The following is a 72,089-nucleotide window of genomic DNA, read 5'->3' as shown; positions in this document are numbered from 1 at the left end:
AAAGGAAAAAGAGACTAATACTCTCAAGGATGATTTACAAAGATTATCCGTAAGCTCTGAAAAAATCTCAGCAATGTTATTTGGTCAGAAATCCTTTGGAAATACACATGGTTTAGGATTTAGATGCAAAGCTGCAGGCTCTGTCAACCATATTGTTTCTATTAATCATGGAAAAATAAAGGATGACTGTTGTGATAAACAGAAGGCACTTCGACAAGACAAAGGATCCATGATTTGTTCGTTTTGTGGAAATGCAAATCATGTTCAGAGCATGTGCTGGAGATTCGAAAAGAGCAGTAAGAAAATCACCAAAGTGCAAAAGAACATGCAAAAGATGAATATGGATAATCAACCTGGGGTCACAAGACCAGTGCTTCCAGATTCAGAAGAGGTAGAAAATATGTTTAGACAAGAAACCTTGGTAAACTACTATGTGGAAAACAAGGAGAGTGTTTGGCTCACAACGTCGCTGTCTAGTTCCAGAGACGTTCGCATCCTCATCTTTAACTTGAGAAAATGAGGTTTTGTGTATTTTTGGCTCAATTATTGTATTTGTTTTTGTTAAGAAAATATTCTCCTAACAATATAAATATTTGATCATTAAACCTCAAAAGACTTGTTCTTCTAAGGATTGGACGTTCATTAGTCTATCTATAAAATTATTTGTAGATTTTCTTTTTCCTAAAAAATACAGTTTCATGGCTCCTGTTGAAAAAGCGGGGGTCTAACAACCACACCCAATATTTCACTTAGCAATCTGCATGGACAAACTCCGATATACTTTCTAGAGAATCAACTAGACAGTCAGATTCAATCTAGACAAAAACTATATCAAAGAGTTTTTTTTCTATATCTCTCGATTTAAATCTTACTCAAGCAAACTGCGAGTCTCAATTTAAATACAAGAGAGATAAACTTGGATGGTACCAAATACCAATATCCAAGTGTCAATCAATTTAAATCAACAACGAAAAGGTCGGATATTCTAATTGATTGATTCTAACGCATAACTTGTGATATTTAAATTATAAAGATAAACAATATAATGCGGAATAGAAATAACACAGACACCAGAATTTTGTTAACGAGGAAACCGCAAATGCAGGAAAACCCCGGGACCTAGTCCATATTGAACACACATTGTATTAAGCCACTACAGACACTAGCATACTACAAACTAACTTCGGTCTGGACTGTAGTTGAACCCCAACCAATTTCACACTGATCCAAGGTACAGTTATGCTCCTACGTCTCTGATCCCAGCATGATGCTACGCACTTGATTCCCTTAGCTGATCTCACCCACAACTAAGAGTTGCTACGACCCAAAGTCGAAGACGTTAATAAACAAATCTGTATCACACAGAAAAGTATATGATAATAGATAAACCCGTCTCCCACGAACATACCTATGAGTTTTGTTCCGTATTTTGATAAATCAAGGTGAACATGAACCAATTGATAATCCAGATTTATATTCCCGAAGAATAGCTTAGTATTATCAATCACCTCAGAATAGTCTTAATCGACGCAACTAAAAAAAATATTGTGGAATCGCAAACGATGAGACGAAGATGTTTGTGATTATTTTTTATCTTGCCTATCGGAGATAGAAATCTCAAGCCAATTATTACAATTGTACTCGTACGATAGAAACAACAAGATCAGATCACACAACTACAAGAAAAGTAGTATCAGTCTGGCTTCACATTATCAATGAAGTCTTTAAGTCGTTAACCCGATTTGAGAAAAGAAAACCAGAGGTTAAAGGAGAATCCACTCTAGCTTAGCACAAATAGTATCACAGACAATGTGTGGGGATTAGTTTTCCCAGTTGCTAGAATTCTCCCTTATATAGTCTTTCAAATCAGGGTTTGCAATCAATGTTAGCTTAGTAACAAAGCATTAAATATTCAACGTTAGATGAAAACCTGATTTAGATTCAAGTTAATATTTATCAACTATTAGATTGAAAACATAGCTTGTCGTACGCAAATGAAATGCATGTTCCTCGGCTTATGTAACCGTACCCAAACTTGTACATTAGTTGGTTCAACAATAGTTAACCAAATGGTTAGCCATATGATCACTTTCATATCAACCGTATTCTTCTTCACCATAACTAGTTCAAATGACTCAAATGAACTAGTTAGAGATTTTTTTCAATTGCTTAGATCTTATGCAACTTCACAAGACACAACCGAAGCAAAAACGATTTGATTCACTCGAATCGGTTCATGAACTTTATATCCACGGTTTTCTAAAGCATTCTTTAAACAATAAAGATGAGTTCAAGAACAATCTTTTCTATATTTAACCTACTCAAGTTCGCGGACTGGAGTTCTCGGATGGAGTTCTCAAACTCCAGCAGAAATTCTCGGGTTTGAGAACTTCGCCAGTTGGCGGACTGAGTTCGCGGACTGAGCTTGCTGAGTGAGTTTTCAAACTCTAGCAGATATTCCCGGATGAGAACTTCCGCTAGTTCGCGAACCGAGTTCGCAAACTGTGCAAACAATTTCGATTCTCTTGATAAACAAAGTTCGCAGACATTGGTTCAAGGAATAGGACTTATACGTATATGTGTTTTCACAACAATGCTTATATCCATAAATGCTTATATAATCTAAATTCTCATTTCAATCATTGAAACATTCTCAGAGGACGTTATATAGTTTTTATTCACAAACCATTTTTCGTCAGAGAAATTTTCAAAGTGATTGAAACATAACATGACTTTCATCACTAGGTAAATATGAACTTGGCTAAACCGAAAGCTTTACCAACACATATTTCGAGAATAAATAGGCGAGGTAAGATCGGCTCGAAATACCAAATGTGTATAATCTAAGTCTATACAACAAAACGACTTTTGTCTCAAGATAGGAGATAAATAGACTTTTGAGTGATAGATAAGTTCAAGTCTCCACATACCTTTTAGTCGATGAAGATCCACCGGTTCCTTGAGTAGTCCTTCGTCTTGTATGATGATTGCCATGAAGCTCTTGAGCTCAGCTACACTTTCTATCCTAGTCCGAGACATTAGCTGTAGTAGACTAGAAATCAAGACTTATAGTTTTGATCACTAACATTGACAAACATGCTTGAGATAGCAACACATGCGAGTTCGACCGAGCAATGCTCTAACACCTGTAACTAGAGGCACCACAAGCAGGGATGCAGTCTAAGCAGATAACGTGTATCTGTGTAAAGGAACTTCTTGCTCAAGGGTGAAGAGAGTGAAGGCTACATATAATGGAGACGGTTCTTCCTCTGACTGTCTCTTATCTGGTTGTCATTTTGATAATAATTTTTGAGGCATGGTGAAAGATTTCATCAACAAGAGAAATAATTTAAAATCTCAAATTGTTTCCTCTTTGGAAAAGATAACTCACTATGAAGAAATGTTATCTCTAACCAAGAACACTATGCATGATCTAAAAAGAGAACTCAGTGACTTAACTGATATTTCTGAAGATTCGGAGGAATTGAATGATCCCATAATCAATGGGTTTTTCAATAATGAGAAGGAATTTTCGGTAGATGCCTTGAGAAATCTCTATTTTGCCTAGTACATCTTCTTTTCTTGTTTTGTTTAGAAGAATAACTAGAGTTTGGAATAGCAATGATTGTGATTACACATAGCTATGTCCAACGTTTTCATCTTCATGTTTTTAGGTTTATTTGTTTAAATTCTAAAAAATTGTTTGGAAGATGATTTTTGCAGTATTAATCTTTTTGGTTTAATATATTGAAATATTGTTATGGGATATGTGTGTTTACGTCTGTGAACTATGATTGTCCCATACCTTGTCAAAAGTAAAGTCTTTCGTAAGTCGATATTCACATATTGATAAAAGAAGGAATGAACTTTTGACAAATACAAAAGTTAAGCCTATTATGTCAATATTTGATGGAAGATATGTTAAAATCTTTTGTTTGCAAGGATTATGTCTATTATATGTCATTATACGAGATGGAAAATAGAATGAGTCCTTGATTATTCCACGGTATTAAGTCGATCTCCGATCCACATTTTTGTGTATATACTATGTTGTTCCATAAAGTGTCTAATGTTGAGCTCTATCGACTGAGTTATTGTTTTAGCTTAGTTGTTGTTCCGTGAGGTACTTTATGTCGAGCAGTAATCAACTAAATTAATCATCTTGCTTGGTTATTTAGTTATGGCTCCGTAAGTTTTCTTATGTTTGAGCATTTTTGACTGGGTTGATTGTTTTCTCATGATTAACTTAGTCATTGCTCCATAGATTCTCTTATGTTGAGTATGACCAATTAAATTGATTACTTTTTGTGGTTAATTTGGTTGTGTATTCCGATTAGATTAATTATGGGTTCTCTTGTGATTAATCTAATTGAGTAATTTTGAGTCTCCATAAGTTCACTTATGTTGAACATTTCCGATTAAATTAATCATAGGTTCTATTTTGGTTAATTTAATTAAGTACTTTTGGATTCAAATTCATATTTGTATGTAATTTGTTATATCCAAATAAATCCTTCTTTTCTCTTGAAATTAAGGCCGCTCTTGTTGTTCTTTCGAGAATGACATTTTATGGGGGACAGTTCTTAATTGAACTTGTGCTTAATTGTCAAATCTTTGTGGGGAGTGCAGCTGTAGAATATTATAGGGGTTATCTTATATCTTTAAACTCCTTGATGAATGCATTTAGCTTCGGCTTTATAATTGCATCTAAAGAACAAGTTTATATATGCGTATTTTGGTCATGAAATGTCTCTTTCGTAAATTTCATTAGGATTCCGTTCTTGTACCTTTGTCAATTTTATTAACAAAAAAAGGGGAGAATTAATATGTAGTTCACACTACAAATACATATGGTTTTCGGATCATTATGTAAGAGGGAGTAGTTTCCATGTGAGATGGAGTATTGACTAAGGGGGAGTGATACATATCACTACAGTATTGTTGTCAAAGTTATGATATAATTCAACTTTGATATTATGTAATGATACTATGACACTGTATAACAATGATCGAGAATTATGTTTTCTCATTGTTATAGCTACGGATTTTCAACAACGATGATGTTAAACTTACAACCTTTGGGATCATTGGAGTACTTGGAAGTGACGAAGATTTCGAGTAATGTTGAAGATTAGGCATGTGGAATAGGAGCTTCAAAAATGTATTTATCTTTTTTTGTATTCTATATGCATTAATTGTTTTGCCACTAAAATTGACAAAGTGGTAGATTGTTAGAGCATTGCTTGGTCGAACTCGCATGCATTGCTATCTCAATCATGTTTGTCAATGTTAGTGATCAAAAAGTGTAGTTGAGCTCAAGAACTCCATGGCGAATCATCATACAAGACGAAGGACTACCCAAGGAACCGGTGGATCTTCATCGACTAAAAGATATGTGAGGACTTGAACTTATCTATCACTCAAAAGTCTATTTATCTCCTATCTTGAGACAAAAGTTGTTTTTCTATATAGACTTAGATTATACACATTTGATATTTCGAGCCGAGTTTATCTCGCCTATCTATTTCTCGAAATATGTGTTGGTAAGCTTTCGTTTTAACCAAGTTCATCTTTACCTAGTGACGAAAGTCATGTTATGTTTCAATCACTTTGAAAATTGCTCTGACGAAAAATGGTTTGTGAATAACAACTATATAACGTTCTCTGAGAATGTTTCAATGATTGAAATGAGAGTTTAGATTATATAACCATTGATGGATATAAGAATTGTTGTGGAAACACATATATGTATAAGTCCTACTCCTTGAACCAAAGTTTGCGAACTTTGTTGATCAAGAGAACCGGAAGTTTGCACAGTTTGCAAACTCAGTCAGCGAACTGGCGGAAGTTCTCGACCCGAGAATATTTGCTGGAGTTTAAGAACTCACTCAGCAAACTCAATCCATGAACCCAGTCCGCGAACTGACGATACTTCTCGACCCGATAATAACTGCTGGAGTTTGAAAACTCTTTCCGAGAACTTAAATCCGCGAACCCAGACCGCGAACTTGAGTAGGTTATGTCTAAAAACGATTGTTCTTGAACTCATCTTTATATTGATTAAGGAATGCTTTTGCAAACCGTGGATATAAAGTTCATGAACCGATTCAAGTGAATCAAATCGTTTTTGCTTTTATTGTGTCTTGTGAAGTTACATAAGATCTAAGAAATTGAACAACTCTCTAACTAGTTCATTTGAGTCATTTTAACTAGTTATGGTGAAGAAGAATATGGTTGATATGAAAGTGATCATATGTCTAACCATTTGGTTAACTATTGTTGAACCAACTAATGTACAAGTTTGGGTACGGTTACACGAGCCTAGAAACGTGCATTTCATTTGTGTATGACAAGCTATGTTTTCGATCTAACGGTTGATAAATATGAGCTTGAATCTAATCATGTTTTCATATAACGGTGAATATTGAATGCTTTGTTACTAAGCTAACATTGATTCCAAACCCTGATTTGAAATACTATATAAGGGAGAACTCTAACAACTGGGAAACCTAATCCCCACACCTTACGTGTGATACTAGTTGTAAGCTAGAGTGGATTCTCCTTTAACCTCTGGTTTTCTTTTCTCAAACCGGGTTAACGACTTAAAGACTTCATTGGGATTGTGAAGCCAGACCGATACTACTTTCTTGTAGTTGTGTGATCTGATCTTGCTGTTTATATCATAGGAGTACAATTGTAATAATTGGCTTAAGATTTCTATCTCCGATAGGCAAGATAAAAAGTAATCACAAACATCTTCGTCTCATTGTTTGTGATTCCGCAACATCTTGTTTCGCTACCATACGATTAAGATTGTTGTGAGGTGATTGATAACTCTAGGCTGTTCTTCGGGAATATAAGACTGGATTATCAATTGGTTCCTGTTCACCTTGATTTATCAAAATACGGAACAAAAACCTTTGGTATTATTTGTGGGAGACAAATTGATCCTTTCAATAGACTTGTCTGTGTGAGACAGTTTTGTTTATTTCAAGTCTTCGACTTTGGGTCGTAGCAACTCTTAGTTGTGGGTGAGATCAGCTAAGGGAATCAAGTGTGTAGCATCCTGATGGGATCAGAGACGTAGGAGCAGAACTGTACCTTGGATCAGTGTGAGATTGGTTGGGGTTCAACTACAGTCCATACCGAAGTTAGTTTGTAGTATGCTAGTGTCTGTAGTGGCTTAATTCAATGTGTGTTCATTCTGAACTAGGTCACAGGGTTTTTCTGCATTTGCCGTTTCCTCATTAACAAAATTCTGGTGTCCGTGTTATTTCTATTCCGCATTATATTGTTTATCTTTATAATTGAAATATCACATGTTGTGCGTTAGAATCAATCAATTAGAATATGCTACCTTTTGGTTGTTGATTTAAATTGATTGACATTTGGATATTGGTCTTTGGTACCATTCAAGTTATCTCTCTAGTATTTGATAAATACTCGCAGATTTCTATTTGCTTGAGTATAGATCAAATCGAGAGATTGAGATATAAACTTCTTTGATATACTTTTATCTTGATTGAGTCTGACTGTCTAGTTGATTTTCTAGAAAGTATATTGGAGTTAGTCCATACAGATTGCTAATCGAAATATTGGGTGTGGTTGTTAGACCCCCGCTTTTTCAGGGATAACATGTTCACAAAAATCTTGGTAAGCATTTATATCCTTTATAACATACCATTTATCAATAGCATGTTAAACTTTTCAGTTGTCCAAAAAATTAGGGACAACAACTTGATGTAACACAAACAATTGATGCTAGAATTGTTTAATATGATAATCTGCTTCACCAAAAATTTCACGCTTCCACTTCTTTAGATCAACAAATGTTGTTGAAAAATTATGAGTAAGATTTTCAGTTGCAGAATCTTTATTATGAGACAACCATTTAGATTTAATGAGAGGGCTTGCAAGTATGATTCCAAAACCAAGACTCGTAACCACGAAAATGCCTAGAAATATCAGATAAGGTTGGATCTGTGGAAAATAATATTGGTGCATGATCATAACCAATTGGTAAAAGTTTATGGATGATATCATTTGGAAAAACTTGATGTCACAAAATGTTTGCTAAAGCACGATCCAGTCTAGTTCCACTGAAAGTAGCTTTATGCTGCCTATTGGACCAAGTATATGGATTCCCGTAAAGAGATATCAATCAAGCCAAGAGAATCCACCGTAAAAGTAATAATTGAATGAGAAGGTATTGTATGAGTGACATAGCTTTGCCTCTCATTTTTGTAAGGGTAGAATTAAAATCACCCATTATCACCCAAGATAAATCCGTATGAGTTCCCATCTCATGAATTAAATTTCATTGAGCATTTCTCTCACCAGTGTAAGTAGAATTAAATTCCAATGGTATATTATGTACATAATAGAACTTAGAACTTTTAGTGGCAGAAAACATCTTATTTTTCCTAAGGGATAGTTAGAACATTAAATTTTAAACAAATTCCTTTAAAGTTAGAGGCCATGTGGGTCAAAGATCCAAGATTTCTTGATGTGGGTAAGGAGAATTGGCATAGTCCCACCAATTTCTAATAACCAAAACTACTTTAAGAATGTTGATAGATTTCAAAAAGAAGCAAAAAGTTGGATCAAAGACCAAAGATTTCTTGATGTGGTTAAGGAATATAAATAATTGGCACAATCCTACTAGCTATAATAACCAAAACTACTTTGAGAATGTTGATAGATTTCAGAAAGAAGCCAAAAATTGAAATAAGACCGTGTTTGGTAATCTTTACACCAGGATTGATTATACTCTAAATAAGTTGAATAATGCTCAAAATGATTTCGATTTTTCTCCCACTCGATGCTAGCAATCACATGATCCAGTTTGTATGAATATTTGAATCTGCTCAGCATGGAAGAGATTTTCTGGAAACAGAAATCTAGGGTTGAGTGGCTTAAAAATGAGGATCTTAACACTAAAATTCTTCCATACTTCTACTCATGTTAGAAGGAAAAAGAATTTTATTTGCATGCTGAAGGATAAACTGGTAAGTGGTTAACTTTTGATAAAGACATTGAGATGGAAATAGTTAATCTCTTCAGTTATCTTTTTAATTTGACCTCTACTTGTTTGGATCATGATGATGTTGAATATTTATTTCCTAGCATTGTATTTGATAGTGAAAATTGTAATATCAATAAATATGTTTATGTTGTGGAAATTGAAACTATAATGCACTAACTTGGTTCTTCGAAATCCCCCGGTCCTGATGGTCTTGAAGGGGTTTTCTTTCAAAAATATTGGGGCATTGTTGACCCGAGTATAATGAAGTTGGTGAAAGATTTCTTTTCGCATGGTGTGCTTGATCTTGGGTTGAACATGACTTTTTTAGCTTTGAGACGGGATGGGCAGAAATATCTCTTGCCCATTATAAAGGCCAAGCGTGCAGGGGTTGTTTGTCGAAATAAAGTATTCATGGCCTGCCCAAGCTTATTGCATAATCTAAGCTTGGGCGGGTAGGACCAGTCGGGCCTTGAGTATTACAAATAAATAATAATTAAAAAAAATAACAAGCTTTCTATGATTTTTCATGAATTAGATCATAGATAATGAAATTAGGTCAAATCCCCCAAACTTTTCCAAGATTTTCTCTTTATTTTTAACAAATTAATTTTAATTCCTATTGAATAGGAGTTGAACATAAGAGATGAGAGTACCGACGCCAACTAACACACCTGGTATGTTAAGGTATTTCTTTTGTTTGAAAACGTTCATTTAGATAAATGGGTAGGACAAACCGGGACGGGTAATATTGGTGGGCTAAAATGTCATGTATAAGGTCTGGCAAGCAACTTTGACTTATGGCATGTTCCTTTTCTCTTATTTAAACGTGCTAGGCAGGGTAAGCCCGTAAAGGGCCTCGGGTACCCAAAGGTTTATGCGGTTCAGGTAGGACGGTATTGGGCCATGGATTTCCCGGAAAAAATTCCCTAGTTTTGTTATAAGAAAAAATTTCTTTCTTGTGCAAAATATTATAATTAAGCCCATTATTTTGTACAATTTTGCTATGAAAATCATTATTAAAATATGCATGAGTAGGCTTAAGCCTGTTATGAACCATGTGGTGCCGAAGCATCAACAAGCTTCGATAGAAGGTAAGTCCATATTTAACCCAACTATCATTTGCAATGAAATTATTCCCTCGTTTAAGTCAAAGAAATATATTAAAGGTTAGATGACACTCAAATTAGATTATAATAAATCATATGATATGATTAGTTGGCCTTTTATATATAAGATCATTAAATGGGGTGGCTTTGATGATAAAGTAGTGAAATGGATTATGACTTGCATACTCTCAATTGCTTTTCAGGTTCTAATTAATGGTGCTCTTAGTGTGGGATTCACCCCTAATAATGGTATTCGTCAAGGAAATTCCTTATCTTCTTTCGTTTTCATATTTTGTCTTGAGGCTCTATCGAGACTTTTGCAACATGACATTGACTCAACTTTTTTGCAGGATTCACTGTTGCAAAGGGATCTCCCATGATTATTCACTCTCTTTATGTAGATGTCGTTATTAATTTTCTCAAGGGAAATTGCAAAAATGCTTGTAATTATCTAACACATATTCTTGAAAAGTTTAGTTGCTGGTCTGGCAGGTTATAAGTGATGCTATGTCTACTTTGCTAACTTGTAAAAATCTTAGTGGGAGATTCACAATGGAAATGTCTAAGGCGTTAGGGGTTCACGTAGCTAAAACTCAAGGTAAGTACTTAGACATTCCTTTGCAATGGGGTAGAGTGTCTAAGAAAACTTATTCTGAGTTGCTTGAAAAGTTTAGTAATAGAATGGTTGGGTAGAAAACCAAGTGTTCGAACGTAGCTGGTATAAATGCTTTAATTGAGTCTGTTCTTGACCATGTGCTAAATCATGTGATGCCTATGTTGAAATTGCTTGAAGGATTAGTCAATAAGATTGATAAATAGTAGATAACGATTCCATGAAAATAAACATTATCAATTGGATCACTGTGTATAGTCATGTGGTTGATGGTGGCATAGATTTATATATTTGAAGCTTAATAATTTAGTTTTACTTGCAAAGTTGGCTTGGAGGATTAGTAAAAATCATAATTCTTGTGTAGCCAGATTGTTAGAGGCTAATTACTTCAAAGATGGTTATTTATGGTTTAGAAAGACTAAAAGTGGGCGCTCCACTAGTTGGAGAAGCATAATGCAAGATAAAGAAGTTATTAACGGTAATCTTAGGTGGCGTACTAGAGGAGAGTAATAAGGATTTTGGAATGACTCTTGGGTCACTGATCTTCCTTTATCTGCAATTACTAATATCGATGATGAGTATATTCCTAGACTCAGAGTTAACGATTTAATCTTAGCACTAGACAGTGAGATTTTTCGGCTAGGGACAGATTTGTCACTGAGGAGGTAGTGATAAATATTTACTCTCTACATACCTTATAGTGATGGTAGGCCCGATACTAGAATCTGGATTTATGGAAAAGATGGCAGTGTGAATGTTAACGAGGCTTATAAATTTCTTTTTTCTAGGAAAATTAGTACTAACAATACCAATTTTCACAGCAAGATCTCGTGGGGTATCAAATGCCCATAGAAAATCAAGTTCTTTTTGTTGAAATTATGCCATAATAAACTGAACTAGAATGAATCTCTTTTTAAAAAAAGTATTTCTTCAAATCCTGGTTGTTATTTTATCATATGGATATGACATGCTTGAAGATTGAGTTTGATATGATGTCGCCTGCTTACATTAAACAATTATGTTCTATGGATGTTTTTATTGGTGGTATCAGTTGGTGTTATATTATCCCCCATATATTTGGAGTATATATATGGAATAGTAGAAACATGGTGATTAACGAAGAGGAAAGGTTTGTTACACCAAAGACACTTGCTCTAACCATTAGAAGAGCAAGAAAGTATTATTTCACTGTCTTACATGAAGAGGAAACCCTTATTTGTATGGATGAAATATTAATTAAATAAATTTTCCCTAATTTTGGATATTATAAATTGAACGCGGATGGTGGTTCTTCTAACTCACTTTTTACAGGAACTGGAGGAGTGGTTAGAGGCGACGATGGTTCTTTAGTGACAGGATTTGCAAAGTAAATTTATCAAAATGGGAGCATCACGACTAAAGTTTGGGCAGAAATAAAAGGTATGCAACTTGTTATCCAGTTGGGGATCAGGAAACTCGAGGTTAATTGTAACTCCACCTATACCATCTAACTCCGTAGAGGCGAATTTGTACCTACATGGTATATAAAAGGAATTTTCTAGGTCATTGCTGACATGAAAGAGAAATTTGAAGATCTTATCTTTGAGCACCATTACAGAGAAACAAACTTTGTTGCTCATACCTTATTGAAAAAAGCTTCTAAGAGACATTTAGAAGGGGTATGGTATAATAGTCATCAGAGGGTATTGCCAATAACCTTTTAGCTGACATTCAGCGTGTGTCTTAACCGAGAGAATGAAAAGAGTTTGTTGTTTTTCAATCAATCTTATATTAAAAAAAAAAACTATACAAATGTGAAAAAGTGGGGGTCTAACAACCTCACCCAATATTTCGATTAGAAATCTATATGTACTAACTCCAATATACTTTCTAGAGAATCAACTAGACGGTCAGACTCAATCTAGATGAAAGTGTACCAAAGAGTTTATATCTCAGTCTCTCGATTTGATCTTTACTCAAGCAAATGAAAATGTGCGAGTCTTTATCAAGTACTAGAGAGATAACTTGGATGGTACCAAAGACCAATATCCAAGTGTCAATCAATTTAATCAACAACCAAAGGTTGGATATTCTAATTGATTGATCTTAACGCACAACCTGTGATATTTCAATTATATAACAAAATATAATGCAGAATATAAATAACACAGACACCAGAAATTTTGTTAACGAGGAAACCGCAAATGCCGAAAAACCTAGGGACCTAGTCCAGATTGAACACCACACTGTATTAAGCCGCTACAGGTACTAGCCTGCTACAAACTAACTTCGGTCTGGACTGTAGTTGAACCCTAATCAATATCACACTGATTCAAGGTGCAGACGCGCTCCTTACGTCTCTGATCCTAGCAGGATACTGCGCACTTGATTCCCTTAGCTGATCTCACCCACAACCAAGAGTTGCTGCGACCCAAAGTCGAATACTTTAATAAACAAATCTGTATCACACAGAAAAGTCTACGATGATATATAAATCTATATCCCACAGATAAACCTAATAGTGTTGTTCCGTCTTTTGATAAAATCAAGGTGATAGGAACCAATTGATAACCCGGACTTATATTCCCGAAGAACATCCTAGAATTATCAATCACCTCACAATAATCTAAATCGCATAGTACCGAAACTAGATATTGCAGAATCACAAATGATGAGACGAAGATGTTTGTGATTTCTTTTTATCTTGCCATATCGGAGATATAATCTCAAGTCAGTTATTCAATTGAACTCGTACGATAGAAAATGGAAAGATCAGATCGCTCAACAATAAGAGAAGTAGTTTCGTCTGGCTTCACAATCCCAATGAAGTCTTTCAGTCGTTAACCTACAGGGTCTCGAGAAGACACCAAAGTGTTTGTGTGTGAAAACCGTTTCAGTTGATTTTGGTAATTTTGGGTGTGTGGATGAGAAACGAGTCTAGACCCTAAACAATGTACTGCATGGGAATACTTTTGATTCGAGAGATCAATCTGTACAATTCTGGCCTAAACGAAGAAATGGCCGTTCCAGGCTTGCTTCAGTCACAAAGTGAAGGAGAAGGGTTGGTCTTAGGGAGGGAAGCGAAGAGAGTGTTGAGACCAGAATCGTTGATTCTGAAGGTGTGGTTGTTTATAACTTGTATCAGAAAATAGAACTGGCTAGCTGAATGGGTGATTTTTAGATACTGTGTTGTCGACCAAAACTTGTTGTTTGGTGAAAATAGGTGAAGCCTATTTATACAAGTCATATTGAAACGTACACTGGTATCGTAGGAAGTGGAAACGATTGAGTGGTGAAAGAAAAGAGTAAAGTGTAACCGTCATACGCTATGCTTCCATGATGAAGGAAGTGAATTCGTGTAACCGTCAGACATTATGCTTCCATGATGAAGGAAATGAATTCGTTTACACCGTTACTTTTCACCACCACTAATTGTCCCACTTCATGACACTTTCTGGTAACGGGCGCATTGCACGCCGCACGTTGTAAACCGCCAGACCAATACCCTGATGAGCATCCCCAGTTTGTGACATATTTGATGTCTTGAGTGTTTTCATGGAAAACGTGTAGCACTTCGCTACGTGTGTAAATTCAAAGTCAGGGGACTTTCAGCAGGAAAATAACATGTAATGCTATTAGGATCGTTTTGGTTGCCTAAAACTTTCCACAGGTTTGTTAGCTCAATGGAGAACTTCGATGGCTGAGAATGCATCTCATGAAGGAGGGTAGAAGTTGATTATGGCTACCTTGTGTTGGCGCCTGATAATGGCGCTGTGGCATGGCTCGTGCATGTCAGTGACACAGTGGCGAACTGAATGCTGAGATTGTATCTCATGAGGAAGGATGGCCATTGATAATGGCCGCATCTTGTTGTATAGTGGAGTGGATCCATTGGCATAGTGGCGCTTGGTGGAGCCATGACATAGCGACATGTCAGTGGCGTTATGGCATGGCCACGCCTATGGCGTTGTAGCATGGCCAATGCTAAAATTTGGCTCAGTGGACAAAGTTAGGGCTTGGTGACATGGCCAATGCTAGGTTTTGGTGCCGTGGTGTTGGACCCACATGTGGCATGGCAATATTGGCCATGTTGCCACATCAATCCCAACGCTCTGGGAAACGTTATTTAGCTTTTGTTGGCGTAACAACTTTGCCCAAATTAGGGTTTGACATGTCGAAACCCTAATTAGTGCGTGCGGCATGGCGATACTTTTGTGCAAATGGCGCCATAGATATGCTAAAGGAGTTATGGCAAGGCCACAGTGTGGAAACGACAACTGGAGTAGGGATTGCCGTGGGTGGATATGATATGGCGCCAACCCTAGGGTTTCCTGGGTCCCACACGGCTCGTGGAATGTTGTGGGATCGAAGTGACATGATTTGTGCCATGACTGTAAATTAGGGCTTTGGTTAATGCATACGCGTGCTTTTGACCAGAAAACCCTAATCTTAAGCTTTTCATGGCATTGGCCACGAACAGAAGGTAGGTTAGCACATAAGGCGTTATTTATGGCAGGCTGCCACGAAGTGGTATGTTGGCATGTTACCGCGACAGAGTGGCATGTTGGCATGCCGATCAATATGTTGTTGTGGCAGGGAACGTTTGGCTTGCCAGTTAGTATGGTGGCGCGGCAGGGTGCGTTTGGCCTTTAATGTATGGTGGCAAGTTTAGAGCGACTTGATTGGCCAAGAAAAGGGGTCGGCCAAACATAAGGCGCGACTACACTTATGGTGAGAGTGTGGCGTCTTTAGAGCGACCTGATTGGTCGATGGGAAATGGGGACGACAAGTATGGGCCTAGCCACAACTTATGTGCGCGTGGATAATTTGAGGCGACACGATTGGTCGAGGGAAATAGGGACGGTTTTAGGAAGGGGCGTGGCCAATGGAAAGTGGTGCCAGTTGGCCTAAGGCAGAGACACACCTCCATTTGCTGCTGCGGCTCCCTGTTTTCTGATTCTGGGCAATGGTTTTGCACCTCCTAATCCATGGCGGATTAATTTTCTAGTTTGCATAGGTTTACTTTCGACAAGCAAGGTATGGTATATTGCGCAAGGCGCAAAAGTAGTTGATTGAATTCTATGTGTTGACACAAAGTTTTTTAAGTTCATGGCTAGAGAGCAGCATGCTTTTTGATTGAATACCTTATGCAAAGACCTTATCTTTGATATTTGGAAATTCGTGCTACTCTGCTGCGAGTGAACAAGAAATGTCATGCCATATCAATATTAAGTGTTCACTCGGGGAACATAGCATATAAAGCATTCAAAGAAACTTATATTAAGTGAATATGGGCAAGGCGCCGAAATTTACAGAACATCTGGGATGGTTGCTACATACGCCAGTCTGGATAAATTTCATGTAAATATATTGAATGGCTCAATAAATATGCCAGTGGAGAGATTAACACTCATGGCTTCGTTTCATTACAAAGTGACGTCACATCAGATGCAAGGTTTTACGATTTTAACCTTAAGCTAAAAACCACCATCACTATTAAGTCCCCTGCTTAGCACGTAACAGTGGCATTGTTGTGGGGTAAGCATGAGATTTTGACAGACAAGAGTAAAATTGAAAGGGAAAGGCGTGAAGAGATTGCCAGGGAGATTCGACTAACCTTTGACGGAAGGCATGGGGAATCTGTGATCCTTATATTGGCGAATCTGCGTAATTCCAGCTTGGCCATAGGGTGTTGGCGTCAGCGCTGAAACTTTGGCTGCTGATTGGAAGAGATGACATTGAGATTTGGTCCGTGGAATAGGCGCTGGCTAGGTAGGTCACGGAACGTGCGAAGATGACGCTTCTTTGAACGACGGCGATGGCGCTTCCTTGAACGGCGGAGATGGCGCTTCCTTGTCTGGTGAAGATGGCGCTGCTTTGAACGGCTAAGATGGCGCCGCTTTGGTTATGGAGCGAGTGAGGATGGATCCATGGAGTTTTGGCGCTAGCTTGATTGGCTCGCGGACTTTGGCACGGGCGCCTGTTGCCGGCTTGGATGCGGAACGGCAGAGGTGGCCACTGGCTTGGACGCTTGTTAGCACTGTCTTGGACGCGTACTGTTGGCACCTTGGAGCGTTGCCTCAGCGGCCCAACTGCCTTCTTCAGCGCATGCCCCAAAAAGGAAATCTCTTCCTACTCAAAATCCAAAAGTACTTTTCATATAAAATGCGTTGCTTAACTTCTTTATATTTTTTTTTATCGTTGGCTTTGTTCGCGCGTCTTCATATTGGCAGTAAGATGCGTCGATCGTGAGTCGTTCAATTGGAAGGAAAACGGCATCAAGAGGAAGCAAGCATATTTCAGGTATGTATTCCAACGTTTCTTCCTTTGTTTGCTCCTCCTTGTTGGTGTAAACCCTATCCATATGTATGACTTCCACGAACTTGTAAAAATATTTTAATATGAATGATTCCTCTTTGGTAGTAGTATTATAGTAGTGTTAGCCACATCAACGAAACCAATTATTGTGTTAAGTAAGCATGTATGGACAGACGACTTCGTTTGCTCTTTTCTTTACCAAAACCTAGATGTAGGTTTCCTTTTATCCACGAGCATAATTCCCGCGGCCAAGCGTGACTTGGCCGATGGAATACTTATCACGGATTTACATGTTCCCCGTGGCATTGTCTAGTTTCGGCCAAGAGTGTATCTCCCGCGACATCACACGTATCCCGTTGAGCAGGCATCAATCCCCATTCCTTTTAGCCGTGAGTGCCATGACATGTGGACAAAAGAAAATTTTCCCGTAAATTTTGTTTTGTTGGCCTTTGATTATTGTACCCAGACCTTGAAAAAATATCCATGCACGTCTTTCTTCAAAGTAGTGACTTTTGTTTTGCTTTGTTGTAGCTACTTTGAAAGTGAAAGCAGCACAAAGAGATTTTGCTAAGATGTCACCTGAAAGCAGTTCTGTCGTTGTGCCGAGAAATGCTAACAAGCCGAATATGGATGACAAGATTCTTTGCACAACTGTAAGGACGCATCCCGGTCATGTGGAAACTTTTCTGACTGGCTCATAGAATGAAGAAAGGTTCAGTCGATTTCATCATTGCGTGTAATACGCTTTTGTCTCCAGAGGAAAGAGTATCCAGCTTCTTCTATCGACTTTAAAATCTTCCAAATCCCACTACGATCTTTTGAAGGATGGATGAGATTCTTGATAATTCGTTACCACGTCAAGGCCAATATGGTTACAGCGCAAACCATGAATGTTGTCATGGCGTCCGCCACACTTCAGATTGGGAAAGACATTGCAGGTCTGATCGTTTTCATCTCTAGGTGGTGTATGGAGACTCATAGTGCCATATGTAAGTGGGGCGAGATGACTATTACTTTGGAGAGGGTAGTCGTCCTATTGAATCTTCCAATAATTGGGAATCTTGATGTCGTCTTGTAGGAGGAGGAAGAGGAAATGTACGCTACTCCGGTTAAGAAGTCGGAAGAATATGTTCAGAAGTACAATGAGGAAAAATATTTTTTATACTTGGTGGGTGTCTGAATGGTTCCCCAAGGAGCCGGACACGGCTTTGGTGATGGACGATACGCTCCATGTCGCTGCATTTTTAGCCCTGTGGTTATCCAGAGATATTTTTGATGATGGTTCTGGCAGGAAAGAGATAAAACAGAATCTCATCAACCTTGCTATCAAATTGGCGAAAGGCGTGGCTCTTCCCATAGGCAGCTTGTTCCTCGGCTCTTTTTACACCCATATGGATTGCTTAGCAGCAGACATGTATGCTTCTAATGGGTACATGAAGGTGGACTTGTACGACCATGTCACCTTTCTCCAGGCTTGGTTGTGGGAGCATTTTAAGCACTACACTCGTAATCCAATAACTTCACTTCCTGACACATATGGCGGCTCTAGGATACTTCGTTGGTCGAAGAAACGTCCAAGACCTAGCTCAAAACTCGTCGATTTTCTCGACAACATGAATGCAATAAACTTCCGTCCCTGGGCCCCGGTCCATGCGTCCATAGTTCAGCAAAATACTTTTGCTTCCGTCCCGAACATAACATTGTATTCTGATGGAGTGGATATAACCATTGGAGAAGTCGTATTCATGCGAAGCTGCATACCCGGATACGTACCATCATTTTTCAAAGAATTTTTGGAAATGGTCCCATATAATATTGACAGGGCCGCTCGTTATATGGGCTTTGATCACGGGGTTACATTCTACCATCCATTAACGCCTCCAGAAAGACTGTTGTCAGTTGTTTTTGATAGCAGTGCCCTGGAAGAGCATAAGAGTCTCCCCTTTCTGCTTTCAGGGAGAAAATCGGTGGCAACCCTTAAGTATGATGCTTTCTGGCGGGGAGAGTTCCTTTCTATCCAGCAATTCGTGCAGAATGTTGTGACAGATCCACGCGGCAAGCCCTCCTCTAAAGTTTTGGCGAAGCACGGGTTGTTGAAATTTCCTTCTCCGTGTAAGCGGAAATCTTCCAACTCAAGTGAAGACAGTCCCCAGAAAAAGGAGCGAAGGTCGAAAAGTCGTGCAGACGGCTTTCAATCGGCTTCGATAGCCCTGGTGACTTTCAGTTCTTCAAGTATGCAAGTATGTATGATTCTCTAACTGAATTGCGTGAACATTCTGGATTGTTGCCACTGAAAATATTTTCTTATTTTTACTCAGGGTCTCGATAGTTCAAACACCTTCGCCAAGCTTGCACGTGGTCAGGGGATGGCCTCTGAAGAAAAATCTGGTAATACTGAGCCTTTGACCAATGAGGAGGAAACTGAAGAAGAAGAAGAAGATTCAGAATCTGGTGATGATGGGGAAAGCACTTCAGGGCGCGGAAACGGGTCCTCTTCTAGTTCCGGTAGACCCACAGATGAGTTGGTGAGTTCTCACACGTTTTTTCATTTTGGACTCATTTATTTATTTGGAGACAATATTCAATTGGTGATATCACAGGAAGAAGCCTCTTCTGAAAGTAACCCCGAGATGGATATTCATGGCAATGAAGATATAACTGTGTCTCCAATCATGGAAATCGTACCCGCTGGTAATCTGGAGACTGAGATTGATCGCCGTGAAGATGTTGTTGTGTCCCCAATGGTGGAAAACGATGTTGTGACGACGGGAGAGATTATTCCCAAAGAACCCCTTGTTGGTTGAGGGCTCAGCTGCAGGTGTCGATTTCGTCCCTCCATTTTTGACTCCTTATGAAGATCACGTGCTGATTGGAGGTTTCAGTGTACCACTTAAGTATGAGGCGTTGTATACCAAGATATGGAAAAGGTATGGACATATTGCCACAACTAAAAAGATCATCAGCCGGTTTGCGTTGGTTAAGCGGGTGGAAGAAACATTATCTTCAATCCATGATATCTGCAACTTGACTGGTCACACTGTTTCTGGAGATGTAATCTCAAGATGGAAGTTCCACAGGGATGTGTATACTTTGAGTTTAATGTCTCCTGGTTATGTGAGGGATTTTCCGAGATCCAAAGGCTGCAGGATGAAGCGGTTGATGGTCCTTCCGCGGATTTGATTAATCAACAGGATGCAGAAGTTGAGAAATTATCCCAGGAGTTGAAGCTGAAACAGGCGGCTCTTCAAAGCATGAAGGACATTTTGTCCAAGAAGAACGAGCCGTTGTTAAGCAATTTTCCTTGAATGTTTTTATTTCCTGAACTTCCTTTTCTTAGATTTTTTTTTTTTGAAAGGCAAAAGAAACGCCTGGTTTATGGTTTGATTTTCTGGTTTCTGGATTGATAGATGATTGCTTCTTATAAGAGTTTTTGGATTATTTTTTGGAATAATGGCCCTCTGATCAATCGATATGTCAAAATTCGCTTTAGGGTCTTTGACCAAAACTGAATCTTCAGGGAGTAAAACCGAGTATTTATGTGATACCCTCATTGCCGCGAGAAGTCCCCAGTCATTCCTTTATTTTCTTTGGAATATTTTTATGTCGATCCACGGTAAGGCGTAGAATCTCTAGTCCCCAGACGCAATTCTCCTGAATCCTTCTTTTCTTGGACGATGTGCTTCACTGAGTTTTCAACCGAGAGATTAATCTCCCACCGTGGTCGCCAATTGTTTGTGGGTGAAAACCGTTTCTGCTAATTTTGGTAACTTTGGGTGTGTGGATGAGAAACGAGTCTAGACCTTAAACAATGTACTGCACGGGAGTACTTTTGATTCGAGAGATCAATCTGTACAATCCTGGACTAAAAAAAAAATGGTCGTTTCAGGCTTACTTCGGTCACAAAGTGAAGGAGAAGGGTTGGTCTTAGGGAGGGAAGTGAAGAGAGTGTTGAGGCTAGAATCGTTGATTCTGAAGGTGTGGTTGTTTATGACTTATATCAGAAAGTAGAACTGGCTAGCAGAATGGAAAGCTACCAGGTGATTTATAGATACTGTGTTGTTGCCGACCAAAACTTGTTGTTTGGTGAAAATGGGTGAAGCCTATTTATACAAGTCATATTGAAACGTACCCTGGTCTCGTAGGAAGTGGAAACGATTGAGTGGTGGAAGAAAAGAGTAAAGTGTAACCATCAGACGTTATGCTTCCATGATGAAGGAAGTGAATTCGTGTAACCGTCAGACATTATGCTTCCATGATGAAGGAAATGAATTATTTTACACCGTTACTTTTCACCACCACTAATTTTCCCACTTCATGACACTTTCTTGTAACGGGCGCACTGCAGGACGCACGCTGTAAACCGCCAGACCAATACCCTGATGAGCATCCCCAGTTTGTGACATGTTTGATGTCTCGAGTGTTTTCGTGGAAAAAGTGTAGCACTTCGCTACATGTGGCAAGTCAAAGTCAAGGGACTTTCCGCAGGAAAATAACATGTAATGCTATTAGGCTCGTTTTGGATGCCTAAAACTTGCCACGGGTTTGTTAGTTCGGTGGCGAACTTCGATGACTGAGATTGCATCTCATGAAGGAGGGTAGTCGTTGATTATTGCTACCTTGTGTTGGCGCCTGATAATGGCGCGGTGGCGTTTTGGTATACACCGGTGGCAATGTGGCATGGCTGGCATGGCTCATGCATGCCAGTGGCACGGTGGCGCAAGTGGCGCCTGGCGTAGCCATGGCCTAGATTTAGGCAACTGGTCGACTGAAACTTGCCACAAATTTGTCAGTTCGGTGGCGAACTTGAATGGCTGAGATTTCATCTCATGAGGAAGGATGACCGTTTATTAGGGCCGCATCTTTTTGTATAGCAGAGTGGCACCATTGGCATAGTGGCGCCTGGTGGAGCCATGGCATAACGCCATGCCACTGACGTAGCCGTGGCATAGCGTCATGCTAGTGGCATGCCAGTGTCGTAGACATGCCAATGGCGTAGCCGTGGCACAGCGACATGTCAGTGGGCGTTGTATCATGGCCACGCCTGCGGCGTTGTAGCATGGCCAAAGCTAAAATTTGGCTATGTGGCCAAAGTTAGGGCTTGGAGGCATGGCCAATGCTAGGGTTTGGTGCCGTGGTATTGGACCTACATATGGCGTGGAAACATTGGCCTTGTTGCCACATCAATCCCGACGCTCTGGGAAACGTTATTTGGCTTTGGTTGGCGTAGGGTTTGGCAAGTCGAAACCCTAATTAGTGTGTGAGGCATGCATCATGGCGATACTTTTGTGCAAATGGATTCATATCTATGCCAAAGGAGTTATGGCAAGGCCATAGTGTGGAAACGGCCACTGGAGTAGGGATTGCCGTGGGTGGCTATGATATGGCGCCAACCCTAGGGCTTCTCGGGTCCCACACGGCTCGTGGCATGTTGTGGGGTCGAAGTTACATGATTTGTGCCATGACTGGAAATTAGGGCTTTGGTTAATACATAGGCGTGCTTTTGACCAGAAAACCCTAATCCGAAGTTTTTCATGGCGTTGGACACGAACATGAGGTAGGTTAGAACATAGGGCTCTATTTATGGCACGCTGCCACGAAGTGGTATGTTGGCATCTTACCGCGGCAGAGTTGCATGTTGGCATGCCGATCAATATGTTGTTGTGGCAGGGCACGTTTGGCTTTCCAGTTAGTATGGTGGCGCGACAGGGTGCGTTTGGCCTTTAATGTATGGTGGTAAGTTTAGAGTGACTTGATTGGCCAAGAAAAGGGGCCGGCCAAATATAAGGCACAACTACACTTCTAGCGAGAGTGTGGCTGCTTTAGAGCGACCTGACTGGTCGATGGGAAATGGGGCCGACAAGTATAGGCCCAGCCACAACTTATGTGCGCGTGAGGCGACACGATTGGTCGAGGGAAATATGGCCGGTTTTATGAAGGGGTGTGGCCAATGAAAAGTAGCACCAGTTGGCCTAAGGCATGGCCACGCCTCCCTTTGATGATTCCGTGCAAAGGTTTTGCAACTCCTAATCCATGGCAGATTAATTTCCTAGTTTGCCTAGGTTTACTTTCGACAAGCAAGGTCTTGTATATTGCGCAAGGCGCAAAACTAATTGATTGGATTCTATGTGGTGACACAAAGTTATTTAAGTTCATTGCCAGAGAGCAGCATGCTTTCTGATTGAATACCTTATGCAAAAACCTTATCTTTGATATTTGGAAATTCGTGCTACTCTGCTGCGAGTGAACACGAATTGTCATGCCATATCAATATTAAGGGTTCAGCCGGGGAATATAGCATAAAAAGCATTCAAAGTAACTTATATTAAGTGAATATGGGCAAGGCGCCGAAATTTACAGAACATCTGGGATGGTTGCTACATACGCCAATCTGGATAAATTTCATGTAAATATATTGAATGGCTCAATAAATATGCCAGTGGAGAGGTCAACACTCATGGCTTCGTTTTCTTATAAAGTGACGTCACATCAGATGCAAGGTTTTACGATTTTAACCCTAAGCTAAAAACCACCATCAACACTAAGGTTAAAGGAGAATCGACTCTAGCAAAACCAACTAGTATCACACAGCAGGTGTGGGGATTAGTTTTTCCAGTTGCTAGATGTCCCCTTTATATTTTTCAAATCAGGGTTTGCAATCCAAGTTACCTTGGTAACAAAGCATTCAATATTCACCGTTAGATGAAAAACCTGATTTAACCAAGCTAATATATTTCAACCGTTAGATTGAAACTTAGCTTGTCACACACAAATGAAACGTATTTCATTTAGATTTGAGTAACCGTACCTAAACGTGTACACTTAGTTGGTTCACAAATAGTTAACCAATGGTTAGCCATATGAGTACTTCCATATTAACCATATTCATCTTCTTCACATAACTAGTTCAAATGACTCATAAGAACTAGTTGAAGAGTTGTTCAATTGCTTAGATCTTTATGAATAGACACAATTGAAACAAAATCGGTTTGATTCACTGGAATCAATTCATGAATAATATAGCCACGGTTTGCCGAGATTGCATTCCTTATTGATCTATTGTTTAAGTTCATGAAATTCCGATTTGATAAATATAACCAGCTTGGGTACGCGTACCATAGCTGCCGGATTTGAGTTTAGAAATTCAGCAGAAATTTTCGGTCGAAAACTTTCGTGGGTACACTGATAAGAGCCTAAAATACATCTTTTGAATGTCAATTTCTTATACTTTTCTTGGTTATTTTTCTTGTATTGGTGTATATTACGTTTTGTTTGCAGTTAACAGGGATGTCGGAGTCATGTGATAGAAAACAAGGGAAAATAAGAGGTTAATTTGTTACTTGCGGACTTTAAGAGTCGACGGGGGTGGAAGTAAAAGCTAGAAGTCTTTAGTGCGTCAAAAATGGATTGTTACAGGAAGGCAAATACTATTGTTACAGGAGGCAAATACTCAAAACAGCTTCAGAGTTATAAAAGCAGACTACAGTTCACTACGGGCCACCTACTTCTACTTTGCTTCAAAACTACAGAAGTTGGTCGAGATTTTCATAATTCAGTGTTCCCATTCCAGCTTAATCATGAAGACCACCTCTGCACCAGGTCCTTCTCGTCGGCAAGCTTTATGTCACGATGGCTCATCAGTGGAGGCTAAGGGAGATTTGCGGACTGAAACTAAGAAGCTGTGTCATAGTCTGAGTTTGAATATCAGGCGAAAATTCAGTCGAGAACAACAAGGAGCTGTTGCCGTTGAACTGGGGGATGAACTGAGTTTTTTGGAATGGTATTTCAGAAGTTCAATGAGAATTAGAAGATGGGTTTGAGATGAAGTTGCAATTTGGCAGCAAGATGGAGCGAGTTTGTATGAATTGAACCAAGACTGAGTTGAGCTGCTGCCATTGATCTTTATGGCTGAATGGGTGATTCTGAGTACTGAGATTACGATGATAATTTGTGAATGAATGTTTGGCTTGTATGAATTGCAGGGAAGGAGTTTTGTGTGACCTCCATTATACAGCCAGTATGCATCCATTATTAGATTGCCAGAGGCACGAACATGTTCGAGAAAATGCCTGACAGACCATTGCTTCACAACTTCAAATCCAGTTGCCATGAGTTTCCTGAACCAGCATTGCTGACATCTAGATAATAGTTCTGGTGGACATTTTCCGAGGATAAGAACATGGACTCGAAGCCAATATAGATTGAGAGATTGGGTATGATTTGTTGTGGCTTTGGGGTCCACTTCTGGCTGAACTACAAGCCAAGAAAGCAAGACCTGTTGCTGCCAAGTTTCCAGCACAGTTCGGGTCCCTATGGCTAGTCGAGATGGGTTAGAAGAAGTTGAATACAACACGGAATAGAGGGTTTTGACTTTTGAATCTCACAGAGATTTTTTTGTCGAGAAATCAGGAAAGTTGGGTTGTTAACCCGATTCTAAATTGCAGGAGGAATAAAAACTATAAAAGGGAGTTGAAACCTACAGGAAGGAGGGCATATCCCCTCTTCAGCTGCTTACAACCCTAACTTCAGCGAGCTTTTGCTCTCTGAAACAACCGTTGCATCTCCACCAGTTCTGCACCCACCATCAGATCACCATCTCCAGCGCACAGGAAACGAGTTTGAGCAGTACAGGACCATTAACAACGTCACCAGCAGCACTCTCCACTTCACCTCCACCAGCTGCTGTCTCATCTTCCTCCAACAGTCCATATCGACATAACTTCCCTCTCGAGCAAAGCGCCAGTTGAAGTCCAGTACAATATCCACCAGCACTTCATAGTTCAAGCCATACAGCCCTGCAGCAGCTTGCAGCAAGATCATTCCACCATCAGTTCAGCACAACATCATCACCTGTCAAGTCACATCCACAATATCCATTCCACCTCAGCTGCTGTTTGGTTTGATAACTTAGTTTTGAATTTATATTTTGGGTGGTTTTATCTTTATCTGCTATGAACTCTATTGTTATGTGTAGCTAAGCATCTTGATTAGGGACGATTTCGATGTCCGGGCATGAACTCGTATTGATATTTAAAGAGTCTGATTTCTTGCAACTATATTGTTATTACTCATTTTCTTCTATGCTAAAAGTGTTTATGAATTTATTTCTCAATCGTTTAAGTTGCAAATTGAATGGTTGTTTGATAATTCTAATGCTAATTTGGGATTCTTCGACCCGTAATTGTTTAGAAAACCTAAATACAAGTAGCACTTTATGGGTATTGATGATGGGACTTTGTTAAGTACCAGTATGTAGAAATTGATACTACTAGGTGATTCATGCTTTTGAGTTCATTATTAGGAGCAACCTTATCTCATAAAACTTAGAGCACTTGTTTAAGTCACACCTAGAGAGCGTACTTCTAGGAATCTTGATGAGTAGAATCCGGTAGTCGAGCGCTTCCGTATCCGGTGAACTTAGGAGATAATAACGGATTAGTTGAACGTACTAATTATTCTAGGGTTGTTAGTAACAAGATACTTCGCAGAAACTAGCTATATCAATAAAGATTCACGTTTTGTGACTTAGAAAGAGTCCTTGATCATTCTCATCCTCATATTTGCATTTGTTTCATTGTTCTGCATTATTCATTCAGAAATTGAGTTGACAACTTTAGCTCAACTCTCCCTTGGGACGATCCTGCTTATCCGTATACTACTAGTTAGTTTAAAGAGAAGTAGAGAAATATTATTTTTGCAAGTTCGACACCTCGTCATACGCGTATGGGTATGCGTACCTAAGGTGACTGGTTTAACAGTTTGCAAACTTACAAACTCAGCAGAAATTTTCGGTTCGAAAAATTCCGCTGGTACGCGTACCCAACCTGTCTCCTTCACCAATACCGTATGCACACACTTGGTTTCCGGCACATGGATTTATACACTAATGTGCGAACACACTATATATGTTTATATCCGTAGTTGGTTATGTAATCTCAACTCTACATTTCAATCATTGAAACATTCTTCTATAATGTTATAACATTCGTTATTCACAACTATCGTCATCAAAGCGATTTTCAAGATTGAAGCGTCATCATGACTTTCGTCACGGGTTAAGATGAAAAGTAGTTAAATCGAAAGCTTACCAACATATATTTCGAGAAAAAGATAGGCGAGTAAACTCGGCTCGAAATAGCAAATGTGTATGTATGATAACTATCATATTTATACGACTTTGTCTCAAGAGTAGGAGATAGAGTATATAGACTTTTGAGTGATAGATAAGTTCAAGTCTCCACATACCTTTTAGTCGGATGAAGTTCCACTGGTTCCTTGAGTAGTTCTTCGTCTTCGTAAGATGATCGCCATGGAGTCTGGAGCTCAACTACACTAAACTGTCCTAATCACTATAGTGTCATAAATATAGCTTCACATATTATGTCTTTAATATAAAGCCACTTGAAAGATACATTAGGAATGGAAACAAGATCAAGTCAGTATTACTAACCTTAAGTGGAAGGATGATGTCTTTGTTCTAGCCGTTACTTCTTCACATTCTTCAGGTTTTCGGAGTAATACTTGTAAGTCTCAACATTCCTAAACTTTCTAGTCTAACCTAAACAAAGTTGACTTTAGTAATTAATCAAGCGACTCTAGATGAGTTTTGATACTAAAATGTGACAACCAAAATTGACATACCGATGCTTGGTGGGTTCAACCGAGCTATGCTCTAACACTATTATAAACCCTAAATTACAAAAAAAAAAAAAAAAACCAAAAAACCCAAGTTTCATGAAACCCAAAAATTATAATTTCATTTTACTTATAAATTAAAGCAAAACATCATGTGATTTATGCAGAAGGCTGGTCCCTATGGGCATGGAAAAGCCCCAGGTTTTCCACTTTTGTACCCACTATGAGCATGGCAAAGTAGAAAATTTTCCGCTTAGCCAGGCCAGGTCTAGTTTCTACCGGGCAGTCGAGACTCGACCGCTCGGTGTAAATAAAACGGGCAGTGTAATCTAGACCACCAGCGGTGTTAACTCGATCGGTCTAGTCTCTATCGCCCGGTAGAATCTGATCCAACGACCATAAATCCCCCCCTATAAATACCCAATTCCACTTTCATTTTAACTCACACCTTCTCTACTCTTCACACTTCTCACATTTGTTATACTCTAAAACAGATTTCATCATACAACTCTTTCATTTTCTCTGCAATTCACTCATATTGTGTAGTTTTTTTAATATGTATCCATCTAATTCTCAATTGACTAAAAGTAGGACGATTAATGGTGCCAAATTTACCTTAACCGAAGATGAAAGCATTTGCAGAAACTATGTGTTCTTTACACGACATAGTATCAATGGTCCCAACAACAACAATGTACCAAGTTGTGGGATAACATATTTACTAAATTTTGTGAAGGAACTATGAACATCAACGATCATGAAGCAAATGGATTTTCTGGTCGCTTCATTATAGTCAACGCCCAAGTTTCCTTGAATATTGTTGTTATAATGCAAGCTTTTCATGCGTGCTCGAGCGAGCGATCTTGTCGATGTTGATATTAAACGAAAGCTTCGAAATGATTGGCACCATAAGCATGGGGAAAATTTTGGTTACGAAAGTTGTTATCATATTTTGAAAGTGTTGCCTAAATATAATCTAGATGTGTTAGTAAATTTGCAGAATGTACCTGCAAGTTCACCATACACTTTTTCTCCTTCAATACCATCTCAATCGTTTCAACCCCTTCCGGAGAATCCATTTTCTTCCCCAGAAACCATAACAAACAAAAATTCCAACTTGAATCTCAATGCTTCCATTAAGAAAAAACAATTAGGAAGAAACGCTGCAAGAGCAGCGAGAAAAGCTTCCCAAGAAGGAAAAGCATGTGAAGGTTTTTTGCAAACTTTTATAAATTATCAGAAGGTCATTGAAAAACAAAGAGCAGTAGACCGACAATTGATGACTAGGGAGATGAAAAACATCGTCAAATTCAAGAGAAATTTGTTTCATACTACGACAAGAATAAGATTCTAAATGCAGATATCTCCATAATGACCCCCCTGATAATTGGTGGTATGGGAGATGGACAGCTTAGCAGAGGAGTTGGAAGAAAAACGTAACAAGAGAAATTTGCAAAAACAATTTGGAAGTCAACCTGAAGATGAGGATGATGAATTAGACAACGATGAAGTAGGGACACTTAATTAATTAATGTATCAGCTTTAATTTTAATAAAAATATATATAGTAGTTCGGTTAGATGAATGAAGTTGCAGTAGTTTTTCATTACTTTGAAACTTTGTAGTAGTTTTTCATTACATTAAAACTTTAAAACATCCATTGAAATTAAACATTACATTAAAACTTAACAACATCCATTAATTTAAATTAAACATTACGTTAAAACTTGGCAACATCCATTCAAAAAGAAAAATATCCATTAAAACTAACATCCCGTACGAGTTATGAGAAACTCCTTAAGAATTTGGAAACCCGCTTCGTATTAAAAAAAAAAATTCTTTCCATCTTCGCCACTCGTCTCGAGTTCGTATTCCCAATTCAGCACTGGTGTCACCTCTAAGACAATATCCATTGACAATCCATTTCATAGCTATAAAATCCATAAGATCGTTTTTGATAGTCATGAATCGATGAAACAAAGCATCCTGATCCCGGTTATGAGGATTACTTGTCTCTGTGCAGAAGGTTTCATGAATTTTACCCCAATAACTCATAATGGGTAAACCATTCATCCGTCTCTCTTTACCTCTCTTTGGGTAGTATATTACATAGTTTCTACAAAGAGATAAATCTTTATCTTCAGTAAATCTAGGATCATCCATAAATTACCCAGAAAGTAGAGAAATTTTTGAGTGAAGGTGTGATTTTGAAATGAATGAAGTGGTATGTATATATAATGATTGTTGGCGATTGAGTCTAGGCCGGTAGCGATGCATTCTAGGTTGCGCGGTGCATAGTAAACCGCCACTTCTAGTGAAAAACGTAAAAAAAATTGGAACTTAAACATAACAAACAATAGCCATAAAATTGAAAATTTAAAACGATTCGAACAACTTCAAAACCAAACTACGAACAAACAATTAAACTTAAACAACTAAACTTTAAATACTAATCAATTCGCCCTCCACCTCTTCCAAAATCAGCCGACATATTCGCTCTGAGATCTTCCCTTAACCTGTCATACAGAGCCCTGTTCTTAATGTAACTAGTCATTTTCACATAGTTCCTTGCAGGTAATCCTCTTTATGGTTGAATCTCAGGCTTTAAGTCTTCATCTTCATGGTTAATACAATTCTTATTACGACGGGTTTCCTGAATTACCATGTTATGCATAATTATGCAAGTCAGCATAGTCTTATGCATTTCACGAGCACTTAGACCACGATAAGGCCCACAAATGATGGCGAACTTCCGCTTCAGAAATCCAAAAGCCCGTTCCATATCCTTCCTCAGTTCCTTCCATTTGTTTACTATTGAAATACGAGTATGAACGACCCATTTCACCGGCAGGTGGCTGACAGTAACATTGAACTAAAGTTGAACATTTTGGATAAATTCCATCTGCAAGATAATAACCATGAGTCCAACGATTTCCATTTATAGTGAAATTTACCTGTAACGGTTCCATACTTTAAATCTTCAAACAAAGGCGACTTGTGTAAAACATTTATATCGTTCTGAGATCCCGGAAGACAAAAAAAAGCGTGACATATCCAAAAATCATAAGAAGCATCAACCTTATGGATTTGCATAGTGACCCTTATACAGACCGACCCAATAGGTGTGGCATCCGGTCCATACCCAATGCATGTAGTCAAGACTACCTAGCATTCCTGAAAATCCCCTCTCCTGATTTTGCTTTAATATTTCTCTAATATCTGCGTCAGTTGGTTTTTGTAAATAGGTTGGACCAAAATGATTAATCATTGCTTCGCAAAACAGCGCAAAACATTTGTATGCGTTTTTTTCCCAAACGAATGTACTCATCGTTAGAATCTAGAGGTTTGCCATATCCTAAAACCCTCAAGTCCGAAGTAACCTTTTGTTCAGGGCTATGACCTCTAATCTTCAGTGCATCATACTAATAATTTAATTGAGGTTCTACCTGACAAAGACCACCGATAATCTTTAGCACCAAATACCGGGGCATGCATAATCGACTTTGTAAATTTTCATCAGAGAACACACAGTCGGGAAGAAAATAATCGTTCATCAGCTTCTCGTGGAAATCATCCCGACCTGGTACTATATATTCATGTGAATACTTCTTTTGGCTCTGGATTTCTAGATATCTGCCCCGATGAATATAGCTGCAGCAAATTGTTGGTTAGTTCTCTACTTTTATCTGGCTCATCATAGATTTGTCACGATGCCTGAACGAACATTTGTTGTTGTTCCTCAAATCGATCCATATGAATATGCATCTCTTCATCAGATGAATTCACTGATTTGAAAAAGAAAATTAAACCGAGAATTAAGATATAAAAGAGTAGGATGATAGTGTTAATGGAAAAAAATGAAGCGTGATTAAGTTGAATTTAATGGGGTGAATTTATAAGGAGACGTGGGGGGAAATAGCCGTTATATCATTATCTACTAAGCGATCGACTCTACACCGAAAGGTCGAGATTACTTCGCCAGCGGTCGAGTCTCCACCGTTCGATAGAGACACGCTCGCTTAAAAATGTTCCCATAGTGACGCGGCCAGTTTGCCAGGCCATCTGGCATGGCATATGAGTGGGTTAGCCACCCTCCATAGGAACCGGCCTAAACAAGGATTGTGTTTCACTTACTTACTTGTTTATCAATCAATTCAACTAGAAATGTCAACAAATTGAACTTTCCTCTTTTACAAGTAAATTCTCCACTTCACCATTTTATGAAACGAATTAATCTTTACATCTGGAAAGAGACAGACGATTAAATCCCAAACATGCAATCGATTTGGGAATAAAATCAAAACCTAATTTCGAAACTTCAATCACTTCTATGAAGATATTTGACCACCTATCGATCCAATTCAGTGATTCACGATCAAATCTTCTCTCTATCGAGCTCTATCCACCTCTCTCTCGATCTAACTGACTAAGATTTTAAAATTTCAATCTCTTTCTGTATAGAGAGAATAAAAAATGTTAATGATTGTATCAGCCATCAGGTTATTTCTCGATATCTTTATCCTATGGGTTAGAAATTACTAGTACACATTAAGATTATCGGATGTCGGAACTTAGCCAAATGGAACTGGCCTAATCCGATTCCGATAAGGTTAAGGGGTAAAATCCGATAACATACCCGATTACAAAATTCGACAAATCGGATTAAATCCTATAAGATGTAGAACTTTTGTAAACGGATCTCGGTATTCAAAATTTTATTGACAGCCGTAACCGTAAGTTTCTCCAAACTATGTTTTGGTAGTAACTATTGACCGTTAATATAATTGGTTATGTTAAAGAATAAACAAGATACTATGAAGAAGACATAAGGGATCAACAAATGTTGTTGATCCAAGTAGTATGGATAAACTATGAGAGTTGACAGAATGTGGTTGGACAACTGGTACAGTTGACATAAAGTGAATGGATAAACAAGCGTTGTTGATCCATGGTACGGTTTTTGGAAGTTTACTTGGATTGCAAGTATTACTGGTTTTAAGAGTTTATTTACGTAAGAATTGTCTAGAAGTTTCTTGTTAGAGTTTGATTTTGTTTAAGAAAGTCTTTTTACTTGAGAGTCAAGTTTGTTAATCATATAAATAGGTTGTTGAGCCATGAGTCGAAACACATCAATTAAGAGAAGTTTGTTTGAGTTTAGTTTTGTGTTTTTCATTAAGTCTTTGATATCAGATTTTCTACATCTGGTATCAGATTCTAGGGTTGTGGGTATGAGTTGTTGAGTTGAAGAAGATGACGAGTTTAAGTTCAATTAAGGTACCTGTGTTTGAAGGTAAAAACTTCGAGCATTGGAGGTTGCAGATGGAGAATATTTTCACATACCAAGAGGTATGGGATATTGTGAAAGATGGTTATGTAGAACCAGCAGAAGGATCTGTAGTTGAAGGAGCTGCACAAACCCTATTAACTGAAAACAGAAAGAAGAATTCTAAAGCCACATATATTCTTCATCAAGGTATTCATGAATCTCTCATGGATAGAGTGATTTATATTAAGCAAGCAAAAGCAGCATGGGATGGCTTGGTAAGCTACTACATAGGATCTGACAAAGTAAAGAAGGTTAGATTACAAACTCTGAAGAGACAGTATGAATTACTACAGATGGAAACTACTGAAACAATATCAGATTTTTTCTCAAAGACATTAAACCTTGTCAATGAGATGAAAGATAATGATGATACTATAGAAGATTCTACAATTGTTGAGAAGATATTAAGAAGCTTACCTGAAAAATTTGAATCAAAGGTGACTGCTATAGAGGAGTGCAACACAGTTGCAACTATGACTCTTAATGAGTTATTGGGTTCATTACAAGCCTATGAACGAAGATTGCTAGAGAAGACAGTTGCTGCAAAACAAGTTGAAGAAGCACTTCAAAGTCAAGTTAGCTGGAGAAACAACCAAGGAAAAACTAATGCAGGAAGGTTTCAAGGAAGATATAACAATGTAGTAAGATCTAATACTGGAGGTTATCAAGGAAGAAAACCAGTTGATAGATCAAAAGTTCAGTGTTTCAACTGTGGAGATTTTGGGCACTTTGATACGGAGTGTCCAACACCTAGAAAGACTTCTGAAAATAATTACAAATCAAATTTCAAAGCTAATATTGTTGAAAGTCAAGAAGAAGAAGAAGCATAAGAGCAGAAGACTGAAAACATGTTACTAGCATGTCATACAACAGAAGAGCAACCTCAACTTAAGTGGTACTTGGATACAGGTTGCAGCAATCATATGCGTGGCAGAAAATATTTGTTTGAAAGCTTGGATGAGTCTGTAAGATCCACGGTGAAGTTTGGAAACAGTTCAACTATTCCAGTTATGGGAAAAGGAAGAATAGGAATTGTTCTCAAGAATGGTTCTAAAGCATACATCATGGATGTGTTTTATGTTCCAGGTTTACATCAAAACTTGCTAAGTATGGGTCAATTGTCTGAAATAAGATATTCTATGAATATTTACAATGGTTTATGCTTCATCAGAGATAGAAGAAGAAGATTGATAGCAAGGGTGGAGATGACTAAAAACAGACTATTTCCTTTGAACATTCAACATCAAAAGGAAAGATGTTACAATAGCAGTGTTCATAATGATACTTGGTTATGTCACAAAAGAATGGGACATGTGAACTTTAACAGTTTGTAAACTTTAGCAAAGAAAGAGATGGTGTTAGGATTACCTTTCATTCGAATTCCAGAGTCAAGATGTGAGAACTATATCTTTGGCAAACAACATAGAGATCCGTTTCCAGTTAGTAAAGCAAGAAGAGCTGAACAACAGTTGGAGATCATTCATAGTGATTTGTGTGGTCCTATAAAAGTCACATCACATGGAGGTAATAACTATTTCATAACTTTCATTGATGACTTTAGTAGGAAAGCATGGGTATATTTTCTTAAACAAAATAGTGATGCTTTTCATGCTTTTAGTCAAATCATATGCTGAGAAACAAATTGGTAAAAACATCAAGATATTAAGAACTGATAGAGGAACACAATATACAGTTGTTGATAGTTTCGTGGAAGAACATGGTATTTTACATCAGCTATCAGCAAGATATACACCTCAACAAAATGGTGTAGCAGAGAGAAAAAACAGAACTATAATGGAGATGGCAAGAACCATAAGAAGAACAAAAAGTTTACCAAAGAATTTCTGGGGTTATGCAGTTGATACTGCAGTATATCTACTCAACAGATGTCCCACAAATTCTTTAAATAACAAGACACCAGAAGAAGCATGGAGAGGAGTAAAACCAAGTGTAAGACATCTGAGAATTTTTGGATGTATTGCATATGCACATGTGCCAAAAGAATTGAGAAAGAAGTTAGATGATAAAAGTGAGAAATGTATTCTTGTTGGTTACAGCTCGGTAACAAAAGGATACAAGTTGTATAACCCAGAAACTGGAAAGATAGTCATTAACAGAGATGTGATATTTGATGAAGATTCACAATGCAATTGGAATAATGGATCAATAATGAGTGTTGATCCCCATAACAATGGATCAACAATGAGTGTTGATCCTCATAAGAATGGATCAACAACGAATGTTGATCCACATAATACTGGGTCAACAAGGAGTGTTGATCCATCTACTGCTGTCAGAACAGTTCCAATTGAAGTTGAAGAAGAAGTACAGATTCAAGACAATACTGAAGAGCACCATGAAGAATCAATAACATAAGCAACACCACAACAAGAAACTACAAGACCAAGAAGGAAATATATTATACCTGCTAGGTTGAATGATTATGTTTTATCAAGAGATGATGAAGATACTGATGATGATGTTGTGAATTTTGCACTATTTGGAGATTATGATCTTGTAGCTTATGAAGAAGCTGCTAAAGAACAAGGTTGGATTCAAGCCATGAATGAAGAATTGGACTCAATTGAGAAGAATAATACTTGGGAACTAACAACACTTCCACCAGGTAAGAAGCCTATTGGTGTTAAGTGGGTTTACAAAACAAAATACAAGTCAAGTGGTGAAATAGAAAGACCGAAAGCAAGGTTAGTAGCTAAGGGTTATAGACAAAGACAAGGAGTTGATTATGCATAAGCATTTGCACCAGTTACAAGACTTGATACAGTAAGGATGATCATTGCTTTAGCTGCACAAAAGCATTGGAAGATATTTCAGATGGATGTGAAGTCATCATTCTTGAATGGAGTATTGGAAGAAGAAGTTTATGTAGAGCAACCAGCTGGCTACATTATGTAGGGGAAGGAGAATGAAGTATACAAGCTAAACAAAGCTTTGTATGGTTTGAAGCAAGCACCAAGAGCTTGGTATACAAGAATAGATTCTTATTCTCTATATTTGAAAGCTCATACTCTTAGAAATCATATTATAGTATGTTTATATGTAGATGATCTCATATTTACTGGAAATAGCTCTGATATGATCAAGGAATTCAGGGAGGATATGGTGAAGGAGTTTGAGACGACAGACCTTGGTTTGATGTCATATTTCCTTGGTATTGAAGTACAACAAACTGAAAGATGAATTTTTATTAATCAACAAAGGTATGTTGAAGGAATTTTGAAGCGTTTCAAGATGGATAATTGTAATCCAATTTTAACACCAGTATAAGAGAGACTGAAGTTAACAAAAGATGGATCAGGAGAGCTTGTGAATTCAACAAAATTCAAAGGTCTTGTTGGATGTTTGAGATATTTGACTGCTACAAGACCTGATATCATGTATGCAGTTGGGTTGGTTAGTAGGTTCATGGAATCTCCTAGACAATCACATTTACAAGCTGCAAAACGTATTCTGAAGTATATAAAAAGCATAACAAGCATGGGAATCTTCTATACTGTTTCAGAAGATCCAAAGTTGGTTGGTTTTACTGATAGTGATTGAGCTGGAGATACATAAGGAAGAAGAAGTACATCAGGTTATAGATTTCAGTTGGGAATTGGTTTTTTCTCTTGGTCATCTAAGAAGCAACAAGTTGTTGCATTATCTACAACAAAAGTTGAGTATATAGCTGCTAGCAACTGTGCTACACAGGCTTCATGGTTAAGAATGATGCTGAAGTCATTATTTCATGAACAAACAACACCAACAACAATAGTTTGTGATAACAAGTCGACAATTTCACTAACTAAGAATCATGTGCTTCATGGGAGAAGTAAACACATTGATATTAAGTACCATTACATCAGAGAGCTTGTCAGTAACAAGGAGATAGTTGTAGAGTTTGTTGAAAGTGAAGAACAAGTGGATGATATTTTCACCAAGTCTTTGAAGTCTAACACTTTCATTTACTTGCGTGGAAAGCTAGGGATGATTAGCAAAGAGTATCTTGGTTTAAGGGAGGATGTTGTAGAATAAACCAAGATACTATGAAGAAGACAGAAGGGATCAACAAGTGTTGTTGATCCAAGTAGTATGGATAAACTACGAGAGTTGACAGAATGTGGTTGGATCAACTAGTACAGTTGACATAAAATGAATGGATAAACAAGCGTTGTTGATCCATGGTACGGTTTTTGGAAGTTTACTTGGGTTGCAAGTATTACTGGTTTTAAGAGTTTATTTACGTAAGAATTGTCTAGAAGTTTCTTGTTAGAGTTTGATTTTGTTTAGGAAAGTCTTTTTACTTGAGAGTCAAGTTTGTTAATCATATAAATAGGTTGTTGAGCCATGAGTCGAAACACATCAATTAAGAGAAGTTTGTTTGAGTTTAGTTTTGTGTTTTTCATTAAGTCTTTGATAGCAGATTTTCTACAAGTTATATTTTGGTATTTATATGGTTTGCCAATGCTAATACTAAAAATGGAAGGAAAAAAAACCCCGAAAATTACCATTTTTCCCTATTTCTTTAAGAATAAAAATGTTCAAATTCGAAAAATATACGATTTTAAGAGAAATAAGAAATTATTATCTGATTATTGTGTGAATGTGTGTACCTAAAATGCAGGGAAGATGAAGAAAAGGTGAAAAAGGCATGCAATAAGTTGGTCGTCACACATGCATCACTTCTTTTCTTTTTTGATAAAATAGTTCATAAACTAGTTACATGCATCATTTCTCATTTCCGTAGAAAAAGCTTGAACGAAGTGGTCGGTCATGAATCACGATAAACAAAAAGACATGCATTAGTAGCAGCCTAGTAGGATTTCGGTCCTGCATACGTGAATGCAAATAGATGTGCTAATGAGAACCTGTACGTTTGAACAACGCGTTTATTACAGCAATCAATCAAACCCCCGAAGACACACCCATTCATGACTTCCAGTCAAACATGTCTTCCACTATGCCCATATGGCCCCTTTCTCATGTCAACGCCTTGGACTGCATCTTTGGGCCTTACGTAGAAATTTCTATAGAAAGTAAAATACACCAAACTATGTCCTTTTCATTCTTGACCAAGTCCCAAATTCATCACGTTTCTCTCTATATTTATTGTTCTTACAGAATCAAAATCATTTTTAGAAGATCACAAAACACTTATTCAAAAAATCTTGGTTCGTCATGGGGAATTTCATATCAAGCAAGTCATCAGATGCGCCAGCGAAAGTTGTATTGCCGGATGGAACAGTTCATGAATTCAACCAACCTCTAACAGTTGCCGAGCTCATGTTAGATCATCCACAACAAGTTGTTGTAGAAATTGAATCAATCGAATCCAAGAAAAGACCAATTCCATTGCCTGCTGATAAAAAGCTAGAGATGAAGAAATTTTACTTAATGTTACCTATGCAGCAAGGGAGAGCTTTCTCAACGGATGACGCTCGCAGGATACTTATGAAGGTTAAACTAGATCAGAGATTGCCAAAATTGTATTACGCTGCCAAGATTATTGGTTTGTTTGCGAGAATGTGTCAGTGTGGAACTGGACGTGAAACTATCTTGCAGCGGAGAGATAGCTTGCTTAAGGAAGAGTTAGAGAAGAGAAAGAATGATGGAAATGATTCAAATGATAATAAATCAGTACATAGAATTCAGTTGGAAATTTTCTGCGAAAGGCCGGCTTTTTTGGGCAAGCAAGTCTCGATGGGCAAAGGATGGACACCAAGTTTAGTTACCATCGAAGAGAAGACACCCGAAAAGAAGATCCTTCGCCGACTGTTTCATGTATAGTGATCTAAGGCTTTATATGGATCAAATTAGTTCAATCCAAAATTTTGAATCATTTTTTCTTTCTTCAAATCATACTCGGATCATGTATCAGTAACATTAACAACCAAATAGAAACCCTTTTGTATACTGTACCAATTGCATACTGCAATTTAAATTTCACAATTTGTAAAACAAATCAAACTAATAATGTACTAGAGCTGTTTGCGACTGATGTCAACTGTTGCTGCATTGCGGATCCAAGTTTTCACTGTGAAACACGTGAATATGCCGTCTAGCACAGTATATCCATTCCCTGTACCCACCTGCAGAAATGCCTTCAGTATTCTACTGATGGTAATGTCTTCTTGCACTTCGTTTATCTCAATAGATGATGGGGCTGCGATTTTTCCAATGACACCATTGGCAGCCGGAGAAATTTACCCCTGGTAATTCTGCTGTAACGGCTGCGACAGCTGGTTCATGGGGGGAATTTCCATTTTTGATTTTTTGAATTTCATGACCAAGGAGAAGATGGGAAATGTTATAGGTTAAGGATTAAGCTGTCGCTCTGCTTCCAAAACTATCCATGTATATCACCTTCACCGTCAGGCAGTATATCATGAAAATATTCTTGACATAATTATCTTGATATTCATATGATGCATCTTTGTAATCTCTGCACGCAAAACCCTAAATGGTTACATCAATTTATATATATACGGATCTCCTAGCCAGTCGAAGGCGAAAGAAGATAATTTCTCTTCTTCAATATTGGATTTGGAGTTCAGGAGTGTTGCTGTTCTGGGGTTATGATGGATAGTGGTGAGGTTTATAGAGTAGCAAGTTTATGTAGAAATAATTCACCAATATGGAGAAATAATTCAGGTGAAGTGTTTTCAAGGTCATCTAGAGATGAAGATGATGAAGAAGCATTAATATGGGCTGCTTTAGAGAGTCTTCCGACCTATAATCGTATAACAAAAGGGATTCTCACTGATGATGGTAAAGAAATTAAAGAAATTGATATTAAGAATCTAGGGTTTCAAGAGAAGAAACGATTGATTGAGAGATTGTTAAAAGTTGCTGAAGAAGATAATGAGAAGTTCTTGCTTAAACTCAAGAATCGAATTGATAGGTAACCTTGTTTACAACTCTGTTTTGTGTTTGAGGGTTTAATTTTATGTTTTTATTTGAGAATTTTTTTCTTGTTTTTTCAGAGTTGGAATTGACATTCCAACAATAGAAGTAAGGTATGAGAATCTAATTATAGATGCAGAAGCTTATGCTGGTGGCAGAGCTTTACCTACAATACTCAACTATTTTGCAAATTATGTAGAGGTAATGTTTTGTTCTCAAGTGTTTTCAGTTCGTGCAATTCTCTTTTGTATTTGTGTTCTGAAATTTCTCAGGATTAGGGGTGCTTGAGTTTTATCCATATTCTGCCGAGTAGAAAGAAACCAATTAGAATCCTTAATGATATTAGTGGAGCTATCAAGCCTTGCAGGTACTTATAGTTGCAATCATTAGCAATCCATGGTTTTGGGGGTTTTAGATTTATCAGTCATTAATCCGAACTATTGCCGGTTTGAATTTTGTAGACTGACGCTGCTTTTAGGACCACCGAGCTCTGGGAAGACTACTCTATTGTTGGCTTTAGCTGGGAGGCTTGATAAAAATCTTGTGGTATTCTATTAGTTTGATGGATGAGATTTTGGTTGTAAGATTATGTTTTGGTGCTCAAGAAATGAAATGGGGTATTGCTTACTACACATTAGGTATCAGGTAAAGTGACTTATAATGGTCATGAAATGGATGAGTTTGTTCCTCAAAGAACTTCTGCATATATCAGTCAATATGATCTTCATATTGGAGAAATGACTGTTAGAGAAACCTTAAATTTTTCGGCTAGATGTCAAGGAGCTGGAACTGGTTATGGTAAGTTCAAACAATAGTTGGTTCTTCAATAGAGGAGTTTTTTGCATTATTTGAGTCTAAGAAGGTCTAAAACTTTTGTTAAATTTTGCAGATATGTTGGCAGAACTATCAAGAAGAGAAAAAGTAGCAAACATTAAGCCTGATCCTGATATTGATGTCTACATGAAGGTGAGAGATTCGTCCTTAAAACGGTTCTTTGCTGGTTGCATATCCACTGTGGAGTTAATTGAAAGTGCTGAAAGGTGAAATTCCTAGTATGGTAAGCTTAATCCGTGAAACAGTCAGCAGCACTGGAAGGGCAAGAAGCAAGTGTAATCACAGACTACATTTTTAAAGGTATGTCACTGCAAAACCATCATGATTATTAAGGAGCATGATTTAGTAACCACGAAGTTCTTATTTATTTATTTATTTATCTGTTTTCACTCGTGATTTTAGATTTTGGGATTGGAAGTTTGTGCGGATACCATGTTGCGTGATGAAATGGTGAGGGGTGTCTCAGGTGGCCAAAAGAAGCGTGTTACAACAGGTAGAAAAACTCATATGATCATCCAGTGTATGTCGTCCCACTGGATTGAATACAACTTCTTTTCATAAAATAACAATTTTGAAATCCAATTCTTCTTGTAGGGGAAATGCTGGTAGGACCTGCAAGAGCATTGTTCATGGACGAGATATCTAGTGGTCTAGACAGTTCGACGACATTTCAGATTGTGAATTCAATTAGGCAAACCATCCATATTATGCACGGAACCGCTGTGATATCTCTTCTTCAGCCATCACCAGAAACATATGATCTGTTCGATGACATTATTCTAATCTCGGATCAGCAGATTGTGTACCAGGGTCCCCGTGAAAATGTTCTCGAGTTTTTTGAATATATGGGCTTCAAATGTCCTGAGAGGAAAGGAGTTGCAGACTTCTTGCAAGAAGTGAATTTCTTTCATTTCCTTCTGTTACGTGTATGATTTTTTGTTTCTTGTCAAACCTAATATATGGGATTCTAATCTTATAGGTGACATCGAAAAAAGATCAGAGACAATACTGGGCACGTAAAGATGAACCTCATAATTTTATTCCAGTGAAAGATTTTGCAGAGGCTTTCCAGTTGTTTCATGTTGGTCGACATTTAGGAGACGAACTGGCTACTCCATTCAATAAAGCAAAGAGCCACCCGGCTGCTTTGACAACAAAGAGATATGGAATTAGCAAGAAGGAACTTCTGAAAGCTTTTACTGCAAGAGAGTATTTATTGATGAAGAGGAATTCATTCGTTTATATCTTCAACTTGTTTCAAGTAAGTTATTAACTAGTTCCTCTAGCATTTTCTTCTAAAGTTCAAAACTTGGAAGTATTAGTTTAACATTATGAAGTTTCTGTTTTCAGCTTCTGATACAAGCTATAATAGGAATGACACTCTTCTTCCGTACCGAATTGAAGAAAGAAACCATCAATGATGGTGGAGTTTATCTGGGAGCGCTGTTTTTCGCTCTAACAGTGATTTTGTTCAACGGGTTTTCGGAACTTGCAATGACTGTTGTAAAGCTTCCTGTCTTTTACAAGCAGAGAGACCTTCTTTTCTTTCCGCCATGGGCTTATGCTATTCCTACATGGATCCTCAAAATTCCCGTCACAATTCCAGAAGTTGCTTTGTGGGTCTTTGTCACTTACTATGTAATGGGATTCGACCCAAACGTTGAAAGGTAAAGAAGTGCAACAGTGATCCTAGACTCCTAGTTGTATTTAGTCTTTGAAGTTGTATTCGAAATTTTATAGTCCAAACAATGACCATAATTTTTGTTCTGCAGGCAGTTTAGACAGTTCTTTCTGCTCCTATTTCTTCACCAGGTGGCTTCAGGACTGTTCCGAACAGTTGCAGCACTGGGGAGAAACATGGTTGTTGCAAGTACAATTGCCTCATTTGTGTTAGTCATTCTTTTGGCTTTCAGTGGTTTTGTTTTGTCACGAGGTAATTTATCAAAACTCAAGCTGAAAATTTGATCTTTCCTAATAATATACAGGCTTTTGTTTTCTGCTTTTCATTTTTGATATTGACTTGATATTGACATTTGATCTTTTTCTGCTTGCTCCAGTAAAGGTAACAAAATGGTGGATATGGGGATATTGGATATCTCCATTGATGTATGGAATGAATGGACTTGCAGTTACCGAGTTGCTTGGGCATAGTTGAGACAAGGTATGTTTTTTGGCTCACTAATTGAAGAACAAATAAGATCCGCTCAAATTTTGAATTTTCTGGTTTGCAGTTTGTTCCCGGTGTTACAGATAAACTGGGAATAGCTGTTTTGAGATCACGTGGATTCCACACAGGACCTTATTGGTACTGGCTTGGAGTAGGGGCTTTGTTCGGATATCTTCTCTTATTAAACCTGTTTTTCACTTTGGCACTTACTTATCTAAGCCGTAAGTATATTGCATCATTTTTCTTCAAGTCTATCCAACTGGTGTGGCACTGTTTAATATTTGTTAAATGCATGCAGCATTTGCACAGACTAGGGCTGTAGCTGAAGATTCGGAATCTGAACAAACAGGGGAAGAGATGGATTCATTATCTAGGAAAAAGAGCTCAACCAGCCGTCAAAACAAAGGTACTTCAGCCGTAAAAAAAAATTGGTTTAGTGTCACTAAATTTATGCTTTACAGCTTCAACTGAAGAAATAAAGAGAAGTATGTCATCAAATTTATCAGATGAAGCTAACCAGAACAGAAAACGTGGAATGGTACTTCCATTTCAACCTCATTCTATCACTTTCAATGATATTACATATGCGGTCGACATGCCAGCGGTAAATATTAAAATCCAAAAACTTATATTTTGGTAAAGAGATTAGGAAATTATGTCTTAGCAAATTGTAGTTCTATTACTCGATAAAGTTTAGCAATTCAGAAAATAATTATCAAGCCTTTTTCTCAGGAAATGAAAGCTCAAGGAGTTACTGAAGATCGGTTGGAGCTTCTGAAGGGTGTCAGTGGTGCTTTCAGGCCCTGAGTTCTTACAGCTTTGATGGGGGTTAGTGGTGCTGGAAAGACTACTCTTATGGATGTTTTGGCAGGAAGAAAAACTGGTGGATATATTGAGGGAAGCATCACAATATCTGGCTACCCAAAGAAACAACAAACATTTGATCGTATTTCTGGATACTGCGAACAGAATGATATTTATTCCCCCTTTGTCACGGTCTATGAATCCATTACGTATTCTGCTTGGCTTCGTTTGCCTAATGAAGTTGATCCCGCGACAAGAAAGGTTAGTCAGTTTGAATTTGAGAGATAAATCAGTGATGAATATGTAGAGGGGAAGCAAAAACTAATAGGTTTACTATGTTTTCTGTGGCTCTGCTTGGGAACAAGCTAACCGGAAAAGCTAATTATGTTGCAGATGTTTGCTGGCGAAGTTATGGAGCTTGTAGAACTGAGTCCGTTGCAGGGGCCATTGGTTGGGCTGCCTGGTGTGAATGGTCTCTCAACTGAGCAAAGGAAGAGGTTAACCATTGCAGTTGAGCTTGTTGCTAACCCATCTATAATATTTATGGATGAGCCAACATCTGGGCTTGATGCTAGGGCAGCTGCCATTGTGATGAGAGCAGTGAGGAACACTGTTGATACAGGAAGAACTGTTGTGTGCACCATTCACCAACCCAGTATCGACATATTCGAAGCCTTCGATGAGGTAAGGTAGATAGAGAGATGTACCCATTGTAACTCTTTTATATGTACCGATGTAACATGCTAAAAAGATTGACTCGTGCTACAGCTATTCCTAATGAAGCGAGGAGGGGAGGAAATATATGTTGGTCCATTGGGTGGCCATTCTTGCCATTTGATCAGTTACTTCGAGGTTGAGCTATGTTAACGATCAAAACCAATAATGGAAAGGTTTTACTCTCATAGACCTTCCAATACTAATTAAACAACCCCTGATAAGACTGTGTTACATCATCCAGGCAATCGAAGGAGGCCGTAAAATAAAAGATAGGTATAATCCGGCTACGTGGATGTTGGAGGTTACTTCGGCTGGACAAGAAAGTGGCCTAGGTGTTAACTTCACCGAATTATACCAAAGCTCAGAACTTTATAGGTAGGTTTAATTTCTCACTTGATTGAAAACGTCTAATGTGAAGCTGAATGTATTCGCTCTAAATCTTATTAATGATCTATGGTAACTATTCTCAGGAGAAACAAACAGCTCATCAAGGACTTAAGTATCGCTCCTCCTGGTACAAAAGACCTTTATTTCCCAACTAAGTACTCAAGATCCTTCTTCAGTCAATGCTCAGCTTGCCTATGGAAACAATATTGGTCATACTGGAGAAACCCTCAATACAATGCAGTGAGATTCTTCTTCACAACCGTCATCGGCTTGATGTTCGGTACAATTTTCTGGGGTCTCGGGACCAAGACGTAAGTCATTTTATTTAAAATATGAACACCACCTGGTCTATGCAGTTTTTGTTTTTTTCTACTCATTTCCATCATTTCAAAATTCCAGGGATAAGACGCAAGATCTGTTTAATGTTATGGGTTCTATGTATTGTGCTGTTATCTTTCTCGGTGTGCAAAATACCTCCTCAGTGCAGCCACTAGTTGCTGTTGAACGAACAGTCTTTTATAGAGAAAAAGCAGCTGGAATGTATTCTGCCTTACCTTATGCCTTGGGACAGGTAACCACTAATCTGGAAAGTTTCTAAAATTTTCACTGTTCTTTTAAACTTTAAATTTCTCAAAGGTTTGTTGAAAAGATTTCTGGTTTAATTCTTCACTGAATTCCCTTTTTATGCATGTGCAGATTGTGATTGAGATCCCATACGTTCTTATTCAGTCAGTGATATATGGAATTCTTGTGTACCCCATGATTGGATTTGAATGGACAACTGAGAAATTCTTTTGGAATTTATTCTTCACTTTCTTCTCATTGTTATACTTCACGTACTATGGGATGATGACCGTCGCTATAACTCCTAACTCCGACATCGCTGCAATTATTAGTTGTGCTTTCTATGGAGTATGGAATCTCTTCTGTGGTTTTGTTATCCCAAGACCGGTATACTATAACTTATTACTTATCACTTATTACTTATTATTGAATAAGTAATAACTTATTACTATAACTTATTACTTATCTATCATGTTCTTTCAAGTATCAGCTTGTTATTTGACAGTTCACGAGTAGCTAATGTCTTAATATTGAATTCCTACAGAGAATAGCTATTTGGTGGAGATGGTACTATAACTTATTACTTATCTATCATGTTCTTTCAAGTATCAGCTTGTTATTTGACAGTTCACGAGTAGCTAATGTCTTAATATTGAATTCCTACAGAGAATAGCTATTTGGTGGAGATGGTACTACTGGGCATGTCCAGTTGCTTGGTCATTATACGGACTAGTCATTACACAATATGGAGATATACAAACCAAGCTCGAATCCGAGGAAACCGTAGAGGAATTTCTAAATAGTTACTTTGGGTTTAAAAATAGCCTCCTTCCGCTGGTCGCAGTTGTTATCGTTGGAATAAATGTGTTCTTCGCATTCGTCTTTGCCTTGGCCATTAGAACACTCAACTTCCAGAAAAGATAGTAAGAATGTAAAGGTTTCTCCGGATTACTAGTGGAAACGTAAATTTGAACCTTTAAGAAATGCACTACGGTTGTAGCAGTGTTTTCGGTTTTTCCTGATGCGGTATATAGAATGATTTGAACCTAATCCATACGTATTCTTTATTTTGCACTTGACCTTGCCCATTTTCATTCTCACCTGTATTTCCACTATCACTAGCATTAATCGATTCATCCTCTCACTCTATTTGATCAACCATATTTGCATATTCTTTATCTCTCCCATTCATGCTCTCTAGCACACTCGTTTGTTCTTTCGTTCATTGATCCTCTGAAAGTACTCCAAGTTGCACAACTGTTTGTAGGCGTGGGGCAGAACTTGGGCTGGTGGCCTGGGCCGGTAGGTTGCGTGTGGTTTGGGCCAGCTGCTAATTTGAGCCGGTAGCTTGGACCGGCGACATTGTAGAGGGTGTGATTTAAGCCTACCCTTGATCGGACAAAATCAAAAGCAATTTGCTCAAAGGTGTCCGATGCATGCAATGGAGTATAGTGAGTTAAACAGTTGTGCCTTTCTTGAATGAGAAGGGTAAGTAAGGAATGTACGCTTTACAAATATCAGTAAAGCTGGATGAGATTAGGCCTTGAAAAGAGAGAGACGGACTTTTTATAAAAGGGAGGAGAAGGTCTGACTACTGACTCGTGGGGTGTGTGGGAGAAGGATGGGAGGAGGAGTCTGAATTCGATAAAGATTTTCCTGTTTTAATCATATATATATATATATATAGGAGGAACCCGAACGAAAAACACTTCAAATAAGTAGTTAAATAGATCAAATTAACAATGTGTTTTGGATTAGAAAAGTAATTTCATTATGAAAATTAAGGCGTGGGTCTCACACTAAAATTATTAGGGGAGTAGATTAAAATTAATTTGTGGTAATCATTTCTTATGTTGCATCATACATGCTAATGATCAATCTTTTTTTCAAATTTCATCACAGCGTACTGTCTGTTAAATAATATTACTGAATCAAGGTGCAGCAGCAGCAGCAATATGGGGGACTAGTATGTATGCTGTTGTCTGTATCTATGCAAGAAACTAATGATGATGATGAAGCATCTAATGACTGCCATGCATGGAGCTGTTGCTTTCGTTTCCCTTTCGATTCCTTTATATTATTGCCCGGGTTTTGAGAGTGAAAGAAAGAGATGATGACATATTATTTATCTTTACTTTTATTACTCACTAGATAGATAGATTGATAAAATCTAATTCATCTTGATTCAATTCTCATGACAAAAACAATATCTATCCATCTATCTAACTTCTACCAGTTTTCTTATGTATGTGCCAGAGGAATGACATCAACCCAGGGGGTGTGGGGGGGCCAATTCTTCTGCAAAAGAATCCAAGCCTAGGACTCTACTAGGTCGGATGTCTTGTGCTGTGCCTCTCATGCGGATGGATGGGTTTCAAACCACCGCCTCAGAATACAGCTGAGCTGCCCAACCCCCCATCTGGACAATGCTGAACAGGGAATCGTTAGAGCTGATTTCCTGTATCAGACAAAAAAGGCAAGGTCCAGAAAAACAAAATCCATCCGATATTATTTTAGGAAGACGGATCCATTCTACAATTTCAATATCAATTTATATAAAACCAGCTATAGCTTTTTAGCGTCGTTATGTTTCTCTTATAATGTTCTGCATTCCGAACTACCAGACTTCACCACCATCTCGTGGCCCTTGTGAAACTTGTTTCCAAGTAATATGTGAAAAAAGATGCAATTTCTCCTCCAATCATGCAAGCATGGAATAGGCCATGTGATATAGAAAAACTTATCATCCCTTTAATTATATGAGATGAGATTAGAGATAAGTGTGAAAGAGAGAATCTTTAGGGGTTCTAAAAACAAAGCTCCCTTGGAGTAAACATGTCTGCAAACTAGGAGCTTTGACCTCCCCCTACTGCTGACTCTATTATCTTTCTTAAAAAGAGTTTAATATTTGATCAATTTTAATACTACTAGCTAATTAAGCTAACCAAGATCAGATTAAACTTAAATACTGTTAGTTAAAAAGAATATATCAACTTCGATAAGAACCCAAAGCTGAGGGGACCATTACAGGATCATCATATCATATGTATTAAATTAGCCTAATCCATATGAATTAAAATACATAATTTTCGTCATTTTATATATAGGTGTTCCAGTTTTTGATATTCGCTCGGATCGACATAGAAAACGTGAGGAATCGAATCGGAATACGATTCTATTTTCTTTTGGGACCGTAGTAGAGCAGCTAATTTGATGTGTACATGTTCTCTCTTTTGAGACTATATCGATCGAGCAGTGATGTGCATAATTTTAAAACAATCATTCGGATACTTTAGGTATGCAACATCAAATGTTTATTGTACTAATAATAAACACTAAGAGCGTCCACAGTGGGCGATTAAATCTAAATATTTGGTCTTTTGAACAGACGTAGTAGAACGTACTATCGAATTTTGATCGACGACTAAAACCCAGAGTATATTTGGTCTGGGACCAAGACTAAACTCAAATATAGTCGAGCGTTGGTATAGTCCATGCCCCACCACCAGGCGGACGTATAGTACACGTCCCATACCCAGGCGTACGTATAGTCCACGCCCCACATCTGGTATAGTCTACGCTAGGGGTGTCAACGGGTCCGGGTCCTCCCGGGTATCACTAACCCCGGATCCGTACCCTACTTATAATGGTCGGTTCCGATTCCTAACGGTTCCGGGTCCGGTTCCTAAATTTGTGGACCCAGAACCGGACCCGTTTAAATACCCGGGTACCCGTCGGTTCCGGATACCCATTGGGTCTTAATAAAACTATTTAAAAAACCTCAAAAACTTAATATATTTCTCTTTTTGGCTTGGATTTAAATAATTTTTATAAAAATTTATTATTATTTCTTATTAATGTACTAAATAAAGATTAAATGTAAGAGAAAAAATTTAAATGAGTAAAATATCAAAGCTAAAACTAGCAAAAATACTTGTAATTTTGCTAAAAATATGAATAAAAGAATGAATAAACGGGTACCCGATACCCGCGGGTACCCAACGGGTATTACCCGTTTGGACCCGTTTAAATTCGGGTCCAATCGGGTAATTACCCGTCGGGTCCTAAGTAGCTAATGGGTCCAACTTTATGACCCGGAACCGGACCCAAATATACCGGGTCCGGGTAATGGGTACCCATTGACAGCCCTAGTCTACGCTCCACATGAGGCGTACGCAAAGTCTACGCCTCATTTTTTTTTTTTTAATTTTGTATGGGGCGGGCATTATACCCCGCCCCATTCTTTACAAATTCAAATTGCATGGGACGGGCTTAATACCTCCGCCCCATTTTTTCTATTTCTTTTTTATTATTTTTTTTTGAATCTTTCTTACCCGGGCGAACGTATAGTCCCCGTCCCACACCAGGCGTTGGTATAGTCCACGCCCCACACCAGGCGAACGTATAATGTACGTCTCACCAAATTTAGTCTTTCCACCGTAGCGTCACACACCAGACTAAACCCAAAATTTGGTCTTTTTTTCCATCTTTGGTCTTTGGTTATACTCGCACCACTGCGGTTGCTCTAACTAACAACCACTTTACCAAGTCTAACCAATAATATTAAGATGGCTGCAGATCCAGGCATAGGAAATGAACAGCTGGACCATCAAATCATATAAATATGCACCAGAAAAAGATCTTAACTATATGTTAAATCGTCTAAGAGTAATAATCTTCACGACACTATGTTACACGTAGTCGGTTTCTTCCCTCACCTTATTAATAACCGATGTGTCTCGGTTTCATGAGATTTATCCGAAGATGACGATATCAGTAAACATTTGTTCGAATTTGGTCAGCATCAAAAAATTTATTGGTAAAAAGAAAAAAAAGCAATTCTCCAAACTGACGGTCGATTTTGGGTGTGAAATTTTATTACTGGGAGGAGAGAAATTAATTCTTCACTCACTATGTAAATGTATTTCTTATCTTTAATACGTAATGGGATCTTCTTGACTATTCTGTCATCTTTTTTTCCTTTTCTCGACTTACTTTGAAAATAAAAACGGAATAAAATGGAGTGTTGGTTGGCTCTTTTCAATGAGAACAGATAGGACTTGTGAAGAAGACGAGCCAAGGTCCCCCCATAAAAATGGTAATGGTGTAGTAGTGGCTGATCATGATTGTGGGCGATGAGGTGTGGAGAAAGCCAGAAAAAAGCGTGGTCCTTGCTTGCTCAACCCCATGAAAAAAGTAATTACAGAGGCGAATGATAATAGCAGCCAGGTCATTCATTTTTATTAATATGTGGGCAGCCAGGTCATTATCATGCCTCGCAGCATTACGTGTCTTTATTTAACAGCCTGCCTAGCTGATAAAAATCTAAGTCATTCGTCCCCATTCCATGGATGTTAATTAATAGGTGTAGGTCTACCTGAATTTGGCAAATTAAATGAGAATATGTAAACATTTGCAGATTCTCCTAATAAGTTGACTAGTTATCCACATCTAAGAAAACAAACAATCAAATAATTGTAGCAGTGATGATGATTCATCAACTTACTAATGATCTATGTGGTGGAGGGATAACCTATGCGAAAATAATTGAGACTTCATTTGTTAGTTGTGAATGAGTAAGCCAAGCCAACCCTGTATGATGCAACACCTCTTTAACGCTACAGACATTGATTACATTACAACTATTGCCACTAATGTGGGGGGTGGGGGTGAGGGTGGGGGGGATTTATTTTGGTGGAGTTAAATGTTTGTTTGATGTAAATTACTCAGTGTTTTCTTTTAGTGGCATGGTTTTGTCCTCGAAGATTTACACCTCCTATACCCCATATGGTGTGGAAAAGGCTATAGGAGATTCTAAATTATTCGATGAACATTCATTTCCAGGTCAAAAATTGGTTTTGTTGCTGATGTAATTATAGTACAGTCAATAATACCGGTAATTTGAGTTCAAAATTCATCAGTACAGCATGCATATTCCTTGTCGAACATCTAAAGGACTTGAAGAAATAGGCGAACTGAACCACTTCTTGACTAAGGATGGTAAAGTTAATCAGACACAAGAACTCCAAGTTTTGACCTAAAGCATGGAGGAAATTTTTAAGATACCCTCTGGAGTGAGTAGCTTCTTTTTAGTTACATTGCTTGTTACTTTTCTTAACAGCGGTGCTACACACACCATGAACCTCTCATCGAAATAACCACCGCGTGAGAGAAAATGTCGGGGCCTCACCAGGAGATATATAGGGTAATAAGTCTAGATTCACCGTGATTTTTTCACGGTGATATTCCCGCAAGACACAAAAAATGATGGGGCCCACTAAAAAACATCTCCCTTTTCTCCTGGTGGGGTCCCCGGGTGTGTGAGTATCGGTGAATTCTCGGTGGTGAATTCACGGTGTGCGTAGCATCAGTGTATATAGGAGGCATTTTTTATTCACGGTAGGACCCACCATAACTGTCTCACCGAGTGTGATTCACGGTGAAACACACCCGGTGAATCTATACTTTCCCTTTTCTTAATTATATTTCCGGTACACCTGGGCATGCATTTCCACAGTTGTATACCTACAGTTCCAACTAAGCTAGAGGCTGAGCTGCAGTATGAAGCGGATGCGTCGAACATAAAGACCCTACAGACTTAAAGGTGGATGCTTTGATAGGGAGGCATACATATAGAAAGTTTGGTACCATATACATTGAAGACGTGGCACAAAAACAGCATAAGCTTATGCTACAAAACAACCAGATCATAGGAAACTTAAGCAAATATTAAAGCTGAAACTGACATGGAATAGAGATTGGTTGGGGCCCAATCCAGTAGATGAGAAGTTAAGGCCCCTTTCTCTCTTGTATTTATTTATTTTAGTGAAAAAAGAGTGAGTGCCTTTAAAGACAAACTCTCTAACATGAGCACTTAGATGTAAAATCAATAAAAGAAGGCAACCGAAATACAAAAGGAAAAGTATGATTCTTGTGCCTTACGCACTTTTTCCACCCCCCTGCGCTACATAATTGTCAAACGACCTTACCTAAAAACTCCTTGATCTTTTTATGAAAATATCTCTGCATAGAACATTGGACCATTATATCCGAGAAATATTCGCCAATAGGACTAGTGAACTTGGATCTACGGGGAAGAGACATTCCAAATTTCTTGTTAGTTGATAGAATTTTTTTGAGGATTTCTGTGAATTTGTAATATTGGATAGGGATTTTTTAAAAGTCTTTAGTATTTTTTGTTCTTCGATTTAGAGTTTTTCCAATAAAATGTATGTGAAGATAAATGTCCAAATCCACATAGGATAGACATTCATTTTCATTAAAAAATTCTGCAACCCCGACTTCTTAAATCAATGTAAAGATGACACGGCTTACTTTTTGTTAGGCATTGTCAAGATGAATATCTAAAACTAGAATTAATTCCAATATAATAAATAAAATATTTTAGCTCTAATAAAATCTTAACATTACTAAAAATAAAATTTATATTTAACAAAAAAAAATGATCACAAACAACACCATTGGAGATGGATAACTTTTTCACCTAAAATTAAGAAAAAAATGGAATGAGGATGTCTTATTTGTGTTGCCACCTAGGAAATACCTACGACAACCATTGGAGAAGCTCTTAGATTTTGAAATCAGTGATTTAAGTTAAGAGATTTTCATAGCCTTGTTTGGTAAAATTTATGATTATCTATAATCATAAATAGAAAAATGATTTTAGTATAATCATCTTTATAATAAATTTTCACAAACACCTTTCTCAAATAATTGATTATCTTTGAGAGGAAAAAACAATGATTCAGGGTTCTTTTTCTAAGTTTCCTATTGTTTTTCTAGGTATCCCTCGATAGTTTTGAGAAAATAAGAAGAAAAAAACCCAACTCAATTTTATTAATTCTTTTTATTAATTAATTTTTAAAAACAACTTTTTCCAGTTTCTGAAAATAATGATTTTTTCAATTATGATTATGATAATCAATTATTATAATGGTCACCAAACACATACTATATAATGGAATATGGGCTGATAATCCATGATAATAATGGTTTACAAAACATCCCGTATGAAGTTTTATGTCAAAACATACCGTAAAAAGCTTGAAAAATGACATGTTGCAATCCCTCGTGTTCATGTTTAGATAGGTTTAATTTGTAGTCGACAAAATAATTAAAAAAAATTATTAGACATACGCGGACTTACAAGGGGTAGTCAAATGAGATTTTAAATAACTTTCAGAAAGTTTCTAAGACTTAGTTTGATATGCTGCTGCTTTTATAAAAGCACTTTTCTGTTGTGTTGTGCTTTGAGAAAAAAGCAGTTAGACGTTTGGTAAAATATCAATTAAAGTTAAAACTGATTAAAAAAACTATCATAGTGTGTTTGGGAAAATACGATATTCAACCATTGTTGACAAATGAAAAAAACAGACATATCTCTGAAAATAGTATTATTCAATTTTATTGGGTTCAAAAATAATTAATTTTTTTTGCTATTAAATATAAATATATAAAATACTAAATTTACTAATTGTTACTATTATTATGATTGTTAAAAAAATTTATTTCACTTAACCACTTTTTAGTATATACATATGTATAATTTTCAAACAAAAAGTTAAATTAAAATCAAGAAATTATTTAAAATTTGTTTTTATTTTTATTTTTGAAAAATATATATGAAATGGTATCATAAAATAGCTTGAAAGAAAATATAACAATATTTAAAGAATAAAATATAAATGATTGTATATATTTAAGGGTAATTTTTGTCATTTACAAAATAAAATAGGGACAAAAAGGATAAATCAAGCATTAAATTTTGGTGGGACCAAAGCTTATTCTTTTGTAGCTCTTAAAAGCTCCTCCTCCACAGCTTTTAAAAATTGAGAAATTTGGGAAGTGCTTTGGGTAAAGAGTTTTTTTTTTTTATTTTTACCAAACACCAATTTCAAAAATTACTGACATATATAGGTTTTGAAAGTGCTTTTGGAAAAATAAAAGCTTTACCAAACCCAACCTAAATCCACTGTTAGTCTATAGAAATTCTTCGATAGTCTGACAGGTCAGACTAATAAACCAGTAGATCCGATTAGGTTTTCAACTGGTTTGGATTTATTTTATTTTTTTTAACAAGAGGTTAATCAATTGAAATATGTAGAGATATCCACAGACTTTTTATATAAGAGATTTGGGTAAACTCTTTGAGAATCATAGATTTTGGGAGACTCTCTGAGTGGTTTTTAAGGAAACTCGGTGATTCGTCGAGAGAAATATATATAAGAATTTCGTGTTACGTATATCAAGTATAAAAAGAACTGATGTAAAAGAACTCTTTTACAAAATAAACTTGCAATTAATTAAGTGAAAAAATATAAGTTTATGCATGCCATAAAAATTGTAATTAATTTGTCATCTATAAATTAAACCAAACTGAACATAAACACAGACGAGATTCTCTCTCCTTTCTTAGAAAAAAAACCCAAAAAACTCTTCAAGTAGCCTTCATCTCTTTACTCAGATCCAGTCCAATCCATTTTGGCCTGGATCTGAGCAAAAAAATTGTTTGATTTTCATTAGTATTAGATTTTAGTGTAGGATTTTAATTTTGGTTTGATTTTGATGTCGTTTGACATTTTTCTTCACCTTTGGAGCGATTATATCGTCGCTTTTGTGCGATTTTGTCTTCATCTTTATGGTGATTTTATCTCCAATTCCAAGGTGACTATTTCTAGGAATTTTGGTTGGTATGTGGTTTGTTATTTTTGATTATTCAAGAACATCAATGATTCAACTCGGCGTCGCTGCGATTTCACCTTCAATCCAAGAGATTTAGGGCATCCGAGTTCGTCTCAAACAATGGTTAGAGCAAATTACTTCTCAATTTCAGAAGCATCTCTTTTCGAAGAAGACAACTATCTTAAATGATCGGATTTTATTCCGGTTTATACCATCCTTCCTCCTCCCTACAAAAATTGGATACTAGTGCAGTTCATCGCTATTTCTCTTCGCGATTTATTCGTAATTTGTATCTTTATTTGTATTTGGATTTTAATTTTCTTATTTTGCGATGTTCTTGATTATCTTATAAACATCCATGTAACCTCTATTTTTCCATGAAATAAAATGTTACATGATATCAAAAGAAAAAAAAAACATAAACACAGACACTTGGAATTTTTCATAAATCTTATAGCTTTGGAACGTTAGTATTTATTTATTTATATGAATTTAGTCGTAGCTTATTTTGGTTATTAATTAGTAGCTGTTATTATTATTTCTACTTGAACTCTCGAAATCCTTAAAAGCTTCAAATCATTGATTCTAAAATCAAAATTCAATAACATAGAACAGTAAATACTTTTGGAATGAGTATCAAAAACACTCACTAACAAATCCAATGAAAAATTAGGTGAAAGAGTGTTTTGCGGACCATGAGGGAGCAATTGTAACACACTCAAAGGCTAATGTTTAGCCGCTCCTTTATTTATCATTTTTTATTAAAAAGTCCAAGCAGATGATGTTAGTTGTTTTCCCAGATTTTATTTTTTGGATATGTTCATAATAAAATCAGTGAAGGGTCCACTCTAAAAGAATTTAGGTTAATTAAAAACTATTATAAAATTTTTTGAAAGGCTAATCATCTGCGGCTAATGGGATTTTTTCTCCAAGCGGTTGATGTTCGACCACTTAGTCTCTACTATCAGCTACTCATGCATGTGAAGGAATGTCTGAAAGATTTTGATTAAACGGGTGAGTGTTCTCATTCCTTACTCCTTAGCAACACCCAATTTGATATTTTCTGATCAAATTTCTTTACTCTGAATGAACGTTCTCATCCCCAGCCCTTGCTCAAAATCTTTATCCAATAACAATAACTTTTGTAGATTTTCATAGATTCACTATCCGCTAACAAAAGATTTGAAGTGTCTTCGTAGTTCCCTCTGAATCCAAGTTGGCTAACCCCCAATAATTTTTTTATTAATCCTAATCTTCATAGCCTTTGTTGAAGTATTTTTATATATATTTTAGATAAATATATTTGCCCTTGATATTTGTTTGTTGGGTATTTGCATAATTTTATAGAAATGGACCATGCGAACCCGATCGGAACACTGGTTGGGCCACGAAATTTGACTTATAGATTTTACAAGTTATGTACCTAATCCGCGTTTCAGAACATTCTCGTTGTTTTACTAGTTTGGATTTTGAAGAAATATACAATTCAGACAGCATTTTTCGATATAGATTGATTTAAGTAAAAATTATTCATTTTTAAGGTTATGTAATAATAAAATACCAGTTCCGAAGTTCCCGATATATCCCTTCTTTTTCTGAGAGGTGATATGATCATCTCTGAGATCGTCGAGTTTTGAAATCAAAGTCAAGTCACTGATATTATTGTTTAATTTTGTTACCAGTGTACTACAAAGACATAAGCATGTAAATATCTTACGAATCTATTGTTTTAATTTTAAATACTCAACTCCGATATTTAATAAACTAGGTTGATATGAACATATTTGAAAGAAAAAAAAAACAAAAAAAATGAGTATGGAATAAACCGAGCATATAAAAAATATTTATCTTTGAATCATGTCTTGAAACATTAAGATAAATTGTTTAATGACTTCCGTTGGAAGGTTTCAATTGATAGCATTAAATAAATTAGTAAAAATTTGTGCCAAATTTATTGTGCAAAATCCATAACAAAATACCGTTGTGCTTTATAGCTCGACCGAGGTGAGAACTATTTTTACCTTGAACGTTGCCATTGATAATTGTCGAGAGTGTGAGGTTTTGAGGTTTAGACAACAACATATAGAGCAGAATGGTTGGCTGATATCCTTTACCAAAAATGCAGCTAGTCATTGAATAATTGGTGAATGGTTTGGTAATCTTTATTTTTGTCGACCAAAGAGAGTTAAATGAGAATTTAACTGGGAAGGCAAGATTAACATAGACAATATTCACGTTATATTTTTACCTTTTAGTTAAAATGAAATGCACCTTCCGAAAAAATTGGAAAAACTTATTAATTTTGTGCTAAATTGTGCATGCCTATCTTTTCGAAACAAAATAAGTTTTATATAATGTGAATTGTGAAGTGCTCCTTTGCTGATTTCATTTTCTTGGTTGCACTTTCACTTCTCAAAAAAATGATCTATTCTATTATATAAAGCCAATTATCCTTAGTTGAAGCTGCAAGTTTTTGTTCCAAATTTGCCCATCCAAACATTTTATTTGCTTAGTTATTATAGTTTGTAACCAAGGGTATTTCAGGTATTAAAAATGAAATTTCATCTCCGATATTATTTGTTTCAAATTTCTTTCCCAACTTTTAAGGTATCTTAAAAGAAACGTTAGAACTCTGCAGAACTTCCAGAAACCACCATCAAGAACAATCCCGATTCCCGAGACCCAACTCTCACTATTAAATAAGAACCCCACCCTTTCTTTTTCGATTTATTCGCGTCATCACAGCAAAGATAGCAATCGCAAACCAAAGACCTCTCTGTTCAATCTTGATTGGGGAAACTTTTTGGTGTGATGGCAGTAGTGGAGATGGGAGGAGAAATTGAAACGTTTGCGCTTGAAGCTGAGATTAATCAATTGGTGAGCCTAAGTATTGTTACTTTTTTAAGTACCAAAAATATTTTCTTACTTAAGGGAGTTAATTAGTAATTCATCTGATGCTTTGGATAAAACTGGATTCGAAGAGTTAAATTAATTGATCATATGCGTAGCCAGAGTTGAGATGACTAAGCAGGTACAGAATAATTAATCCCTAATCATGATTTAGAATTTTCGTTTAGAAATTTGTTGATTTGAACTGAAACAATACGGTATTCCAAGAAATTTCAATACTGATTCAACCGATATGGACATGTAGGCTGGGTTTAATTGTGTTTTCCGTTACGGGGATGTTGCACATTTTTTTTTAACAATTTGGGAACATTACCAAGAACCGGGACGGAACAAACGGTCAGTGGTTACCCAAAAGCACTGTTTTATGAAGATGTAGAAATGAACGAACATTAGAAACCAATGAATCTAGCAGGAGCATGGGCGCGTGCCCAGCACTCTTGTAAGGAGAAAACGGTAAAACAGCACGCTGAATCGCTGATCGATCGATGGATCGATTACACAAAAACGAAACATTATTATTCGCAGCAGCATCGCCTCTTTACCCAAATTTTATAACTTATTGCTTATTGGTGTGTCGAACTTGATATTTGCACCCACCTTATCTTTTTCCAAGTAATTGAAATGTGAATTTACTCGTGGTGTGGACCCCCGTTATCTCTCTCCTCGATCACCGCCTACGTCAGGTCACTATTCAAATACTTACCTACAGTCACCCACTCTTTGTAATACTACTAATATTCTCAATACAAAATTCTTTTTTCCTTTAATAAAAACGAAAAATTCAAAAACTTATTTATAGGATGAGCAGTAGAGTAGTAGTAGGCTGCTAGATGAGAGAGACGGAGAGAGGGGTAGCGTGTGAGTTGGTGTTTTAGAAAGAGAGAATTGCCAGCAAAGAATTTCAAGGATTTTCAGAGTCAAAGCTGGCATTTTTTTTATTTTAGAAAATTCAAAGAAAATTTGAGTTCAGTTTTTTACTCTTTCATATTTCAAAGCATATGGGTTTATAAGCTTCAGTTTTTCTTTGCTTCTTCCTCCTCCTCCTCCCTCTGTTCTATCTCTCCCTTTCTCTCTGTATCTCTCCCTCTCTCTTCTTTCATGGTTATTTGAGTGAAAAATCAAGGGTTTAAACAAGAACAGGAAGAAGGTTCTGTTTAATGATTTATATTGAAGTTATGTCTACTTCTCCTACTTTAGTTTGTGGTGAGAAGAAACATTGGTGGCTCACCAACAGAAAGGTACCATTCTTTGGGATTTCCATGCTATTTTTTTTTATCAGGATGTGATTTTGATTCTATTTTAGTCGATGAAATGTGTTTACAGATAGTGATATTGGGTTTTTTTCAATGTTTTTGATTTATTATAGAAACTGTTTGATTAATGTACTCACTGAGTTATTTTGTTTGGTTTTTACAGATTGTTGATAAATATGTAAAAGATGCTAGAGTACTGATAGCAACACAAGAATACTCAGAGATTTCATCAGCACTAAATCTACTCGATGCAGCATTAGCATTATCACCACGATTTGAAACAGCTCTCGAATTAAAAGCACGATCTCTACTTTATCTTCGTAGATTTAGAGAAGTTGCAGACATGCTTCAAGAATATATTCCAAGTTATAAAATGGTTTCAGAAGAATCTTCTCATTCATCTGATTTGAACTCTTCTTCACAGCAATTGTCTAGAGAGAGAGTTAAGTTATTGTCTGGTGATAATTCTTCATCATCAGATTCCTATGAGAAAGAGTACCCTTCTTTCAAATGCTTCTCTGTATCAGATCTTAAGAACAAAGTCATGGCTGGCTTGTACAAAAACTGTGAAAAAGAAGGGCAATGGAGGTAAAATTTCTATCTTTCTTGTGCAACCTTTTTTAGATATTATGATGTTCATTGCTTTAAGTGAATTTAGCCTTGGGTTTTGCTTAACTTTGACTCTTAATCCCATTAAATGATTGTGAAAATTTGGTCAAAATTAGTCTACCGTCATTTATAGCTTCTGTGAATTGTGTCTTAAAAGGTCAAGATATTTGAGCATTTCTGATTTTAGTCACTTTTCAACAATGCAGATACTTGGTGTTAGGGCAAGCTTGTTGCCATCTTGGACTAATGGAAGATGCAATGGTGCTTCTTCAAACCGGTAAACGTCTTGCTTCGGCAGCGTTCCGTAAAGAGAGTGTTTGTTGGTCTGAAGATAGTTTTGCCTTTACAAATATTCCTCTTTGCAGTGATATGAACAACAACAATCATCTTGCAAATCCGCTGCCATCAGAATCAGAAAGTATTACTCAGATTCTAGCTCATATTAAACTTCTTCTCCGGCGAAAAACTGCTGCCCACGCAGCACTTGATGCAGGTATATACTCTGAAGCTATTCGTCATTTCTCTAAAATCCTTGATGGTCGTCGAGGAACACCGCAAGGGTTTCTTTCGGATTGTTATGTACATAGAGCTCAAGCATATAAGTTTGCTGGTCGGTTCGCTGAGGCAATTGCTGATTGCAATAGAACTTTGGCACTTGATCCAACCAATATTCAAGCTTTAACCATAAGAGCTAGTATTCTTGAGACAACTCGATGTTTACCGGATTGTCTTCGTGATCTTGAACACATGAAGCTTCTTTATGATTCAATTTTACGGGATAGAAAACTACCTGGGCCTAACTGGAAGCGACACAATGTTAGGTACCGAGATGTACCTAGTAATCTTCGAGCATTAACAACTAAGATCCAAGAACTCAGACAAAGAGTTGGATCAGGCGAAACAAGTAATATAGATTATTATTCATTGATTGGATTGAGAAGAGGTTGTTCAAGATCAGAACTAGAACGAGCACATTTACTTCTTTGTTTGAAGCATAGACCAGATAAATCTACAAATTTTGTTGATCGATGTGAATTCGTCGATGAGCGTGACCTTGATACCGTTAGGGATCAAGCGAGAATGTCAGCATTATTACTCTACAGATTACTGCAAAAGGGATATTCAAGTGTAATGGCTACAATTATGGATGAAGCAGCAGTTGAGAAACAGCGTCAAAAGACTCAAGCAGCATCACAAGCTGCGGCATTACAAGCACAAGCTCAAGTTCAACAAACACCACAACAAATTCACCAAGTTACAATGTCTGAATCTAAACTAGACGGGGAATTGCAAAAACAAGTTCTATCATCGTCAGCATCTAAAAACAGTTGTTCTTCACCAGATTACAACTTAAATTTACAAGAGAAGAAATCAGCAGCAGCTGCAGCAGCAGTTTTCCAAGGAGTCTTTTGCAGAGATATTGCAGTTGTTGGAAACCTATTATCTCAAGCCAATTTTAGTCGTCCAATCCCCGTCAAATATGAAGCATTGAGTTGCTGATTAATAATCAAGTCCTCTCAGATTTCAATACCCGAAAGAAATCTGATTTCGTCACACATTGTACAAATTTTTTCAAACCAAAAAAAAAAAACCGGGAAATTTTGTTGCGCCTTCGCATTCCTACCACCACCAATCACTAAAACCTCCGGTACCAGACCTATGTAGTTAAGAACCCTTTGTTAGTCACTATTACTGTTGTTATTTTTTCACTCTATGTAGATGCCACAAACCCTTGTACTCCTTTTCTACTACTACTGCAATGTTTGATTGTAGCTTCTTCTTTTTTGAATGAGAAAAAAGTTTCTTTCTTGGTCGCCCATTAATGTTGTGCATTTATTTGATCAGAGTAGAGTTGGTAATCTTTTCTTCCTTCCTTATTACTTGAATGTCAGTATCTCTAATTATAGAGATTGACTGGGAAAAAGTATGAATTTTTTTTTTTTTATCAAAAAACATGGATTTTTTTAGCAAGAAAAAAAACAGTCATGAAAACTTAAATTGCAATTTCTGGAAATGTAATCTTAAAGGACACTCCAATCTCCGTCGGTAATAAATGTGATATTCATCCCGAATTTCTGATTATTGAATGAATCTTCATGTGCTATTATGAATCAGTTACTACTTCATTTATTTATCAGTACTTTAAAATCAATTCGATGCCATCTTTAGTTTTAGCTTTCCCGCCAATGACTGATATTTTTCCAAGCAGTAAATTCCTACCTTAGCTTGTATGTACTAGTCGGTTGCAGATGCGGTATTGATGACAACTTAGACTGTAAATTGATTCTTCATGCGAGTCGCCAGTGGAGACGACCCATCGAATTTGTTTATTGTGAAACTATAAAGCATACTTATAACACATCATTGTTGAAAAGATTAAAACCTCAATTTATGAGCTACGAAGAATTGCTAGATACAATGACATCCTAGTTTACGACATTTCCTCGAATGGCCGCTGTGTCTAGACATAGTTCAAATAAACAAAACCCGAAATTTTATAAGCATGTAAAAGCTTAAACAAGCTATTTACTTCTTTTATTTTTGCGCATTAATAGTTTAGAATTTTAACACGACGATTTCAACGGCGCATCGGATGAGCCAATGACCCGGCAGCAACAAATAAAAAACTTGTTGTATATCCAACATCAAAGATAATGCAACTTATATGGTGAATTCATCCCAGGGACCGACCGTAATTACCATTGGATTCCTATACAAGCAATATTGCCTTGTTTAAGATTAACTGTGTCTCTAAATATAATTTATTTATCGTTAACCAATATGTCCAATTAGTATAAGTTAACAAACAGAAAAAGTCGTCGATGACGTCCGGCTTTCGCCTTGTGTCAAGCCTTATCTGCTAGTTAGCCACCCCCGTTATGAGAAGATCTTAAGCAGAGATTTTGCCTGCTAATAATAACTTAATTTCTGACTATTTGATCCAATCATATATAGATTAATTAGTTGATTCCTCTGTAATCCCCCCACTACTTAACATTCCTCATTCCTAAATAATAATCGAATCACCATTAATTACTTTTGCTTATAAATTAGATCAACCTTAAATAATGCTGCATCAACGACACTTTTTAGAAGCAGTCTTTACTGGATGATCATTAACACCCCACATTACATCAAGAATCCAATGCTACGTTACACTATTGATAAGGAGGAAATAACTATCCCATTCTCTCATAATTCTCATTAATACTACTACTAAAGATTAATAATAAAGAACAAATAAATGGTTGTACTATATGTTCAATTATGCAACTAACTAGTAATAATAATAATAATGATTCCAACAAGAACATAAATTTGATTCAAAATAATTTTATTTTTTTTAATTTCTACTAAAACTAAATTTCAAACAACTTTCCACAAATCTCATGTGTTTGTGTTTATGTTGATTTCCATTTCTTGGGCATTAACATCAATTCACAGGTGTCTTGGTGGATCACATGTTGGACGGTATGACACACTTATTAGTGGGGTACAGTCTCTCATCCAACACTTATTTGTTTAGTTCACCTCCATAATTATTCAAAACTAGTAGTAGTCATTTCATTTTTTTTTCATCCATAATATCAAAATGGTTAATATTTATTTACTTTTACCATGTATTGTAATTTGTTGTCAAATGAATCCAAGAAAGTAGAAGACAAATACATATCTGAGGTCTCATCAAAGCAAAGATAGGGAGAGAAAGACACACCTCCCCTCCAATTAGCTAACTGATTTGATTGTTTGTATTTTAGTTTCATTCTCATTTCTATCATCACCTATTATTTGAAAGCAATGATTGAGGGCAATATCGTCAACATAAAAGTCGGAACAAATACTAATAAACAAGCAAGAATAATGTGTTCGTTTATGTGTGGTCATAGATAGTACCTTGTATTTGTGGTGAAAACTCATCACACAGAGGAAAAGACAAGCCCATTGATAAGACTTTTCATCTTTCTTTGTACAAGATTAGTAAAATTTATTGCGTTTTGTCAACCAAAACAAGAAAACTGGGACACCAAAAAGGTCAAGTGTTTTTGCCCCTAGCTTGCTAGATTTCATCATTTGGTCTCTTTGACTGTCACTAGAATCCAATTTTCAACCTCCAACAAACAACACTCCACAAGATTATGGCCCTTCTCTGTTTCGCAACACACCACTACCAAAATGGTCATACAGACTGAGAGCAACTGCAATGGACGAATAAACCCAAATTTTCACTCGAGTGGGCTGGTGTAGTGGGACGGACCATCGATCAAAATTTGATCAAAGAGTAAAATCCAGACCAAATTTGGTCTGTGATCAGGACCAAATCCAAATATAGTCGGGCGTTGATATAATCTCCGCTGCATATCGGGCGTTGATATAATCTCCGCCATTCATCGGGCGTTGATATAATGTACGCATGAAACGGGGCGTTGATATAATGTACGCCTGAAACGGGGCGTTGATATAATGTACGCCCGATGGGGCGTTGATATAATGTACGCATGAAATGGGGCGTTGATATAATGTACGCCCCACTTTCACAAATTTTCAAAACTTACATGGGGCGGGCTTTATACCTCCGCCCCATTTTTTTCTTTTTTTTTTTTTTTGTTTCTGAAGCGTATACTATACCAACGCCCCACTCGCGCGTTATCTTTACCAACGCCCCATTCGGGCGTTATCTTTACCAACGCCTGATCCCAGGCGTAATGTTTATCAACGCGCGACCAAATATACTCTTTTCCCACTACGCCACATGACGGACTAAACCCAAATTTGGTCTTTTTTTTTAGTCTTTGGTCTTTGGTTATACTCGCACCACTGTGGACGCTCTTACTTACTATCCTGCAATTACCTATAAATAAATGTTGCAAGTATGAAAGAAACCAAAAGTTAATACCCAGAGGACCAGGTGGTCTTTGCAGGTAAGGTAAGGTCTGCATGCATCACTATCACTATCACTATCACTAGCATCCACGACTCCCTTGTCCTTTCCATCCGCCTTGCTAGAGTTACCACGACCATCCCAATCATCGTTTGGGGAAAGCAGGTTGAACTCAGACGCCAGGCCCAGGGCAGTGTTTATGTCAAAACTATCCTCCGCAGAATAAATCCGACCAAAGGAAAACTCTTGAGACATAGCAGGAATTTCACCACACCCTCATCACCAAGGCCAGTGTTATCATCACCAGCATCACTGCAACCCGCGGGATTAGCTTCAGCACCAGCATCATGACAACCTGCGGGATTAATTTCACCACCAATACCGCTGCCACCAGCGGTAGTATTCCCTTCAACAAATTCTTCATCATCATGACATGGAGGGGATGTATCAGTACACTCTTCCATATCAGACATATCTTCATCCTCTCCAAGCTCAATCACAGGACTGTTAACTTCTTCATAAACCTCCGCCTCCTCGATTGTTGCGGTGGTGGACTGCTTGGGATTTATCCTCCTCTTCTTCGACAACTAAAAAGACAAGGCACAAGAATAAAAATCCCTGACTTTGAAAAGAATTAAAACTGCCTCAACTAAAGGACAAGGCATATGGAAATCTTACCTTGACAAGCGCAGCATTCTTCGCCTGAAGATCAGCATCGGAACTCTCTTCGTCATCTCCATCAACAACATCGAGGGCATATTGGAAATTCATGCCCTAAAAATTCAAATGCCAAGGACGGAAAATTCCCATAACGAGCAGGAGGAGCCGCGCGTATCTGGCTATCTGCGGTAGGACGTCATCCTTGCGGACCTGGAACCCACCCCCAAGCCCAGGGACCAACAACCTCAATAACAATTGCGTGCCATTCATAGTCATGATCACGCTTGATCCGCTCACGAGTAGGAAACACCAGTTTGTTAGTAGAATTCTCTGTACCCGGGACGTACTTCACCTTAGCACCACTTACTTCACTCAGAAGGCGGATCTCACCACGAGGAGCGGCAATATTCCGAAGAGTCACACTCCACGGTTTACGATTCCTACTGTTAACATAGTCGCCGAAAGACTTGTTAAAATTCTCAGGCGTATACCACTCCCTTTCCTCAGGATTTGGAACATAAAGAGTCATCATTGTCTCTCCTTTGCTCCCAAGATAACACTCCCTCAGTGCACGAAGATAATTCCCATGAAGTTGGGAAATAGAGCGACGGTGTGTGTTCTTCGAAGAACCCTCTCGACCAGCCAGCACATCATAATAAAAAGAATCCCCGGACTTGTAAAAATGCAACATACGACCCGCTTCAAAGGCCCCCACCGTGGTCAGCAGATGAAGTTCATCAAACTTATATGTCGATATCATCTCATAAGTAATATCATGATCAGCAGCGTAAAAACGAACATCGAATAGCTGAAGACCATGCTTTTCCTTGAAAACCTCCAGATTAATATGTTTGAAGGTCACTTTCTTCTCCCCAACAACGACGCTACGTATTTCCTGAGAAATATCTTCCTCCTCCACGGGATCAGGCGCAGAACCCTTCGAAGGGTTTCTCTCGGAAGCTTTCCTCTTAGGACGAACCTTAGATACATCAGTCTTCAAAACCACTTCTTTCGAAGACCTCCTCTTGGGTTGAGACACTGTAGGGGGAGGTAGAGGATGTTGATGAGACGCGGAAGGAGGCGCCACTGACCGAAGAGGTAGGAAATCCCGCGTTCTCTTAGGATCATCACGCGGATTAACTAAGGGACGAGAAACAGCATACCGGGATCCAGGAGCCTCTTTTGGCCGGTCCCCCTTCTGCGTATTCCCTCTATGCGACTCACCCTTCTTAGAAGATAAGTGCCTCTGACCAGAAGAAGACGAAACCCTATGAACGCGGGCATCACCTTGCGAAGATTTAGACGAACCTCCACCAGGCGGAGAAACATCAGGATCCCTACGCGGAGGAGATCTACGCGGACTAGGCGGTGGAGTTTGATAAGAAACCCGCGGACGGCCAGCCATGTCTGCGTAGTACACAAACAAGTTTCAGATTTCCGCGAAGACAAAACAGTAATAAAAAAAACCCAATTTCATCCAGTTCTTCATAATCATGAACCAGATGGAAAATAAGAACAAACCCTAAATAAAAGGGGAAATAACAAATAGGGGCAAGCATATACGAAGGAAGAAATCATTACTGTTTTTAATAACGAACAGGGGCAATCATACACACACTTATATTATATGTTCTTCATCACAAACACATATAGAAACAGTTCATCAAAATATAATCAAGACACAGTAAAACCACCTACCTATAAACAAAAAATTAAACAGAAAGCCTCGACGAACAGTAGCAGCAGCAGAAAACCTCGACGAACAACAGTAGCAGCAGCAGAAAACCTCGACGAACAACAGTAGCAGAAAACTTTGAGGAGCAACAGTAGCAGCAGCAGCAGTTAATAATAAGGATACAAAAGCAGAGAACAAAGAATGAAACTTCTGAGGAAAGAGAAGGAATGAAATTTACGATTATAGAATTTTCACATTCCTTCTCATATATATATGCAAAGAGAAATAAAAACCGTCCAAGAAGAAGTTATTGAAAATAGTGAGGATTGTGCCCTAAAATCTAGGAAAATAATAAAGAGAAGATGAAGAGAGTAATACGTTTTTCCACTACCCAAGAAGAAGTTATTACAAATAGTGGAGAACGTGCCCTAAAATCTAGGAAAATAGTAAAGAGAAGATGAAGAGGGTAACACGTTTTTTCTTCCCACTTCGACTAACCGCCCAGTAGGAGGAAAAGGGGCAAATTGTAGGTACACATTTCATCTTCCGCCACGTGCCCACAAAGACACACGTGGAGGACATGCGGCTAAGGGCATCAAGATATGATATCACGCGTGGACAGCCAAGAGTCACTTTATCTTATCCCTAAAAAGATCTAAGATCTACGGCTGGGGATAGTCAGACTGACGCAGACAAGACAGGGGCATAGGACAGCTGTCTACCGCGGACAGACATCTCAACTACCCGCATTAAATACCCTCAAACAGCATACGTGTCAGTCAGCCTGTATTGGAAGCGCAGATAATACTGCGTATCCAAACAGAACACGCAGATGCAGCCGAGAACACGAATACTTCTGCGTGAGTGGCAAAAAACACAAGAGGATAAGGTTATAACGGGATTCAGAAATGGACCCCACGTAACCTCCCTATAAATACCCCTCTCTCCCAAGTGAAGGAGGAGGCCAAAAAAAACATTGAGAGGAGAGTAGGAGAGAGACAGAGAGATAGAGAAAGTTTAATTGAAGTTCCTCCTGCTACGCGAGCTTATATTGGTCTCAAAGTCATTCGACTATTTCTGTAACCTTCATATATATAATGAAAACCCAAACCCGTAGACAGAGATCTGAGTGATGAATCATATAAGTTAATCATTTCATCTATATTCATGCATTTATACTTTATATGTTCAATTCGATACTTATGGTATATCATGTTCGTACACTTTATATTCCATCCACTATTTATCTTATTGTATGAGCCAAGAACAATGATTGTAGTTGATGAGACGAGGAAGAATATTAGAACTCTGAGTCAAGGATTCGACATAACCTATCCATTCCCCTCAGGCGCAGATTATTTACTGTATTGTCATGAGTCTGCGCGCACCAGATCTTTGTGTTCACAATCTGGCGCTAGAAACAGGGATCTTCATCCCGGTAAAAGATTTATCTTCTCCTGTGACTTGTTTCAGGCTTCGTTTACTGAAAATAACGATGTATGGAACACTACGGTTTTTCCGTTCATGATTTCAAAAACCAAAATTTTTAACAGATCCGCGTTTATCTAAGTAGATCTGATTCTTCATGCATTTTCTAAGTTTTCACGTCTTTGAAAATCAAAATTATGAACAGATCCGCATTTATCTAAGTAGATCTGATTCTTCATGCATTTTCTAAGTTTTTAGGTCTTTGAAAATCAAAACTTCGAACAAATCTGCGGTCATATACACAGATGGACGCCTTAAGTATTTTCAAGATTTTACACCTTTGAGGACTCAAAACGCTAATAGATATCACGTGGGGCCCTTTGTCTTCGTGATTTTTTCTCTCTCTTTCAGGAAAATATTAAAATATGGAGAGTAGCAAAGATGTCGGGAAGGCTAAAGCTCCTTCAAAAGAGATGCCAAGGACAACCCCAGTAGTAACTAGGAGTAAGCAGAGAGGTGAAAAGCTAAAGACAGCGGATAGGGCGCAGGATAATGCAGAAAGTATGGCCCCCATCAATGCCAACATCATCGCAGCAAACGCAGTAAATGTCGCGGCAGCCAAAGCAGGAGCTTCAAGAGCTGGCGGATCCAAAGTTGGAGCTTCCAGAGTAACCAATGCTCAACTACAGGAAACATCAGGAAGTCGTGGCAGATTCAGGAATACAACAACCCCTCTATGGGATGCCCTTAACCAACGAACAGAACATACCCTTTCCAGCAAAGCAACCGCTTATAATAGCAGGCCAACCCTCACAACAACCATCAAGGTCCCAAGGTGTACAGTTAGACCCACCAGGACCAGTAGTAAAGATCGTGGATGAGGAACAAACCATAGCCGCTGATGAGCAATTGCGGGCAGGAACACCAAATCAAGGGTCAAATTATTCCGCTCAGATGATGGCCGAGCTGGCAGAATTAAGGAAGAACCAGAAGGCATACGCAGATGCTGTGGCGATATTAGCACAAAAGAACCAAACACTAAAGGAAAGAATCATTCATAGCGCAGAGGTAGAAAACCAACGCGACGAAGCCAACTCCAAGGCTGTGGCACCTAATCAAGATAGAAGAATGGTGATCGCAAACAACCCACTTCCATTGAATCGAAGAGGAGCAAGGAGCAGCCAAAGATCAGACCCTGATTACAATCCCGAGCAAAATCTACCATTCATGAGGAACACCAGATCGCAATGGAAAGTCTGCGTGCTGAGATGCTGGCAGAAATCAAGGATCTAAAGACTAGGCAGGGAGGCGTAAGGCTAGAGCAAGTGATGAAGGAAGCAAACACTACCCCGCTGACACCACACTTGGCCAGGGCTTCCATACCGCAAAAGTGTTCGGTTCCTGCTTTCGATTGCTATGACGGATCAACTGATCCTGCGGCTCATCTTCGATATTATAATCGAATGATGGCCCGTTGGGATAATGAAGACTCCATACTGTGCAGATACTTCCCATCAAGTTTAAAAGGGTCCGCGTTGTCATGGTTTGATAACTTTCCATCGAACTCCATCGACTCCTACGACCAACTCACAGAAAAATTTCTAGCAACATACATGTACAACAAGGTTGTCAATACCGGCATGGACAAACTATTCTCGCTGGAGATGAAATACAAAGAGACCATCAGAGAATATACTAATAGATGGCACAAGATTTTCCAAGCTATTGGCAACGTAGATCCCGTGGTTAGTATCAACTGCTACAAATGGGGGATGGACAGAATGAGTCCTTTATTTGTCGAGATCCACGGAACCATCCATACCTCCGAAGGAGATCTCCGGATAATCATAGAAAGGCATGCAAGGTTAGAAGAAATTCAGCGTGAAAATCCCAGAGCTCATACTCAACGTCCCACACGCACAAATTCCGTGGATCAAGCCAGCGGGTCCAAAAGAGGAATCACAGAAGAACGTCCCAACGAAGAAAGGAAAGAACGAAGGGATGATAGACGAAGAGGTGATTGAAAATTTGAAGATCAAATCTATACCAAGTTGAATACCAGTTATTCGCGCATCCTGAGAGAGATCAAAGGGAGGGAGAACTTCGATTGGCCATGGTCCAAGGGAAAGCAGCCTCCTAGATCAGAAAAATCCAATGAATACTGAATACCACTGTTTCAACGGTCATCAAACAGAAAAGTGCAAAAATCTCAAGATAATGATTCAAAAACTAATCGATGCAGGAGACCTGAAGCAATATATACAGAAGATTGATAACGAAGATAGAACCAAGAGAGGCAAGCAGGTTCAATTACCAGAAGGCAACCACACCCTCAACAAAATTTCATGTTCAGAGATTAAAGGACCATCCCTAACCGCCCAGATTGGGAAGAGATTGAGAAAACAATTCGAAGATTATTGTGAGCTTTATAAGATCGATGAGAAAGAGGTAAACGAGCACGAACAATGGATGGACGCGCCCATGACTTTCGATGCAAACGATGTGTAAGAAGACATGAAAGACCATAATAATCCTCTAGTCCTCACACTCCCAATAGCAGGGTGCAATGTCAAGAAAATTCTCATCAATGGAGGAAGCTCAGTCAACGTCCTGTTCTATGACACGTTCAAACGTATGGAACTCAACGACGAGCAACTGCTGTCATCTTACTACACCATCTACGGATTCAACGGCGCAGCTACAAAGCCCCTAGGGGACATTGTCTTACAAGTAGACGCAGGGCCTATGAAAGTGGACACTCGATTCAGCGTCGTAGATGCACCTTCACCTTACAACGCCATCATCGGAAGAAGATGGGTTCACAAGTTCAAGGGAGTAGCGGCAACCTACCATCAATACCGCAGATTCCCAACACCCCGTGGAGTCATGGAAATTAAAGGAGACCAAGTAACTGCGCGGGAATGTCAGACCTTACAGAATCAGATCAACAATGAGCGGGAAGAAAAGCACCAGTCCCGAAGAGCCAAAAATAAGGAGATAACCATAGATACATATCTGGAAGAAATCTCCGGAAAAATCCTTCTGAACGTAAGCACCACTGGCAGCGCAGAAGCAAGCACCTCCGCGACAAAAGAAGACGGAGAGCCCACCAAATAGCAATCAAAGAATGTTCCTCTCTTGGGGGAACCAAAACCCACGTTTACACCTGTCGAAGCAGCTAAAGAAGTCAACATAGGTACTGAGGGAAACCCGAAGATTATCAGAATATGCACCTTGATGGATGAAGAAAGAGAAGCCGCGCTAATCGAACTTCTAAAGGAATATGCGGACATCTTTGCTTGGAAATTGGGGGACATGCCGGGAATTGACCCAAAGTTAGTTCATCACGAATTTCGAATAAAACCAGGTACCCCCCCCCCCCCCCCTTTTAGGCAGAAGATGCGCAAAGTAGCTCCAGAATACCATCGAGCAGTTGAAGTGGAACTCCACAAACTACTGGACGCAGGATTCATCAAAGAAGTTAAGTACCCAACATGGATCTATAACATGGTCATCGTACCGAAGAAAAATGGCGGAGTAAGGATATGCATCGACTTCACCAACCTCAATAAGGCTTGCCCTAAAGATAGCTATCCACT

At 37.9% G+C, this 72,089-nt stretch overlaps 2 protein-coding genes and 1 pseudogene across 3 annotated transcripts; all 3 read left to right on the top strand.

Annotated features, from left to right (window-relative positions):
* The first annotated feature begins 38,109 nt into the window (after positions 1 to 38,109).
* Positions 38,110 to 39,025, top strand: LOC113334774. Its single transcript, XM_026580976.1, has one exon. It carries the CDS (start codon positions 38,177 to 38,179, stop codon positions 38,783 to 38,785), a length of 609 nt encoding a protein of 202 aa, XP_026436761.1. The 5' UTR covers positions 38,110 to 38,176; the 3' UTR covers positions 38,786 to 39,025.
* Positions 39,026 to 39,134: 109 nt separating this feature from the next.
* On the top strand, positions 39,135 to 46,416 carry LOC113334775 (annotated as a pseudogene).
* An 11,289-nt stretch (positions 46,417 to 57,705) lies between these two features.
* Positions 57,706 to 61,667, top strand: LOC113334783. Of its 2 annotated transcripts, XM_026580981.1 has the most exons (4): positions 57,706 to 58,107; positions 58,231 to 59,224; positions 59,403 to 59,827; positions 60,055 to 61,667. In XM_026580981.1, exons 2-4 carry the CDS (start codon positions 59,144 to 59,146, stop codon positions 61,346 to 61,348), a joined length of 1,800 nt encoding a protein of 599 aa, XP_026436766.1. In that variant the 5' UTR covers positions 57,706 to 58,107; positions 58,231 to 59,143; the 3' UTR covers positions 61,349 to 61,667. The 2 variants fall into 2 exon arrangements, with proteins under 2 accessions (XP_026436766.1, XP_026436765.1); XM_026580980.1 differs by having other exon boundaries at positions 57,706 to 59,224.
* Positions 61,668 to 72,089: the final 10,422 nt, after the last annotated feature.

Source organism: Papaver somniferum, unplaced genomic scaffold, assembly GCF_003573695.1.
Source record: "Papaver somniferum cultivar HN1 unplaced genomic scaffold, ASM357369v1 unplaced-scaffold_137, whole genome shotgun sequence".
Classification (NCBI taxonomy): Eukaryota; Viridiplantae; Streptophyta; class Magnoliopsida; order Ranunculales; family Papaveraceae; genus Papaver; species Papaver somniferum.
Note: the sequence above shows the minus strand (reverse complement) of the source record. Positions and strands in the feature narration are given on the sequence as shown.

Bases quoted from the DNA above. Each gene is read 5' to 3' on its own strand.
- LOC113334774 (XM_026580976.1), top strand. From the start codon at position 38,177: ATGGGGAATTTCATATCAAGCAAGTCATCAGATGCGCCAGCGAAAGTT.
- LOC113334783 (XM_026580981.1), top strand. From the start codon at position 59,144: ATGATTTATATTGAAGTTATGTCTACTTCTCCTACTTTAGTTTGTGGT. The intron at 59,225-59,402 runs GTACCATTCTTT...TGGTTTTTACAG, and splicing joins GGTGGCTCACCAACAGAAAG to ATTGTTGATAAATATGTAAA. The intron at 59,828-60,054 runs GTAAAATTTCTA...TCAACAATGCAG, and splicing joins GAAAAAGAAGGGCAATGGAG to ATACTTGGTGTTAGGGCAAG.